Source organism: Aquila chrysaetos, chromosome 4 (genome assembly GCF_900496995.4).
Source record: "Aquila chrysaetos chrysaetos chromosome 4, bAquChr1.4, whole genome shotgun sequence".
Taxonomy (NCBI): domain Eukaryota; kingdom Metazoa; phylum Chordata; class Aves; order Accipitriformes; family Accipitridae; genus Aquila; species Aquila chrysaetos.
Genome location: NC_044007.1, coordinates 42,559,012 through 42,623,617, shown reverse-complemented (window position 1 = coordinate 42,623,617; position 64,606 = coordinate 42,559,012). Strand labels below are relative to the sequence as shown.

Here is a 64,606-nt window from a genome sequence, read left to right as displayed (position 1 = left end):
AGCAACTGCCATTCCAAGTCCCTTGTTCCTGCCCTCCAGCTGGTGCCTCTTTGTGATTCCCACTGTCAGTGCTGGTGCAGGGCTCTAGCCTGGGGAATGTATCCAGCCACAAAATAGCGACGGGAAGGTGGGGAGAAGGGGAGGACTGTTGCTTTTCAGCCCAGCTGGGCCCCCAGGCACCTCACTGTGCAGCTGCAGCCACACTTGGGCCCCTGGGCTGGAAGGGGCAATGCAGGGCGTCTGAGCGAGCAGCAAAAGACAGGGAGCAGATGCTGAAGCCACAGCTGCTATCACAGCTCAGGCAAGGCTTTCTGTGCTTGAAAAAGGGACTTTGGTATTCAAAGCTGTGAGTACGTAAGGGCTGTGGCAGGCAGCTAAAAGCAGATAAAACCTAGAAGGAGCCACAATTTCCTAGCATCTCCAGCTGGGCAGTTTAAATAGTCTTGACAGTGTGCCAGTCTTTTTAGTGCCTAGATGTGATCCCATTGCAATTTAGTGCTGCAAGCACACACGTATGAGGAGTAGAAAAGCACTGAAAAGGCTCACTGGTAGGTTTTGCCTACCTGTGTGTTAAAAGCAGTTTTCAGGTTTCTGCCCTTTAAATTTTAATGCTCAAAACCCTGAGAATTGATTATGTTCAAGTATTTATTAACACCTCAGCTCTCTTAGGGCTGCTGTGGGACAAGAAGAGTTCACAAAATGCTTTGGTTTTCTGTGGTGTAGAAAAATTGCCAGCCAGGAGTTGGCAGAGAGCATCAGTATCTCTCTCTCGGTCTCCTCCAGTTGGCAGCTGCAGGAGATCGGCCTGCAGCTGCTCCTTGTGTCAGGGAATTCTCATTCTTGGTTTGACCCAAATGGGTACAGATCTGCCTGATTTTCTGCTGGTCTGGAAATGCAGGCTGGTCATTTTTGAATGTGCTAGTGAGGTAATTTGTTGCTGTTTATTGCTACCAATTGGCCTCTGTAAAGCAGCGAGAAGCTGGCGCCATTTCTGAAATCAGAACAATTTGCTACTTTAAAATGTTAATGGGTTAATTTATGTTTTTGTTTGCATCCTCTGTCAGGTCTAGAATTGCTACTCGCTTGTAGAGAATGATTTTATGGGCAAGTTTTTCCTCATGATTTATTTCTATTGCAGCTTTCACATCGCTAGATTCTGCACCAACCCAAGAGAAGTGACGCTTTCTGATCAGCAAGGGATTAATACTGTTGATGAGATGTTTCTGACACAGGAGGTTCACAAATGTTCTCGCACAAGCCTTTGAAAGGACATTCGACATGTGGCGTTGCAAGAACACATTCAGCAAATCTTAGGTAAGCGAATTGACTTGACTTAATAAACCCCTTTTCCTCGAACGAGCTGGAGCCAAACCAAGTACTTTGCCGAGAAATGTATTTTGATGAGTGCAGTATAACCTGGTGCTTCCTAAGCGCTCTGGTTCGCGCAGTGTTTCGGAGGGGACGGAGCGGAGCCGGTGGCGCGGGGAGGTTTCCCGCCGAAAGAGGGCGGCTCCGGCGGGAGCGCAGCCGCCGCGCTGGCTGCAGAGCCGCTCCTCCGCCGGGCTGTAATGCAGGCATCCGTGCTGTGCTACGCAACCCATCCCCGAAACTCGGAAAAATCATAATTTGAAACGAAAGCCAAAGAAAGGCGAGCTGTTCTGTACGCCAGGTTCACTGCTTGCCGTTTCGCCGGGGATAAAAACCCAAGGGGGGCTGGAGTAGGAAATTGTGACCACACCAGAAAGTGTCCTAGGACTCTGCTTCCAGTCTCGCAGTAATTTATGGGGTTTCTAACAAGGGGAACCATTCACTGTGTTAAATTCACATGCATAACCCCTTTTGTGGGTAGCGAATGCTTTGGCATACGCAGAGTTCTTCTTTCAAAAGCCCATATTCAATACAGATTTCAACATCTCTGGACAGCAAGCCATCTCTCTGTATCCCCAAAGACTGAGAACCACAAAAGTTGGGCGCTTCTTATAATTAAGAGTGACTTCTGCAAAGAGAGACGATTGCACCATGAGAAAGGAATTCTTCTTCCAGAAATTGCCTTCCTATATCACTTTCTCTACTGAAAGATGTGGGGGGGATTCAGGATATGCTGTATCTTCACAGTGTGTCTTGGATGAGACATTATGAATCATGTGCTTTTGATTTTGTCCGAGAGAGCCTGTCAGGCAGCTCACAGATAACGTTGACTCCCACAGTATTTATCCTAATGACCTTAAAATGACTTAGTCAAAGAAAAAAAAAAAAAAGTTATAGCCTTCCCCTCCACACCTCAGACTCCTGAAGAGTTGCATAAAGATCAGATTTCTTTAAGAGGTATAGGAAGGAGACTTTGTTTATATTCCCCTTATTAAACAATTGCTGCAATGTAAATATGTCCTGCTGTTTCTGGCTAGGTAGCGCTCTCCAAGTGTGAAACACACCTTACTAGCCTGCCAGAATGACAATTTCACACCGTATTATGAAGGCAGGTCCTTAGCATGGCTTTTCTTAGAGTGAGACATCCACAAGCCCTTTGTTTCACTGCCCATGATCTGGCTTTAACCTATCAGTTCTACCTTCATTACCCAGCTTATGCCGACTATTCTGTTTTGTTAGGTAGGGTTTAATAAGTCTTTCTTGATGTTATGTGAAATAATCAGGCAAACTGATACTAGATGTCACTACTTCAGCCACTGGAATAAGACTTTTGTTAGCAAAGTGAGATAGAAATTAATTTTATTTTGAAATATTAGCATTTGGTTGTAAGGGTATCTGCTTGCCATGTTAATTTTATGATTCTTAATATACATATTCCTTAGACTGTGCCATCATTTCCTGGTTTCTGAAGCTGAAACAATATTGTTTTTCTTCCTAGTCATGTGGTTTTTGTTAAAAAGGAGTTTTGATTTGGTTCTCTTAAAATTAGCATATTTTGATTCAATTTGATTATTTTTAAAGTTTAGCAACTCTGAAAAGAGAAAAAACTTCTAAAAGCAATTTCTTAAAAAAAATAAATCTGGACACTTCAAAATAAATGAAACAACACTAACTAGTTGTCCTTCAATAACCTCATTGTGTTTTAATTTCTATTTCTTTTAACAGTATTATTCACTAATATAAACCAATAAAGATACTTCAGTCATTGTGTCCGTAAACTAGTCCTGATTTATTGAGAAAAATCCATGTTCACACAATCTGTCCTAAAGACAGCAGCTTACATGCGTATGAATGATCATTAATTTCACTGATGGATCTTAGAGAAGCTGTTAGCAGACTATATGGACTGAGCTGCAGTCTTTTGGGTGACTGGTAGGAGTAAGTTTACTTCTGAGAGATGAATGAGAAACACTTAAACTATCACATACTAGTTACATCTAAGAAAATGCATTGCTTGTGTCAGGGACTTTAGATATTCCTCTTCTTCCAAATGAATGTCAGAATGTCACAAGTTGCTGTAAATGAGGATGGCCTTTTGAAATGTTCCTTCTCTGCTAAACAGAATCAAAGCTGTTTTGAGAGAACGCAAGTGTGATATCCTGCTTGTTAGCAGGTGTGTCATCTGCTTCTAACAACTTATCTGGAAATGTAGCAAACAGCATCGCGGAAGATTATCTTCACCTATAGACATTGAAAGAAAGCATCCACCACCTCTGGCCACCCAGCAGAGTTAAAGTGTATTTTGATTCAGTAAAGACAACAGTAGGAAACCAAAGTAACTTTTTCTATTCCCAAGAAGCCAGATCATATGACTGGTACTTTTCTTCCTCAGGTACTATAAAAGCCTAATTCTTGAGAGAAAATTAAAAAAAAGAAGACATCTGGCAGTAGCTCTGTGGTCCTTATGTCTGCCCTGAATTTTGCCCTGCTATCAAGGACAGATAAGATTTTATTAACCAAGAGCAGAAAAACAACTTCCAAATTCCTCATACAGACCACATTCTACCAGCTGTGCTGAAAAATATGATGCAAGGAATGGCAGCTAATAGCACCTCTGAAGCGGCCATCTCTAACCCTATTATGAAGACAGGTAGTTTCCCAGGTAAACCTATACCAATGTTTCATTGTTCAAACTTCTAGACCTCATTCCCCTAAAAGAAACAAACAAAAAAACCCCACAACAAAACCAGAGAGGAAACCAGCACACATCTAAGTAGACATTTACATGTCAGTGTTCACTGCATGTGTATGATCATGTGCATGTTTTCCCTCTGTTGAAGCAATCACATTTTAGCTCTCAAAACTAGAAGTGTATTTCCCTCCCCTTCTTTAAGACCTGTTTAAACTATTTGGATGTTATTAAGCTAAATATAATTTGTGAGGATAATTTGAGCAAGGGGAAACAGAATGGAAAAAAAAAAGGATCTTTGAGAGTATTTGCAGACTTGTTTTGGTGTTTAATAATAGCACTATGTTTTTATCTTAAAAAAAAAAATCCTCTAGAAGAGGGGTTTTATTGTCAATGTAAAATCTGCCTTTTTTTAAAAAAATGCAAACCTAGGCCATAGGTACTTCAGTCTTTCAAATAACTTTTAGAAGTTCATATGCACCTGTAGTATCAAAGTTCCCAAGTCAGCGAAGGGCAAAGTCTGGAGCCTTGATCACCAATTATATGTTCCATTAGAGCACATGGATGGGGAACACTGCAGTCTGTGCCCTATTCATTGTAGATCTATGGCATCCCCATGGGAGTCTTATATTCACAGACCCAGGCCCAAACATTATGAGTTTCGGGCGAGGTTTTCAGAATGAAAAGCTGTGATTTTAGGCAGTGTTTCTTCCCTGTGACCTCTGGGTATGTCTCAGGCTATGCTCATAGTATGGAAATGCCCAACCACTCAATACTTCTCAAATCTTGACCTTTAACTGTTCATATCACACTCCTGATGTTTTTACACCTTCTTTTAAATTCCTGAAGAACCTGCACCACATGCTAATTTCCTGACTCCTCCTCCTGTCTAGGCAAGTGGGGACAAAAAGGGAGAGAAGATACGGAATATTTTGCACCCATTTATGCTCCCTTACAGAAACTGAGCTGATTTGGGAACCTGGAGCTTAGTTCTAGTCCAGTTTTCTTATCTTGAGGTAAAGCCAAAGTTTGCCTTTCCTTTGAGAAGACAAGTGTGTCCACTCCGTTCACCCCCACCCCTGATGGTAGAAACTCTGTTTTCACAACCCAGGCTGCATGGTCAGAGTGGAAGTGCAGTGGATGCTCCTTCTCCATGGAAACTACAGATCGAAGTGATTTTTGAGACATATTTTGACTGTAGCTAAGTGTTCTAAAGCATTACACAGTCTGTGAATTTGCTTTTCCTGCACTGTGGGTTAATGACTAATCCACTGTGTACCTTTATCTTGCAAAGTTTGCTGTTTAATTGTTGGTTGCAGCAGGTGGAAAGCAACTAATTATTACTGATTTTCTTTTTTTTTTTTAAGTGGTATCTGAGATCGGTAAACAAAACGTTGTGAGTTAAATCATAGGGCTGAGCTATCTAACAGTTCACCATTGTCAAATGGGGAGACCCTGCTCCCTTTACCCCATCCCCTTGCCTAGGGACAGTCTCATCTTCAACCTTCCACCAGTTCTCACACTTGCTTGATCCTTCACTGAGCTGATCAAATTTGCTAACCCAGCAGGTTAAAGGGAACAGCTTCTGTGGGGTTAATGACTGGTCTTACCTGATTTCACACTTAAGCAAAGTGATTTTGCAAGCACTGGGACACGTGAGCTACAGGCACCACACAGCATCTGGTCACAGATAACCATTTGTGATTGCTGCCTTTCTGTTCAGTTATGAACATCTAGGCCAAGAGACCTCCCGTGTAAGCCTGGGTTACCACCAACCAAAGTGATGAGTCAAGATTCTGCAACAGCTCATATCCTCTGTGGCTCACCAGAGAGACCTCTAGCACCAGAAGACTCCATTGCATGACAGTGGGTTCAACTCCAATTTTCCCATCTAATTGTTTGACTTCTTAACAACAAAAGTCTGCAAAAAAAGCCTGACAAACCAATCTTTTGAGTATTGCTTCCTGTTTTCTGAAGCTGAATCCAGAACAACAGTTTGTGTAATGATGATGAACTGTTGAATAAAATTGTCTTTTTCCCTATGGACTTTGTAATAAAAATTGTAAACAATATTTTGCAAATAAAGCTGCAGGCCTATGGGATGTCACTCCCAGATGGCATGAATTAGTGCAGGAAGGTTTGTTGTGCTTCCTTTCCGCAGCCGACCACCCCTCCCCGGGTTTTGGATGTGCTAGCCTTGGACGGGGATGACTCAGCTGATGGTGAATCACCTGCTGAAGTGCTAGAAGTGATAGCTTGGCTCCATTTCCTTAAGCAACAGTGAGCTGTCAAGGCAGACTAGCAAGAAAATTGTCTTCTGCAGCTGGGAGAATTTTCCTGCTTGCACATCTAGATTTGCTGCAATTAGAGGTGGTTGCACATATTTTACTGTGACTTCAACAATCCCTGTCGAGATCTTGCTTAATAAAAGCTTCCTTGTGCAACTGCTTGTTCATGATAGGGCTTTTCACAGGCATTGCTGTAAAGCTTTCTTTAGCAGCAAAGCTTTCTTTAGCAGAAGACCAATTGGTGAATAGCTGGTGTACAATGGAGCTGGAGAAATACTGGTTAGGGATGTTTCACTGTTTTCCAGCTGTGAACATGGAAAGCAATGGAATATTTCCAACTAGAGAGATTGTTTTCAAAAAGAGATGAGATCTAGAAAAGCCTTCTGAAATCTTGCTATTTCAAATTACTGCTTTCTGGATTGGTGGAGAAAGACAGGATTAAAACTAAAAATCCCATGGAAAACTTTGCCGGGCTCTACATTTCCACAGGACTGCACATGTCCAACCAGCTGCTAGGGAGGAAAACACGGAGAACCTATTGTCACTATGTGGAGAGTCTAAATGTCCTTTACAAACAGAGGCTGTTTGAAAGATACAAAACAATGCTAGTTTACCACAATAATTTTTAACTAATGCGATCAATAGGCCTTTCTGACTATTTCTTTCAGTGTCAGTACCTTCTTCCCCTTAATAGTCATCTTCCCCTTAATAGTCAAAGAAGAGTAGTGTATAAGCCAGCTGCTTGTTCTCAGCGACAGTAGCACCAACCGCCCCTGCTGACAAGCAAGTAGACATTGTGAGAAGATCATCTCCAAGTCTCTGTTGTGAACCTTGGCAAGAACCAGCATGCATTTTGTTCTTCACCTGCTGTGGTACAGATTTGTACTATTTAATCTAACCAGCAATAGTTCCTTATATGTCCGAAGTTTGAAGAAAATATAGTCACAGCTAGTTACGTGGGCTGCCCACCATCAAGAAGATGATAGAATTTAGTAAGTGCAAAGGAAAAAACTAAGCCCTATCTACAATGGCAGTTATTTTGCTGGATGTTGTTTACTTTTGCCTCTTTGTTGTATGGCTTAATATATTTTTGGGGATTGGCTCCATCCTCAAGAAAAGCACATCTTCAGCTCTCCTCCCTCCCCTGTGGAGAGCAGCACTGTCATGGCCCCTCTTTAGCTGGCTGGCCAGATCACCCTTTCCCAACAGATATTTCTTATCATCATCTTTGTCAGGGTCCTCCGAGCCAAAATCCGCCTGTAAACCAATGGTTGCACAATGATGGTTAAGTTTTCAGTCATGTAGAGAAAACAGTGCCAAAAAGGATTATTCAAAGTTATGTATCTGTGTAACTCCTCAGTGTAGCAAAGCCAGAGGTTCATCACCTGGCAGGACCAAGCTAAATGAACAAGTGTAATTCTATCAATTCTTATTTTTGGAACAAGACTGATGATTGTTATTAACATTTGGGGGGAAGGTCCAAGGACGTGGCAGAACGCCAGTATGAGCCAGGTTTGCTCATATAATCATGCTTACTGTCTCTCAATAAGCCTTCAAATTAGTCTTATGATAAGCATGTTGTTTGAGAAAGAGCTAGGAGATTTACTCAAAGGCATTCCTTCAAATATTTTTCCATGAACATCCCACATCTTTAATATTAAACAATATTCCATTGTCTGGAATAGCAGACATTGGACTTGATGCTATTTGAGGTTCTTACGTGCAGAGGTAGTGTTCCAAAACATCACCACATGCAGAATGCAGATATCCAGATATCTGCAGAAAAACAAATGCAAGGGTACACATACATCTTTAAGTGGCACGTAATACTGTGTACTCTAATACCATTCCAACCTCAGTGGAAAGCCACTGCTAAGCTGTGGGCTTAGTTGCATGACAGCACACACAAATCTTAGAGCCAAACAAGTATTATCAGCATTGTACTGACTGTGATTTGCCTTTTTTGTCTTTCTACCTCAATTCATTTTCAAACCATCAGTCATTTTAGTGTTGGAAGTCTCCAGACTAGTGAAGCTAACTATTTACCATTCTATTAAGTTTATTCTAAAGTTAACCATAATGTATGTGTATATAATTTTACAGGTATTATTTTTTTCTCATAATTGCTTTTGTTAAGAGGGATCTTATTTCTTAAGGGATTAAACTCCATTTACAATCAATCCATTTTGCTAGTCTTCTTTAAAAAGCTCTAAGACAACAGCAGTCAATTTATAGCAGTCCTTTCTCTACGCAGACAAAATACAAAGGTTCTTAATATTTTCCATCCAAGTCTCCTTACGGTCCAGCTTGGGAGTGGTAATAGGATGAGAGCCAAGGAATTTCCAGAAATCTTGAAGTGCTAGTAAGTCATTACTGATGCAGTGCCATGAATATTTGGTTGTTGAAAGTTAGATGCAGGACCATTCTGCCCCGATTAGCAGATATTATCAATGCATCCCAACAAAAGTCAAAGCTTCTTGCTTGCTTACACGGCAGGGAAAGAAGAAGAAGAAAGGTAGTTACTTCCCCAGTTAGGAACAAACACAACCTTTCAGCGTTCTCTGACCTCAAATAGTCTCTGCAAGAGACTGTTTTAGCTACCACCTTTTCCGAGCCCCTTCCTCATCTCAAGTCATTCTTCATTTAGGTTATATTTAGATCAGTAGACCTACTGGTGTGAAAATGTTCTTTAAAAATATTTGTAGGTGTATAAAATCTGGAGACCAGTCCTGTGGCAAAGGGTGTCTTCCGAAACAGACTTCATGGAGTACATGGGCGTGAACCCCTAACAAATACAGAACTTCATTAGTCACCACAGAAGCTCTAATGGTTTACCTGTACGAATGTAAGAACAGACACTGAAAATTTCTTTAGGGTGATTTCCTGGATTTCAAAGTGGCTAGATCAGGTGCTTCAAAATAGTTAAGAGAATTCACACTTGATTTGTAAAGGCATAATTTGTTGTTCTATTATATCTCCTCCAAAATCCTCAGCCAAGGCACGGTGTGATCCCTGAACATCTCTCCTAGCTTGTTCCCTTAAATCTATGTGTACTTTTAGTGCTCCTTTCTGGTTATTAAGAAAACACTATTAAAAAGAAAAAAAAAAACAAACCATATAACTCAGGTGGAGAACATGGGTGGATATTCATGGTACGTCTTTGTGGCTTTGTCTGCTGTAATACAATAAGACAAAAAGCATGTGTATACAAGAGAACACAGGACAGGCCTCCACAGTGGAAATAATGCAACAGCTCTTCCTTCAGATGTGAAAAATCCATTATTTCTGTGTCAAGTTCTAAAAAAATAATGGCAAAAAAGGCTAGCCTTGTGGCTAGGTGAATAAAAAAAAGATGTGAACATGCCCGTGTCTCCTTAGGCTGGGTTCTTAGCAGTCAGGGTGCTACCCCATAAAATGCCTGCTACTTTTAAAGAGATTATTTAATCCAAGAGGGAAAGCATTGCACAGGCAAGTCACTACATGGCCTCAGCTGTAAAGCTGGAGCCTGCTATGGCATACCAAATTGCAAAAACTAGTTAAAAAGACTTTGAAAAGGGGGTGGGTTTGTGTCCTGGTTTCAGTTGGGATAGAGTTAATTTTCCTTCTAGTAGCCGGTATAGTGCTATGTTTTGGATTCAGTATGAGAAGAATGTTGATAACATACTGATGTTTTTAGTTGTTGCTAAGTAGTGTTTAGACTAAGTCAAGGATTTTTCAGCTTCTCATGCCCAGCCAGCAAGAAGGCTGAAGGGGCACAAGAAGTTGGGAGGGGACACAGCCAGGACAGCTGACCCAAACTGGGCAAAGGGGTATTCCATACCATGTGATGTCATGCCCAGTATATAAACTGGGGGGAGTTGGCCTTGGGGGGGGATCGCTGCTCGGGAACTAACTGGGCATTGCTTGGCAAGTGGTGAGCCACTGCATTGTGCATCACTTGGTTTGTATATTCCAATTCTTTTATTATTGTCATTTTATTATTATCATTATTATTTTCTTCCTTTCTGTTCTATTAAACTGTTCTTATCTCAACCCACAAGTTTTACTTTTTTTCTGGTTCTGTCCCCCATCCCACTGGGTGGACAGGAAGTGAGCAAGCGGCTGCATGGTGCTGAGTTGCCAACTGGAGTTAAACCATGACAGTCCTTTTTGGTGCCAAACGTGGGGCTCGACAGGTTCAGATAACAAGAAATCTGACTGGAGCGCGTTAGGACTAATTTGTTATAAGCATTCATTATACTGGTTCAATAGTGGCTGGTCACAGTGTTGATTTATTTGCTCTCAAAGTTAGTGCGCTTGTTCTTAAAGTAGTGTTTTGTAATACCTTACTTGCGGTACATGATCCCTGTTGTGCTGTTTATCAACCGTGGGAACCGGGCTGAAGTTATCGTGCTGTTGTACTTTGTAACACTGGCTTATGATATGATAGAATTGCTGGTCATGAAACTAATCTGGTATTTGTACTCAGCATTGCCATCACCTCTGTACTTCGGGAGCCATCTATCAGAAACTATTAATAATTACACCTTTTACCTTTTCTCTTCAGAGAGCCAATCCATGGGGGAGACACCTCCCTTCATCTTCCCCTTCTCCTCCAGGCAAAATAGCTCTTGAGAATTTTGAATATCCTTGGGATGTTCAAACCAGCATGTTCCTGTTGCTATGTTTCTTGAATGTGTTCCAGGTCTTGTTTAAGGTTAAACAACTGTTTAAGAAGATCACCCAGAGATCTGCCCCAAGGCTGGATAATCATGGGTGGCATGGCATGTGGGAGAATATGGGCAGATATCTAGAGAACTTCTCACTTCCAATGGTTTGGAACTTCACTCCCAAACAACTACAGGACCCTGATAAAGTGACAGAGTATTTGAAAGGAAAATGCTGTGGCTATTCCAAAGAGGCACAACCTACGGCACTGTGCTGGGCCCTGGCTGGGATCTACCAAACACTGCTCGATATTATGCAGCACTCTCAGGCGGAAGGGAGGGAAAACAGACTGACAGGCACTGCGGCCACTCCAACCCCAGCAACAGGCACTGCAGCTGAACCAGTGAACCAACCTGTGCTGGTATCAGTCACCCCCACACAGAAGAAGAAATATACAAAAAAAATCAGTTCGCTTAGTGAAGGATGGAGATGAACCAGGGTCATCATGAGAACAGGAGGAAGAGGCAGAACCAGAGGTAATCACCCAATCCCTATCCCTGAGTGAGCTGTGGCAGATGTGAAAAGACTTCAGCGGTCATCCAGGTGAGCACATTGTCACCTGGCTGCTCCGATGCTGGGATAACGGGGCTAGTAGCCTGGAATTAGAGGGTAGGGAAGCCAAGCAGCTGGGATTGCTTTCTAAGGAAGGGGGCATTGACAAAGAGATTGGAAAAAAAAGACACAAGCCCTCAGCCGCTGGAGGCACCTTCTGTCACGCATGAGGGAAAGGTACCCCTTCAAGGAAGATTTTGTGTGTCATCCAGGCAAGTGGACCACTATGGAGAGAGGTATCCAGTACTTGAGGGAATTAGCCATGCGGGAGATGGTTTGTTATGACCCAGACAACGCACAGTTACCCACAGATCCAGATGAAGTCCAATGCACACGACCCATGTGGCGGAAGTTTGTGCAGAGTGCACCATCATCCTGTGCCAACCCACTGGCAATAATGACCTGGAAAGATGAAGAGGGACCAACGGTGGATGAATTGGCTGGCTGACTCTAGCAATATGAAGAAAGTCTCTCTTCGTCCCTACAAACCTGCATTTCTGCTGTGGAGAAGCTGCCCTGGGATTTCCAGCAATTCAAAGAGGATAAGTCCTACTCCCCACCTGTATGGACCAATGCCTCAGCTATTAGGAGTGAGAGTTCCTCTGCCCAAGAGAGAGAATATAGAAGGTACACACCACGAGATGCCCTGTGGTTTTATCTATGTGACCACGGAGAGGACGTGAGGAAATGGGATGGAAAACCTACCTTGGTCCTAGACACATGGGTACGAGAGTTGCGAGGAAAAACCACCACAAAAGGGGATTCTTCCAGGGAAAATGCCGCTTCAGTTTCCAAACAGAGTAGAAAAGCTGATCCTACTTCTGATCCTCTTGAAGGGACTTCTAAGTCAGTTTTACAAGAAATGAGTAATGGATACTCTGAGCAGGATTAGAGGGGCCCTGCCTCCAGCCAGGTGGAGGAAAGGGACAACCGCATTTATTGGACTGTGTGGATTCAATGGCCTAGCGCATCAGAATCCCACAGGAGTACAAGGCTCTAGTGGACACAGGTGCACAGTGTACCCTAATGGCATCAAGTTATAAAGGCGCAGAACCCATCTGTATTTCTGGTGTGACAGGGGGATCCCAACAGCTAACTGTATTGGAGGCTGAAGTAAGCCTAACTGGGAATGACTGGCAGAAACACCCCATTGTGACTGGCCCAGAGGCCAGTGTATCCTTGGCATAGACTGCCTCAGGAGAGGGTATTTCAAGGACCCAAAGGGGTGTTGGTCGGCTTTCGGTATAGCTGCCTTGGAGATGGAGGGAATTAAACAGCTGTCTACCCTGCCTGGTCTCTCTCAAGACCCTTCAATTCTGGGGTTGCTGAGGTTTGAAGAACAAGTGCCCATTGCTACCACAACGGTGCACCGGCGGCAATATCGCACCAACCGAGACTCCCTGATTCCCATCCATATGCTGATTCGTCAACTGGAGAGCCAAGGAGTGATCAGCAAAACTCACTCACCCTTTAACAGTCCCATATGGCCCGTGTGAGGGTCTAATGGGGAGTGGGGACTAACAGTTGACTATCATGGCCTGAATGAAGTCACGCCACCACCGAGCGCTGCCGTTCCGGATATGCTAGAACTTCAATACAAAGTAGAGTCAAAGGCAACCAAGTGGTACGCCACAACTGACATCGCTAATATGTTTTTCTCAATCCCTCTGGCAACAGAGTGCTGGCCACAGTTTGCTTTTACTTGGAGAGGTGTCCAGTACACCTGGAATCAACTGCCCCAGGGGTGGCAACACAGCCCCCCATTTGCCATGGACTGATCCAGACTGCACTGGAGAAGGGTGAAGCTCCGGAACACCTGCAGTATATTGATGACATCATCGTATGGGGTGACACAGCAGAAGAAGTTTTTGAGAAAGGGAAGAAACTAATCCAAATCCTTCTGAAAGCTGGTTTTGCCATAAAAGAAAGTAAGGTCAAGGGACCTGCACAGGAGATCCAGTTTGTAGGAATAAAATGGCACGATGGACGTCGTCAGATCCCAATGGATGTGATCAACAAAATAGCAGCTATGTTTTCACTGACTAATAAAAAGGAAACACAGGCCTTCTTAGGTGTTGTGGGTTTTGGAGAATGTATATTCCAAATTACAGTCTGATTGTAAGCCCTCTCTATCAAGTGACCTGGAAGAAGAATGATTTTAAATGGGTCCCTGAGCAACAACAAGCCTTTGAACAAATTAAGCGGGAGATTGTTCATGCAGTAGCCCTTGGACCCATCCAAGCAGGACAAGATGTTAAAAATGTGCTCTATACTGCAGCTGGAGAGAATGGCCCTACCTGCAGCCTCTGGCAGAAAGCACCTGGGAGACCCGAGGCTGACCTCTGGGGTTTTGGAGTCGAGGATATTGAGGATCCGAGGTTCGCTATACTCCAACTGAAAAAGAGATATTGGCAGCATATGAAGGAGTTTGGGCTGCCTCAGAAGTTGTTGGTACTAAGCAGAGCTCCTTTTAGCACCCTGACTGCCAGTGCTGGGCTGGATGTTCAAAGGGAGGTCTCCTCTATACATCGTGCAACTGATGCCACGTGGGGTGAGTGGGTCACACTGATCACACAACAGGCTCACATAGGAAACCCCAGTTGCCCAGGAATTTTAGAAGTGATCACGGACTGGCCAGAAGGCAAAGATTTTGGAATGTCGCCAGAGGAGGCGGTGACACGTGCTGAAGCAGCCCCACTGTACAATAAACTGCCAGAAAATGAGAGGCAATATGCCCTGTTCACTGACAGATCCTGTCGCATTGTGGGAAAGCATCGGAGGTGGAAGGCTGCTGTATGGAGTCCTACACGACAAGTCGCAGAAACTGCTGAAGGAGAAGGTGAATTGAGTCAGTTTGCAGAGGTGAAAGCCATCCAGCTAGCGTTAGATATTGCTGAAAGAGAAAAGTGGCCAGTGCTCTATCTCTGTACTGACTCATGGATGGTGGCAAATGCCCTGTGGGGTTGGTTACAGCAATGGAAGCAGAGCAACTGGCAGCGCAGAGGTAAACCCATTTGGGCTGCCGCACTGTGGCAAGATATTGTGTCCCGGCTAGAAAAGTATGTCACGTAGATGCTCACATACCCAAGAGTAGGGCCACTGAAGAACATCAAAATGACAATCAGGTGGATCAGGCCGCCAAGGTTGAAGTGGATCAGGTGGACCTGGACTGGCAACATAAGTGTGAGCTATTTATGGCTCGGTGGGTCCATGACACTTCAGGCCATCAGCGAAGAGATGCAACATATAGATGGGCTCGTGATCAAGGGGTGGACTTGACCATGGATACTATTGCACAGGTTATCCATGAATGTGAAACGTGCTGCAATTAAGCAAGCCAAGCGGTTAAAGCCCCTGTGGTATGGAGGGCGATGGCTGAAATATAAATATGGGGAAGCCTGGCAGATTGACTATATCACACTCCCACAAAGTCGCCAAGGCAAGCGCTATGTGCTTACAATGGTGGAAGCAACCACCAGGGGGCTGGAAACATATCCCGTGCCCCATGCTACTGCCCAGAACTCTATCCTGGGCCATGAAAAGCAGGTCTTATGGTGACATGGCACCCCAGAAAGAATTGAGTCAGACAACGGGACTCATTTCCAAAACAACCTCACAGACACCTGGGCCAAAGAGCATGGCATTGAGTGGGTATATCACATCCCCTATCATGCACCAGCCTCCGGGAAAATTGAACGATACAAGGGACTGTTAAAGACTACATTGAGAACAATGAGGGGTGGAACCTTCAAACATTGGGATACACATTTAGCAAAAGTCGCCTGGTTAGTCAACACCAGATGATCTGCCAGTCGGGGTGGCCCTGCCCAGTCGGAACTTTTATGTTCTCTAGAAGGGGATAAAGTCCCTGTAGTGCACATAAAAAAATATGTTAGGGAAGACAGTTGAGGTTACTCCTGCCTCAGGCAAAGCCAGACCCATTCATGGGATTGCTTTTGCTCAAGGACCTGGGTGCACTTGGTGGGTGATGTGAAAGGATGGGAAAGTCCGATGTGTGCCTCAAAGGGATTTGATTTTAGGTGAGAATAGTCAATGAATTAAACTGTATGATGTTACTTGCTATATAACCATGCCACTGTATGTCATCATTAGTATAATTGTTATATGCTATATTAATGGTATTACAGTAAGAATCACTTAGATCAAGCAAGAATGAACATTGATAAAACTGAGCAAAGTGTAGTAGTAATGGGAACCAGGACTGCCTTCAGCATGCAACAATCCAACATTACATACCATACTTCTGCTGCACCCAATGTCACCCGTCCACCACACCGCACTAAAGCCCAATCCTGTTCTGCTGACTGAGTGGACTTCGCACCATTCCTTCTGCTCAGACAGACTGTTATGACAGATGGAGCCCAAAGTCGTGGACTAAATGAACTCAACGGACATTTTATAGGGATGGCCCATAGACTAAGGGAATGATATCTGTGTGTGTGTATATATATCTCTCTATATATGTGTGTATATATATATATATATCAAAGGACAGGAAAGGTGATGGTGATTAGTTGGGATGTATTGGAAAGTATGGGACCTGAGCATGACATAAATGGTACAGAATATATACCAGGTGGATACTGTCCTGGTTTCGGCTGGGATAGAGTTAATTTTCTTTCTAGTAGCTGGTATAGTGTTATGTCTTTTCAGTTGTTGCTAAGTAATGTTTAGTCTAAAGTCCAGGATTTTTCAGCTTCTCATGCCCAGCCAGCAAGAAGGCTGAGGGCCACAAGAAGTTGGGAGGGGACACAGCCAGGACAGCTGACCCAAACTGGCCAAAGGGGTATTCCATACCATGTGATGTCATGTCCAGTATATAAACAGGGGGAGTTGGCCTGGGGGTGTGGATCGCTGCTCGGGAACTAACTGGGCATTGCTTGGCAAGTGGTGAGCAATTGCATTGCTTGTTTTGTATATTCCAATTCTTTTATTATAATATATATTGTTATTATTATTATCATTATGGTTTTCTTCCTTTCTGTCCTATTAAAGAGTTTTAATTTTTTTCCCATTCTCTCCCCCATCCCACTGGCTGGGTGGGAGGTGAACGAGCAGCTGCGTGGTGCTTAGCTGCTGGCTGGGGTTAAACCATGATAATTTGGAAGTCTTTCTGTCTTCCTGTCTGCCTCAGGAAGTGTGCATGTTGCTCCTTTGCTCATAACAGCTCTGATCTACCTCTTTTTACCTCTGTACAGGCAGAGCTGTAACAAAACTTAAATATTATACTTCATATATATATAATTGATGTGTATGTATGTATGTATGTGTGTGTATATATATACACACACACATCCCTCTCCTGTCCTATATTCTACTTTTCCAAAGTGCCTAACCCTCTGCTTATCCTCTTTGCAAAACACCTTGTTTGAGACTTTAAGACACAACACTAACCTACCCCTTTTTTAGCTCAGAAAATTCTCTAAAATAGCAGAAACAGGTCCAGCCTTCAAGAATCCTGTGGACCAAAAGGATGTCTTCTGGTACCTCCCATAAGGAGACAATGTACCAACTAATTATTCATCAACAATATTACCTTTCCCTCTTTTCTGCATCCCTCCACATATTTAAGTGGACTCCCATTTGAACTGGTGAATTAAACTTCCTCACTACTTTTTCATCCATCCTCCAGCCTTCCTCTCTAAGGTGGTTTTCCACTTTGGAAACTGTAGCTCTCTCCCATCAAACCTAGCTGCCTCTCTCCAAATCTAGGAAGAAGCAGATGACAGGACATTATTCCTTGAATGTGAAGTGATTGTTTAAGCACTCCCTTCCCTTTGAAGGGAATCTGAAAACCTGACCCATTTTAGATGGGCAGACTTACAATCACACACAAATTAAAAGCAAAGAGACTTTGTTTTTTTAATTATCTGAATGCTAAGGACCAATCCACAATCTTTAAAGTGTTAATATAGATATTATTGCAGATAAAATTATCTGTACCTAAAAGCACGAGTGAAGGCAGTCAGCCATTTCATTGGCAATGTAAAAAACCAACGTTGAAGAAACTAGCTTCATAGCTGTCTTCTAAGTCCTTGGTGCAGAAGCAAGGTTAGAAACAGATTTCTGCCTGTTGCTGAAGGTGTAGATGATTTCTACAAGCAAGTTCCACCTGCTTCAAGTATTTAATTTTTTTGTGAAATTAACTTGGTATTCATTTTTTTAGGGAGTTGTAACACAGAAGATTTCGACTAGATACCTTGTCATTTTACTCCCAGCCTCTGTAACAGACTGAGTCAATACCAGAGTGTGGAAATGACATACTTTCTGAAGGAAACACTTCAAACAAGCACCTCACCTGGCTATTCTGGTGAGATTTGTTCCTTCTGGATACACACCCTTTACAGATGTGATTACTTGCAACTGACAGTGTTCTCTTAAATTAAGTGGTAGAAGCTTCCCAAAACACAGGTATGCTATTTTGCAATAACTGTAGCATGACCGGAATCAGTTTTGGAATTTTATTTACTGTGCATGGTGCATTGTATGAGCGTGCTTCAGAGTCAACCATTATCATGCCAGAAATATGCAGACAGACCAATAAGTAACGCAAAGTGTGTTTTCTAAAGTTAATATAGAGAAGACCCTTCATGTTAGCCCTCCACCAAGAATTCCCACTTCTTGGCAATAATCATTGAGGATCACACGATCAACAGATTCCTCAGTTATCACATCTCATGCTGCCTTAATCTCTGAGCAAGCTGCTTTTACAGTGATGCACTTAATACAGGTGATGCAGATTCCTCCCCAATGGGACTGCACCATCACCTAGGTTTCATAGCCTCGATCATGGCATCTTCATGGCATGAGGTTTATGGTGCCAACAGACAAAACTTTTTCAGCAAGAACCTCTTTTCATGGGGAGAAGGAAGTGTCAGAATATGCCAAACCCTGTCTTAGGGCTCTGCCTCTCCTGAGTCTTTTCTGTAGTTCTTCCCTCCTGGGCAGGGAGTCTGGAAGACTATCCCAATACAAGTACTTGTTTTGGGTTTTTGTGGCAGGATTTTGGTAGCAGGGAAGGGGCTGCAGGGGTGGCTCCTGTGAGAAGCTGCTAGAAGCTTCCCTGGCTCCAAGACGGACCTGCCTCTGGCCCAGGCTGAGCTCATCAGCGACGGTGGTAGTGCCTCTGGGAGAACAGATTTAAGAAGGGAAAACGTGTAGCAGAGAGGAGATTGGAATGTGAGACAAAACCCTCTGCAGGCAGCGAGGCCAGTGAAGAGGGAGGAGGCACCCATGCCAGAGCAGGTGGATGCTCCCGAAGATGGCCATGACTCTGTGGGAGAGCCCACACTGGAGCAGTCTGTGCCTGAACGACTGCAGCCTGCGGAAAGGACCCACGTTGGAGCAGCTCGTGAAGAACTGCAGCCCATGGGAAGGACTTGCATCGGAGAAGTTTGTGTAGAACTGCCTCCCATGGGAGCAGAGGAAGAGTGAGGAGTCCTCCCCCTGAGGAGGAAGGAGCGGCAGAGACAACATGCGGTGAACTGACCTCAACCCCCATTCCCCGTCCCCCTGTGCTGCTGGGGGGGGGGGGGGCGGGTAGGTAGAGAATTTGGGAGTGAAGCTGTGCCCGGGAAGAAGAGAGGGATGGGGGGAAGGTGTTTTAAGATTTGGGTTTATTTCTTACTATCCTGCTCTAACTTGATTGGCAACAAATTAAATTGCTTTTGTTTTCCCCCCCCAGGTTGAGTCTGGTCTGTTTTGGCTGTGACCATAAGTGGTCAACGATCCCTCCCTGTCCTTGTCTGGACTGACAAGCCTTTTGTTCTATTTTCTCCTCCCCATCCCACCGGGGTGGAGATTGAGCAAGCGGCTTTGTGGTGCTTTGTTGCTGGCAGGGCTTAAACCATGACAGTACTACAGAACCATGTTTCCTTAGCTAGATGTAGTTATTCACCACCTTGGATAAGGGTGACGTCTCTCAGCACAGCTATACCATTAATAAAGGTTTGTTTTGATCAAGCCGTAACTACCCAGCAGACCCAACATGGCAAGGCACCTTAGCATATAGCCTATGCCTTTGTCGTACGCTTTTCATGTACATCTGTTTTGGGTTTGTGTGATAGGTTTTTGGTAGCAGGGAAGGGGCTGCAGGGGTGGCTCCTGTGAGAAGCTGCTAGAAGCTTCCCCAGCTCCAAGTCAGACCCGCCTCTGACCAAGGCCAAGCCCATCAGTGACAGTGGTAGTGCCTCTGGGAGAACAGATTTAAGAAGGGAAAACGTGCAGTGGAGAGGGGAGTGGAATGTGAGAGAAACCCCTATGGAGACACCGAAGTCAGTGAAGAAGGTGGGGGAGGAGGTGCACCGGAGGAGGTTGATGCCCCTGTAGCCCGTGGTGAGGCAGCAGGCTGTCCTCCTGCAGCCCACAGAGGTGAGCAGTGGAGGACCCCATGCTGGAGCAGGTGGATGCCCCTGAAGATGGCCGTGACTCCATGGGAAAGCCCGCGCTGGAGCAGTCTGTGCCTGAAGGACTGCAGCCCATAGAAGGGACGCACGCTGGAGCAGTTTGTGAAGAACTGCAGCCCATGGGAAGGACTCACATTGGAGAAGTTTGTGGAGGACTGTCTCCTGTGGGAGGAACCCCACGCTGGAGGAGGGGAAGAGTGTGAGGAGTCCTGCCCCTGAGGAGGATGAAGCAGCAGAGACAACATGTGATGAACTGACCCCAACCCCCATTCCCTGTCCCCCTGCGCTGCTGGCAGAGAGAAGGTAGAGAAAATCAGAAATAAAGTTAAGCCCAGGAAGAAGGGAGTGGTGGGATGAAGGTGTTCCAAGGTTTGGTTTTACTTCTCATTTTCCTTGTTTTGATTTGATTTGTAGTAAATTAAATGAATTTTGTTTCTTCCCCAAGTTGAGTCTGTCTTTTGCCTGTGACGATAAGTGGTGAGTGATCCCTCCCTGTCCTTGTCTCGACCCACGAGCTTTTCTTTATATTTTCTCCTCATCCCACCAGGGCTGGTGGGGGGAGGAGTGAGCAAGCAGCTTTGTGGTGCTTTGTTACTGGCTGGGCTGAAACCACAACAGGAGCTAAGTTATTTTGTTAAAAGATTTATTTTACAAAGCCTATGTTTTTGGACAGCTGCTTAGCAAAGCACACAGTCCACACAGGTGTCTTCAGAAGATCAACTGCCCCTAGGAAAGTTACCAGGAAAGAGGTATCTGCTTGGTTCCTTCCTGAAATTAGATCAGATCACCACAAAGACCAGCTTCCAAGCAGCTGCATGTTGGTCTTGGGTATGATTTCCAAATTCATAAAATAAATAAAAATAGAGCCTGTATCTCAGCTGCTATTTTTTTGTTGTTGTTGTCTTGTTCAGAGGATCAAGTTAGTACCAAGAAAAATTATGTTCTCTGTGCCCTGAAGCATTAGAGGATAGTAAGATTTCTGCTACCACAGGAATGTGAACTCAGATGGAAAAGAAACACAACAGGCAACAAAATACCATGCTGTGGACTGTCTTTGAATCACTTGACAATCTGTGATTGTCAAGCCAATGCAGCAATCCCAGTCAAATTTGGGACCCAGTAATTTTGTTAGAGACTATTTAAAGTTTCTAGCAACGGTCATGAAACTAAGAATTCCTTTGTGGGAGCTGCCTGATGTAGTTCAGAAAGCAGTCCCCTGCTGTTGTCAGACATGATGCTGTCACAACTGAGATGCTCTTCCATTTCATGTTTTCTCTTCTTGTCTGGGTCTCACAGCAATCCTTCCATGAGAAGCTTTCTTGCTGAGAGCGGGAGGAAAGAGTCCTTCTTGGCATCAGGAAAGTAATCAATCAAGATCATTGTTATGCTGGAAGTAAGCCATCTTATCTCAAGAAGTTCATATGTCACTTGAAGATCCAAACACTCACTCCATACCACCTCCTGAACACAGGGGAAGGATTTGTGCTGCTTGACCTCCAAGATACATCTCTACATATCTGTCACGCCATCTCAGGAGATGTGGGAGATCAAAACCACCGACAGGATAGGCTATTATCTTCCAGTCACATGAAGTAATTTGACAGTGACCATAATATTCAAAGTGGTAGCAGCACACTTGCATAAAAGCAGTATTTGTGTACTTCTCCCAGGACAGCCAGCTAGAATAGATTTTCTAGTGGAGCTTGGTATGACAGATTATGCACACTCAACCTACTACAGAACTTGGTCTCCAAAAGATATGAACATACTGGAGGGAGTCCAGTGAAGGGCTGCAAAGACAATTAAGGTACTGGATCACCTGTCATACAAGGAGAGGTTGAGAGAGCTGGGACTGCTCAGTCTAGAAAATAAAAGGCTGAGGCTCAATGTGCATAAATACCTGATGGGAAGGTATAAAACACAGAGCCAGACTCTTAGTGGTATCCACTGAAAGGACAAGAGGCAATGGGCACAAACTGGAAAAAAGTACATTCAGTTTAAACATAATTTTCATTTATTTGTTTTTAAACTGAGTGTGAACAAACATTGGAACAGGTTTCCCAGAGAGGTTGTAGAATCTTGGAGATACTCAAAAGTTGACTAGACACAGTACTGAGCAACCTGCTCTAATTGACCTTGCTCTGAGTAGAGGTCATTTCCAAGCTCAATGATTCTGTGAAGTAGCAAAATCCCTATGGATATGTACTTCTCTAGCACAGATTATCAGGTAACATCCTCCTAGTGATGTGATGAACCTGAATCTGCCGAGAATCCACAAATCCCACAGCCAGACTCCTTGCTTTCAATTTCCCTCAGCAAAACATGTTTGCAGAGACACTAAGAATGAAAAGCTACTTGCTCTCACAAGAGCTGGAGTTTGATACATATTGCTCATATGTATAATCCACCTCTCTCCTCCTTTGCTCCAGAATCCTGCACACGTAGCATTTCATAGTTAGGTGGAAAAACATGCTCTGCTAGCATAAAAAGGTGAGGAGTCCACAAGACACAGAAACACCACACGGTTATTAGTGGTTGACTTTGTGAACAGTGCAATGTACATATGGACAGCACATTTAGGCAATATCTGGTTTTTAATTAGTAACTTTCATTTCCTGAAGTGTACTGTAAAATGAGCAGAATTTCTGAGGCAGAAAGGACAGTAAGACAAATCTTTTCTTCATCAGTCTGAATTCTAACTCTCATCAATGCATCATAAAAGTAAGGCTATTTTTAACATGCTTGTTTTACTCAGTGTTTCTTGCTCATAAGTAGTAAAGTAGTTCTATGTAAACCTTTCTGCACTGGTAAACCTCACTAATAGTATAGACAAGGGAAATAAAGGTAGTTTCTAGGCCATCATGGGGAAAAAAACCCCACCATTAAAACAAATCACCTTTTCTTCCTTACTGTTCTTCAATTAATTACATGCTAATGCATTTTAGTCTTAGTTTGCAGGTGTTACCAATTGCCAGTAGAGTACTGTGACATGAGGTAGGCTTAGCCAGCATGTGCATAAATAACATACATTTAAGGTATTATCTTCCTTATTCTCATTTTGGATTTACCAAAAGTCAAGGGGGCTTTCAGTTTTCTAAGAGGCCATTGTCACAAAGGGCAAGGCCTCCTCAGCATATGTCCAAAATAAATGGATAGTCCTAAAAGTAATGGGAAAAGTAAAACAAGTCTCTGTAGACACAAGGCAACCTGCCACCCAAGTCAGAGAAGAAAAACATAATGCTGTTACTCAAGCTATGGCCGTAATGATCCCATTCACTTCAGTTCTATCAGCATCAACCCTTTCTGAAATAAACCCAAGAGAAGCTGTGATTATACAATGTAATACCTTTGCTTTTAGTAGCTCATTGTCTTACTTGGCAAGATGTTTGATAGCTCACCTATCCTGGCAGTCTTATGCTTTGGAACTACAACTTTATTCTGCTTAGGAGATGAAAAATTAAAGTTGTTCTTAAAATATTGCACTTAGAAGATACAAAGAATTCTACTATACAGTTGCAGTCATAGTATTAGCTTTTAAAATAAATTAGACAGAAAGTAGATTAGCAGCACAAATACATATTTTACATCCTTCCCCCTCCCTGCCCTGACATCCATAGTCATCTGTGAGTCCTGAGATCACCACCTCCGAAAATTAATATATTTCATTGGTTTTGCACCAACACAGCACATATTTTCATTTCACAAAACTTCCATTTGTATAAATTTGAATCTGTTGTTTCAGGAAACTCTTTAATTCCTCAGCTTACCAGGGAACGGTAATGGCACCAGCAGTACAGCCCTCCTCATGGTTCAGTGAATGGCAGCAAGAAGTCAGGTCCACTAGAGGCTTTCCTGGCTCCCTGCCAAATACATGTGGGTTTTTGGTCTCTTCTTCCCCTGGAACTGCCAATTATTAGTTTGTGATGCAGGATCATATTTAAGGCATTATAACAGACATAACCAAAGGAACTAATTTCAATTAATGTATTTCCATAATGAGATGAAGAGAAAACAGTTCACTGGATTAAAAAAATAGTTTGAGTGAAAGCTGTTGATTAAAAAGCAATTTCCCTAAAAATTGTTACTAATGAGAAGTGAGGCACCTTAAGTTCACAGCTGCTAGAGAAGCAGACTTTTCCCACCACCACGTTTAATAAGGTCCACTTTAGAGTTGCTGGTCTCTGAGTTTTGTGCTTTTTTTCAGTCCTTCTTTGCTCGACCTTTGAAGCTATCCATGACATGGAGGATTCCAAAATAGTCCACAAGGAGAGCAACTACTTTCACTGGTAGGACACTGTAAGGTAGGGGAGTTGAAGAAAAAGAGAAAAAAAAACAAAAACAAAAACACAAAAAACAGAAATCAGAAGAGTTGTTCAGTTTTATCACAGAATTAGTTTTACCTGGCTAATACTGGCAAAGGCAGTATACTCTATAGAATATAGTACCGCTGGTCCTCTCAAAATATCCATTACACTCATTTGGCAGCCTGAGTTATTAGACAGATCAATTTCCCAACCTGGCTTGCAACAGAGTCATAAGTGCCCTAATGCTGGAGCAAGACACCAGATAGGCAGTTACTGAGGAGCAGGCCCAGTCTCTACATCCCACAGTAAAACCGCACCCCAATGGAGTCAGCAAGTCACAGCCAGACATTTCTGTCATTGTTCTGTGGTCCAAGGGTAGACTGAACCCCTAAAAACAAAAAAAAGAGAACTCCAGAAATGCGCAGAGCTTAATGAAAATTCACACCAACAAGTAGAACCCTGGTTGGCACTTTTAGTCAAAAACATAGCTGAAACATCCCTGGACAGAAAAGAGAAAGGAAAACAAGGAAAGGCATAACTTACTGTTTCAAAGTCAACAAAAAATAGGTACTGCGTGGTAAGAGCAATATTTCTTGGTCCTGCCGAACAGCAGTGACTATCTTCTCAGCCACATACTCTGGCTCCAGAGACGGAAACAGATTTGGCCAACTGAAAGAGATTTCTTACTATAATATGAATTGCTTTGGATTCACATTTTACTCAAAGTAAGTCTCCATTTTGCAGTTATTCAACTAAAAGAAGAAATAAATACCACAAATCCTACAAACAAGACCCTTCGTTATGTTAGAGAGTGAGTGGCCATTGTTATTTTCCCTTTGTATGATCTCTCATAAGACAAATCCACATAGTCCTCATATTAAGACACACTAGGCTTTTACACAGCTCCTAAATTTTGTTGTTATATAAGCATACTGAGCAAAGCTATGCCACTGATTTCAGGAAGTGAATGCGGGTTTAGAAACCAGAATGGACAACCGGAGCATTTGGCTTCTGCCGAGGAAGGGACACCAATTAAGTTTCATGTTTCAGCTTAAATGAATAGTAAAGTACTGAGGGCTTTGCCATTTTGGTTGCCCAGTCACTGGATAGCACTGTTAACACCCATCTGAGGTCCTAAAAATAACACAAGCAGAGAAAAGCCTAGCTCATGATTTTCATAAAGGAAGTCGAGTACCTAACATGCTAAACATGCAAGTTGCATAAAAACCTCACAAGAGTTTACTCACTTGGACCTACAGCCATCAAACATTCCTGTGTTTATGATGCAAGGACACACAACTGTGGTTTTAACACCAGTCTTTCCCAGATGTCTCATCTCAAAATAAACTGACTCTGCAAAACCAACTGCTGCAAATTTACTTGCACAGTAATCTGTAAAATAAATAAAACATTAATTGCAGTTAAACATTTTAATTTACTAATTAAACTTTACTAAACAGGTTCAGTGAGTCCTACCACTGAACACGTACACAGGAGTGGTAACAGTTTTTGACAGAGAACAGGGACAAAACTATGCTCTAGTAAGTAAAGTAACTAGCCAAAGTTTGTTGGTTTGGTTTTTTTTTTTTTCTTTTTATGGTATACAACAGCAGCACTATGGTATAGGAAAGATATATACACAGTACCTGCAGGAAATTACTGTCCAATAATAAAATACTTTACAACAGAGGAGGAACTGTGTTCAGGTTTAGGTTACTGATAAAATTTACCTTGATGGGATTCACTCCTTTACTTTCCCTCTCCTAAGTTAATTGTTCTAGACTGGCAGACAGAGGGTTTCTCATTGCACCCCTGCTATCACCTTTCCACTCTCTACTGAACAACAGCAAATGAAATTACCTTTTCATACCAGACCTTATCTTTGAATCCATGCACTAGCTTCTCATGCATCAAGCTTTCAAGACTCTAATACAGTTTCAACTTGAAACTCAATTTGTCTTCATTATCACTGCCTTGAAGCTAGATTTCTTTTACTGCTACATCACCTGTCCTGGTTTTGGCTGGGATAGAGTTGATTGTCTTTCTAGTAGCTGGTATAGTGTTATGTCTTGGATTCAGTATGAGAAGAATGTTGGTAACACACTGATGTTTTCAGTTGTTGCTAAGTAGTGCTTAGACTAAGTCAAGGATTTTTCAGCTTCTCATGCCCAGCCAGCAAGAAGGCTGGAGGAGCACAAGAAGTTGGGAGGGGACACAGCCAGGGCAGCTGACCCAAACTGGGCAAAGGGGTATTCCATACTATGTGACGTCATGTCCAGTATATAAACTGGGGGGAGTGGGGCTGGGAGGATTGCCGCTCAGGAACTAACTGGGCATCAGCCAGCAGGTGGTGAGCAACTGCATTGTGCATCACTTGTTTTGTATATTGCAATCCTTTTACTACTATTATTGTAATTTTATTATTGGTATTTTCATAATTATTTTCTTGCTTTCTGTTCTATTAAACTGTTCTTATCTCAACCCACAAGTTTTACTTTTTTTTCTGATTCTCTCCCCATCCCACTGCGGGGCAGAGGGGGTATGAGTGAACAGCTGCATGGTGGTTAGTTGCTGGCTGAGGTTAAACCACGAGATCACCTTAGTTAATTTTGCTCCCCCTTTGCATACGTTTACCAGAAATGCCTTCTGAGTTTTCCCTAATCTCAACACTTTCTTTCCATCACTGTATGGGTCCTCTTGAATGAATGGCTGAGACAGAGAATGCAGAATGAGATATTGCACCGCTGCCTCCGTACCACACCTGGATTTTAGTAGTTCTTTGAGTTAGGGAAACCTGTACAGGACTCTGCTTTGCTTCAGAACATGCTTGCCCAAAGAAAAAAGAAAAAAAAAAGAAAAAAAGAAAAAAAAAGTGACCTCTTCCACACCAAATACCTGTAGGTTAACTTTAATAACACTGAAATTCTCAGTTTGTAAAGTTCTATATGGCTCCTAGATTCTCCAACTGCCTTGGCAGAAAAACCTGTTTCACAGCACTGCTGAGCATCTGGAAAACTCTTTTGAAAGAAATGGTCTATTTAAGGTCAGCTAGTTTGAAAGTATGACCATTTGCTTTACCTATATGCAAAGACCCAGAAACTCAAAATTAGGACTTTTTTTCCATGAGTATTGATTGCAGAGTTTAAATCAAACTAATTGTCTAAATGAACATTAGCTTTAATACACTACCTGAAAGGCTATTGATTCCCATCAGTCCCGCTACGCTTGCAATACTAACCAAGTGCCCATGGTTAGAGGCCATCATCGCTGGGAGGAAGGCTTTGTAAGTCTGCAATGTAAGTCAGAGTTGCAAAGAAACATTTTACTAAGCAAGCTACACGCTATAATATTTTGAAGGTGTTGTTTTTAAAGAATTTCTCCCTACAGTTTAAATAAGCTTCCCCCCTTCCATTATGGAAGGGGCAGGGTGGGGGGAAGGGTTTGTTGTTTGAATTCTAGCCTTCAACTACTAAGCTGGGACTTCCCAGGGCCCACCAGTACCACTTTCTCAACACTGAAGACAGATGGTAACTTGCTAGTTGTTAAGTTTCTTTTAGCCTAAAGCTCAGCACTGCAATATTTCAAATCACAGCAAATTTTGTAAAATAGCAAAAATTTGAATTTCATGTCTTCATTTAATCTTTGTGATTAAATTTATTTATGAAGAAACTGAAACATGTTTTAATATCTTCTCTGCAATTCTTTATGATAAGAACACCATATAGATGACCTGCCTTCCCTGGAAGGAAGAAAAGGCACATTAAGTTACTCATTTTGGACAAAAGCCCCACTTAATAATAAGAGCATTGTCTGAACATATGGTATTTCTTACTGAAACTATCATAACCACAAAGCAACTAGAACACTAACAGAATTGAACACTTCTCTGTTACTAGAGCAGCAACTTTTAGGCTGGGCCTGCTTCACGTCAATTAATATTGAGCTATTATAACATATGACTAGCTTCAGAATTTAGCAGATGGTAAACTTTAGTTCTTAAGAACATTTCTAAATATGTAGCAGTTTTGCTTCCACCTACCTACTGCAGAAGTTCCCAAAGGATCTATTCTTTCACCCTTTTTTTATTTTACAGACTCCCAGGCATAGAAAGTAATTTCTTGTATCACTTCTGACTGAACTTACAAGGAGCTATACATCCTTGCATATTTTCCTCCGTTCCAAAAGGCAAAATTAACACTGAAAACATGCTGAAAGGATGTTTTAGTATGTATATGCAAAGAACAGGTATTACCCAAAAGTGTGCCATTACGTTCACTTCCAAGGTTTTTTCCACAAGTGAATCTGGAGAATCAATAAGCCTCTTCCCAGTTACGGTACCAGCATTGTTGACTAGGATGCTAACATCGCCAACTTCTTTTTTAACCTAAACAAAAAGCCCCAAGATATTATGTAACAAATACAAAACATGCTTTCCAAGTTTTATACATGAAAACATAAGAAATAGAAATATTGCACATTTCAACTAAGTTGACCTTATTATGCTTGTTACGGATCCAAACACCTCAAGGTTCTTGCACCTTTTAGGAAGCCTTTTTAGAGCTCAGCTTGCAACTGGATTCCTTTGGAGGTGTGGAGCCCAACAGCTCCACACAGACTTCTGCTTTCAGCACCTCTGGTTCTTGCTGCATCTGTTCCAGGTAAGTCTCTATTGCAGAGAGCTCAACTAACACAACAAGTATTTTGCTACAGTAAACCCATCTTAAAACCAATGAGCAATTCTGTTTGTAGGGCCATTTCTATACCATGCAGTGAGGCACAGTACATAAATCCTCCGGCGAGTTCCCCAGAATCAGGTACATCAAATCTATGAGGGCTGCAATACCTAAACTTTCACTTGTGACATTCTTTGCATTATACTCAAATCCTCTAGTGTTTTCCACTGAGCAACTTGAGCACAGAAGCAGTGCTGCCATACGACTTGAAGGCTGAAGCCAGCTTGCACAGTACTTGAGTCTTTTGATAAGCAGAAGGAAAATTGGATTCCCTGTTGGTAGTGTTAATTGCCTACATGCCCAACAGTCCAGGGATTCATCTCTGCCACTGCATGGGGCAGAAGCTACTTAGTAGCATCTTAATATTTCAGATATTTCAAGATTCTTCATGCTGTTTTCCACAAGCTCCACTTCTCCTGACTGCAATTGTTAAACACCGACATGTATTACAGTAGTTTTTCCACTATTGTTAATTTCACTTGCATTCCACAGCACACACATTAAACCAGACTTCCATACAGCTTTCTAGGGAAGCAGATGCATTTTTCTGCCCTCAGTGTGTTGGAATTAGAATGGGCAAACGGTCACTTTCAAGAAGAAGTATTCCTCATATGCACAGGCAGCGAGAAAGACCGCCTGTAAAATTCATTTCCTCCTTACAACCTTTTTATTTATTCAACTATCTTGACTATTTCAAGCAACTTTACAGGTCAGGAACTTAAAAGCTTATATTCCCAAACAAAGAGGTGTTTGGTTTTTGTTGTTGTTGTTGTTGTTTTTTGGTTTTTTTAAGAAGTTTATTTCTCATGAAGACAACCTGAAAGAGCACTGTGTCTCTATTCATATTGACTCTCAGGACAACACAAGAAATGAGAAAACTGTAGGAAGGGTAGTTGTTTGTTATGAAAATTAAACAAAAGTTGTAAGCTTCTAAATAAAGGAAGATTTTAGGACACATGCATTCACAGAAGGCAAAAGCCTTATGAGCTTCTGGGGCTCATGGTAGAGAAGCTTTTTTCTAGTGTATCTGCTTCAATTCTAACACTGTACCAGAATCCTTATAAAATGTCTCCCAGAAAATAAGTTGGCTAAAGAATAATATCTACACATTTAGTTCAGTAAGAGAAAGTATAGTTCTCATTTTAGCTCCAGACTGAGAACTTTCATGAACAGACTCACTTGAAAGAACAACTATAGGCCAGCTGATATCAAGATTTTGTGCCAGCTCTCAAAAGGAGAATGAAAATATTTAATGCAGTATTTGAAGTATGGTTCATTAATCTGATCTATCTGGGAAAAAGCAAATAAGTACTCTATATGTTGTTTAACTTGTGATTTCCAGATCAAGTGCTAAACATGCTGATCAGTAGTTTTGGGAAAACATGTTGTTTTTATGCCCTCTTGCCATACAGTTGCAGATCACAGAACCTCATTTCTTAATGGTGTTTCCTTTGCTGGGTGCCTACACTGACTGAAGAAAGCACAAGCAGACCTGGTAGGTTAGCCTGTATAACAGTAAAAAATTAAAGGATAATTTACCACCTCTCCTTTATTCTAGCTTAAATTCCTCACTTCCTTAAACTTGTTCCAATCTTGTCCATGTTTGTTAACTAAGTAAGGGTTTAAAAAACAGACAGCAGCCTTGGCAGGATTATACAGAACAGCTTTGTATTGGTTTTGTGTGGCAAGGTTTTGGTAGCGGGGGGGGTGTTACAGGGGTGGCTTCTGTAAGAAGCTGCTGGAAGCTTCCCCTGTGTTCGAGAGAGAGCGCCAATGCCAGCCGGCTCTAAGATAGACCCGCCGCTGGCCAAGGCCGAGCCAATCAGTGATAGTGGTAACGCCTCTGTGATAACATTTTTAAGAAGGAAAAAAAGGTTGGGACAGGCAGATTCGGCAGCCGGAGAGAGGAGTGAGAACATGTAAGAGAAACAACCCTGCGGACACCAAGGTCAGTGAAGAAGGAGGGGAGGAGATGCTCCAGGCGCCGGAGCAGAGATTCCCCTGCAGCCCGTGGGGAAGACCATGGTGAGGCAGGCTGTCCCCCTGCAGTCCATGGAGGTCCACGGTGGAGCAGATATCCACCTGTAGCCCGTGGAGGACCCCACGCCGGAGCAGGTGGGTTTCCCGAAGGAGGCTGTGACCCCGTGGGAACCCTGCGCTGGAGCAGGCTCCTGGCAGGACCTGCGGATCTGTGGAGAGAGGAGCCCACGGAGCAGGTTTTCTGGCAGGACTTGTGACCCCGTGGGGGACCCATGCTGGAGCAGTGTGCTCCTGAAGGACTGCACCCCGTGGAAGGGACCCATGCTGGAGCAGTTCGTGAAGAACTGCAGCCCGTGGGAAGGGCCCACGTTGGAGAAGTTTGGGGAGGACTGTCTCCCGTGGGTGGGACCCCACGCTGGAGCAGGGAAGAGTGTGATGAGTCCTCCCCCTGAGGAGGATGAAGCGGCAGAAAACAATGTGTGATGAACTGACCATAAACCCCATCCCCGTCCCCCTGTGCCGCTGGGGGGATTGGTAGAGAAGCCGGGAGTGAAGTTGTGCCCGGGAAGAAGGGAGGGGTGGAGGGAAGGTGTTCTGAGATTCGGTTTTCTTTCTCATTACCCTACTCTGGTTGATTTGTAATAAAGTGAGTTAATTTTCCCCAAGTTGAGTCTGTTTGCCCGTGACAGTAAGTGGTGAGTGATCTCTCCTGTCCTTATCTCGACCCACAAGCTCTTTGTTATATTTTCTCTCCCCTGTCCAGCTGAGGAGGGGGAGTGATAGAACGGCTTTGGTGGGCACCTGGCAACCAGCCAGGGTCAACCCATCACAAGCTTTTATAATAAATTCATCAGCCAGAACCCCTCTCCACCTAGGCTCACACATTCTTGTCTGCCTATTTGCCTTTCAAAATGTTGTCATGTAACAATTTAAATATTTCTGAAGCAGTGCCACATGATCTCCATAAGCAGCCTTAGACAAGTTGTTCTAGTCACCAACCTAAGTAGGTACCCCTCATCACAAGTTTAAAATTGTATGCAGAGACATAGACATAATAATTACTAAACGATGCTTTAATACTGCCTTGTGTCAGATGATCTATCAATTCTGGAAGGCTGGACCAGTACCCCAAATCTACCCTTTGGGGCAAATAAATACCTGAATAAGTGGTCATGCTTCTTTTGTGCAAACAAAAGATGGACAGAGGTGGGGGATGTGGTACATACAGTTTATAACTTGGTGATTGGGGCATTCGGGTCAGATGCGAGAAGGGAAATGAGAACAGAACCTTGATCATCCCATTTCTAACTAGTGGCGAAAACCTCAACAACCTCTTCCTTTACCACCTGTCTCTACTCAGTCTTCCAAAATATATTCACACTTTGGATGGAATTCAAAGCAGATTTGAGTGCCTTCTTGCAACCCAGAAAAATAATTCCAGCTTTACAACATTTTTGTTCATGCTGCTTCCCTACTAACTAGATGTGGTGGCTCCTTCCTCATCAAATTGGCTGTTTTAATTCCCTTCTCTTCTGAGCTCTCCTCTGTGCATGACAGAGCCAAGACACCAGCCCAGGCTTCCACACTCTGCTTTGAGGCCAAGTACAGAAGACCTTTACTAAGCCTTCTCCCTAGCTATTAAGAGGGGTGGGGGCATAATGTCAACTCTCCAGAGCTCTAAACCTCTCCATTTGTGCAGTGCAGCAAAGTATGTTGCAGGTGCTTGTTTTAGTCCTAGGTAAGGCAAGCATTATGGAAACAGCTGATCTGGTTAAACATCTTTTTCAGGTATAAACACTATTTCCTGTTTGTTTCTGCATTTATATTTATGCTTTTCTATCGAAGTTTAGCAGTGAGCAATTCTCACAACTCCCAAACAGCATTCCAAAGCGTCTACTTTCTAAGAACCACAAGCCCCTCCATAACAGCCTATAAGAGGTGGAAGAAAGCACTGGATGTTTTACAGGCAGCATGAAATACCACCAGGAAATGTGCTTCTACTGTTGCTCCTCTGCACAGCAAAGAGGATTCTCAGAGAAGTGGAAAACTGGCTGCAAACTGTCATCTTGACTAACAAGCAAGAAAAAACTGTGGATAAGCAATAAAGTACCATGCAAGAGGGATCCTGGAAGTAAATGTAAGCCCAAATGCAATTTTGCAACATGATAAAGAGGGAAAGGCTTCCATTTCCTCACAAGTAGGAGGATCAAAACCCAGAGTTACTTCTCTCTTTCAAAGCCCTAGATTCTTAAAGTTTAGCTGAACTCGAGGGAAAGAGGGGTAGGTCAAAGAAGGCCACATTCCTTTTGGGGTTGGGCACTTCTGGAACAGGAATATTAGAAATAAATTTTAAGCTATAGCTCTTGATAGCCAAAAGCTGTCCTTCGTGTTGTTGGTACAGGAAAGGAACGAGGACACCACATGTCCAGGGCTTTTTGGTTTTCTTCCTACTGAAGTGACTTTTTCCTAGTCTCTCTGTGTGGCTGATGAAGTACCAGAAGCAGGTATTTAAGGTTCACATACAATTCATTTTGGCTTTGAGATTGTTTTACTGGGCACAAAGTTTTCAACCATATCCTGCCCTGCCTGCATGAATTTAGTTCGCTATAGTCTTGCAAAACTCCAAGTCATTGCATGAAGCTGAATCACCGGGGGGAAAAAACAGAACCTGGAACCGTGCTGCCTCACCTTGCAAAGGCTGACAGTGAACACTATGAGCCAAAGTCTACTATACCGTATTAAGTAAACAGTGGCACCAGGCACTAAAGCTAAAGTCTTTCTGTCACTAATAAGATGGGAAAGTTGTCAGCAGGACATGACGTTTCTGAAATAACAGTAGTAGGGTGTTTTCTTCTATGTGGATCAACAGGAGGATTATTAGTGGATCAGCTGTTAGTGAACTGCTGACAGAAACTTATAAGCGAGGAATCAGGCACAGAGACTCTCTTAACACTTCTTTGCTACTGTCTGCCTCTGTTTTTATCATCCCTAACCTCTGTCACACACATATCTACACCCTCTTCTTTTTATATTTGGCCAGAAAGGCTCTGCTACTGCTTTTCTCCATGGGACTGAAGTGCTAGCCCTTGAGTCCTCAGAACTGAAGGTTAGTTTCTATCTTCTTCATTTCAGTGTCCTTCACATTACAATACTCCCTCCTCCTCCTCCACTCCTCCCAGTTCAGTGGGAAGCAGTTACAGGCCTGCAGCGAGACACGTGCAACTGCTCTGCGGGGATGGCAGATGTGCAACTCAGCTGGCATAACAGAGCTGCAAGGGGGACCAAGGGTGATTAGCATTACAGCATTACCAGAATACAAAACCAATAGTACCAGCCTCTAACAAGCTGCAAGTCATGCACAAGCTTCACTTATCAGAAAATTTGTTCTAGTCATTTTTGCACAGATAGAAAAATGCAGAAGGCTAGAGCTTCTTAAACAGCACCAAAAGAGGAACATTATTTCAGCCAACAGATGTTCCTGAAGACAGCTGAATTTTTTTTTTTTTTTTTTTTTTTTTTTTTAAGAATTCATCCTCAGGCAAACACTCACTGTGGAAACTTTCTAGTCCAACAGTTAAGTTTAGCAACATTTTAAGCAAATGAGAACAGGTTGTTATAATGGAAACTGTTAAGCATTTTTAGTTTTTGGCAATTCTACTAGTCTGCCCAAAATATCTAACCACATGCTATATTTACAAAGCTCTTCAGAAAGGAAAGTAAGAAGTATAAGACTTTAAGATACATTTATTAATTCTGATAAAGTGAGTCTGCAAAAATCTATTCATAGCCATGGAATTATTTAAAAATTGCCTAAAGAGTTAATCATTTTTACAATGTATGGTCTTTAGGGTTTACTTTTGGTAAAAGACTGCCAGAACTTGAAATACTGCTTTAGCTTCAATAAATTAATTTTCTGCACTTCACCAGCAAGTGCTTGCTCAGTAACTGAATGAATGAGAAGCTACCCATCTAAATTAGCTACTGAAAGAGAGAACCAGCTTTTTATTTTTAAGAGAACAGAGGTATACAAGTCAACTCTAAAAAACAGTATTCTTGAAATGGGTAGCATGTGAAATACATTCTGAATTAATTAACTTTAATCTCTTGTTTTGAAGTCACTAAAACTTATCATACATGCATGCACTCATCTTAGAATAGTGTCAAAGCCACAAATAAAGATACTTTACCTGATCAGCTACTCTGTAGACCTCCTGCCTTTTGCTACAGTCACAGATGTAACAGTGTACTCTCACTGCTCCATTTTCTCTGGCCAGTCTACTTGTCTCCTGGAGCCCCTCTTGATTAATGTCCCAGAGAACCACTGTGGCTCCAAGGCTGGCAAACTTTAAAGACAAGAATCTTCCAACGCCACTTCCTGCTCCTGTTATTAATACTATTTCACCACTAACATTCTTCTTCCATCTAGGCACAACCAAGAACACTAGTGACTCCAGCAAGTAATAAAGAGAAAGTGCAATGACTTTCAATGTTTCCAGGAGGAAGTTCATCTTCAGGCTGTTTCTTCAGATACCTGATGAAAGAAAATGTTTACCAGATAGAATAAACCATAAAGAGAGAAAATGCAGACATCAGTATTTCAAAATTGAAAAGCATTTTCAGATCCATTCTAAATATTTTCTCTAGCCTGCTTCTGCATGGTGTTTCAAAAAAATACATATGCTTACATCTGCACATCTGACCCATTCGTCCTGTTTCTGCATCATCTCCAGGTTGCTCCTACTCTTCTCCAGAATGCAGCACAATTGATTTACCATTGGGCAGAGGCAGGAAACACCTGCCCTCAACTGCTTTAGAAATTCCCCACCCCTCCCATCATGGGTTTCCATCTCTGCTCTGACAGAACATGGACTCAAAAACCAGAATCAAAAAAGTGATAGTTGCCCCTTGAGCACCTTAAGCAAAAACGCATGGCAATTGCAAACCAAAACTTATGGCTTGATCAAACAACTTTAGTGCTCACAAGCTAGTACTTCAGGTCAGGAAAAATTCTCCTTTTAGGACCATGACTTTTTTTGCTTTGTAGGCACTCCTCGTCATCAAGAAATCATATGCAGACCAAGTCACAGTCTCAACCCTGCTGAAAAACTGTCAGCATAGGGAGCTTCAGAATACAATATGCTTATAAATCTCCAAAACACACCAGGTAAGTTACTGGCTGTCACTACTAGCTTTTCAACTACCAGTACTACCATTATTGAGGAAAGCCTGCTTTTGCAATTGAACAGAGTGTTTTGTTTAGCAACGCATTGCAAAGCTGTTGGCTTTCTTCTGTTCGCCTCCCTGGATTAAGCAAATGTCAAGGGCCTGAATCATACCATCTCATGTATGTGTTTAACTTCACAGTCTGTACTCATCACAGTAATGCTGACATCGAGCAGGCATTTAAGTCCTTGAAAGAATGTCATTTATTTCCCAGTATACAAATGCTATGGAATAAATGCACCCTTGGTCAAAGCAGGTTTTAATCTTTGACTAACTACAGTATGAAGGATTAATATCTTCCTTCCTAGCTAAAGGTAGAGCACGCTGGCACTTACACTTCAACCTTTAGCACTACAAACCCAGTTTGATCACATCTCTTAGTTAACATTGCTATCTATGTGTATAGGTAATCATGTTTGACAAGTGCCAAGAGATAAGTTACTTAGATCTCTGCTACTCTGAGCAAAGTTCATGAAACTTAGCATGTGGACATACCCATGTTATCATAAGTCTCAGGTTTTGTACATGGGAAACAAGGCCAGCCCTGAAAAGGGATAGGCCACTGCTAGAACAGTGCAAGCTATTTCAGAAACTTTTCTGGCAGAAGCATAGTGGGTAGGGAAACAAGCTCTTCTTTCTGAAGAAGAGTCACAGGGTGAATGTTTTCTGTTCTTTGTTCCCTTTAAAATGGGACAAAATGTATGCAGAGGTTCTGGCACAGACAAAAGGCAGTAGCACCAGTAAGAAATGGAACAACTCAAAACAGCACAGCAACATTTTTCTAGAGCCAATATTGACATCTCCTGTAATAAGCTCTCATAGCTATAGAACTACTACAAATATAAGCAAAACCAGAGTAATACAGGAAAAGTGTTATTAAAATTTCATGTACATCAAAAAACCAGCAAGTTTTTGGAAACACAAGTTCCTCGCTGGGTCTAAAACAGAAGCAACATATCTTTAAAATAAATGAAGTTGCTGAATTTAACTTGATTACACTAACTCAATGCACTTAACGCAACATCCTCCATTTGCGTGAAAGGAGATTGGCATCTCTGGAGTAGATAAGGATGTTACATTAAATGCCTATGGAAAGCAATTGCCTTCGAAGTATAGTACACAATTTGACCTAAACCCAGTTTAGAACTTACGTCAGTAATTTATTAAGTAAAATAATCACATATTAGGCTTGCACAGGAGAGAGGCACACTGTATCTCAGAGAAGTACTGACTTTCTCTTAGAGAAGTAGAGTTGGTTTAGGCATACAGACCACAGGAGACTTTCTGCTAGAACACCAACTCCACATCCTTCAATGAGGTGCTTAATTTCCACTGACACATCTCGCCTAACCCAGCTCTGACTGGGCCAAGAGTCCTCCATTCTCACTGGCTCACTGCATTAGTACTGCTAATTACACCTGCTACTGTGACCAACCACATCCATATGGACAATTAAATCAGCCAACACACTTGGCTGATTTTGGCTCCTCAACTAAAGTGAGCAAGGATCTACTTGCAGATGAATTAACCAAGGGTACCTTTGGCACACATAAGATCTCGGATCCCTTCTGATGCCAGGTATTATTTAACATACTACACTCACACAGACGTAAGCGTGGAGGCCTTTTATACTGTAGTGACGTAGCAAAGGTTTTACAATGGCTCATCAGACAGATTTCTTTTCAAGCGCAGACAGCTTTGCCAGCGCAGACTTTTTGGTACATGTGCTAACGCTGAACAGCCGGGTGGCTCTTGCAGTCTGTCTGTGCTCACAAAACTCAAGGAGAGAATCGAGGCTGGCATCTGAACCTCAAAACACCTCTGTGCTAGCCAAAGGGATTAACGGTTGATCACGCACTCACCTGAGCAGAGTTTGGCAAGCACACCTTTGCTCACTGCATCTGGAGGGTTGCGACCCTCCCAAAACCACAGTGGTCCTGTAGCCAGGGCGGTCCAAGGACTGAGGTGTAGCAACACCTTCCTCACCGCCTGGAAGGCGCCAGACAACCTTACCCTCACTTAGCACACCTCGGCCGCTAACCCAATTAGCATCATTAAAAAACCCCACCAAACCCCACCACAGGCGTTTTTCTGCTGCGGTGACCAGCTCCCCGTCCCCTCTCGGGCCCGCCTCCCCGCTCCCCGCAGAGCGGGACCTGCCCTCGCAGGGGCGAGAAGAGGCTCCGGCAGGAGGCTGCAGCCGCGGCTGCCCCCGCCGAGCGCCCTGTCCCGGCGCCCGCCCAGCCCAAAACGCCCCCGGCACCGGCGTCCCGGCCGCGGGTACCTCCGCCTGCCGGGCTGAAGAACGGAGAGGGCACCTCCGCCCGCCCCACCACGGCGCGGCGGCGGCTCCGGGGTGAGTGACGGAGGGAGAGCAGGGGAACCGGCGGCGGGCAGCGCGGCAGGGCCCAGCCTTTATGCCGGCAGCCCGCCCCGCCGCGGGGCTGACCGGATGCGCGGGGGCGGGGGCGGAAGGGCTCAGCGCTCCGTGGCGGCAGGAAGCCGGGCCGGGGGCCGCCGCCGCGCTGCCCGCGCTCCGCCCGGGGCTGCCGGCTGGGGGCTGCCCTCCGCGCCCGGCCCGGCCCGGTCCGGCCCGGCCAACGCGGCAGGGAGCTGCGGCCCCGGCCCCGGGCGGGAGGGCTGCGGCCCGGGGGGCCGGTGAGGGCGCTCGGCCCCCTTAGCTCCTCGCTGGGGCCGGGCGAAGTGCTCTAAGGACGGAGCAGCTCGTGGGGCGGGGGCTCGCCTCCGCTTTCCCTTAGTTCCCTTTAAAAAAAAAAAAGGCAGTATTTGTAACTTGCTTTTGATTTTTCCGAGGGAAGAAATAACTTCTCTTGCAGCCGTGATCGACTGGGAGAAGACGGATTTCGTGCGGCTGGTCTAGATCCGTGTTGATGCAGGAATTGGCCTCGGTGGGCTGCGGGGGGAGCGGGGAAACGAGTGTGGCTGCTGGAGGGGTGGTACTGTACTGGGGGAGAGGAGGGCGCCGGGTTTGGCTTCCGAGGAAGTTTGGAGAAACCTGCTGGGCTTAGGGACCTGTAGCATTTAGGGAAGCCCCTGGAGAAGTCACTACCCTTGGGGTGGTAGTCGGTCCTTGCGAAGAGACCTGCTCCTGAGGGTTCACTTGGGTGTGAAGAGATTACCTGGCCTGTAGGGCTGAACCTGCGTGGAAGGGGTTTTACCGGGCTGAACATGGCCCTTCCAGGGTGGCGTCATTTCAAGGGAATGAATGAGACTTGAGATCACAAAATGTCTTCTAGCTGTAGTCAGAAGTTCACTAAGTCAGTGAAGTGCTCTGTATTTACTGCTATAGATACTTACATTCCTTAGAGCAGCATTGTTTTGCAGGTTTTTTTTTAACCTTACGCTATTCCTTAGGCAGCAGAACTCCGATACTGTAAGGCATTTAATATTCACAACTTAAAGTCCGTATGAGGAGGGTGTGCTTAGTACCACCAGGAAAAATATGAATGAAGGTATTTTCTTGGCACTGAGATCACTAATACGCCTCCTTTGCAGATTGGTATGTTTGCGTTGCTGTTATACTTCTGTAGAAGTGTGAGAACACAACTTTCTGAATGTTGTTTTCATCTAATGAAATAAGCAAGCGCTTATGAAACACTAGATTTAATACGCTGCATAATAAAGAATATGAAACAGCAATTCATAATGTAAGGTTCTTTAGGCAGCTTTAAAAATCTGCCGTTTGATCCAGTAATCTCCGAAGAAATTTTAAGAACTCCCTGTGCACAAACACTTTCACGGACCAAGGATGGAGAGCACACCTGGCAATACATACTGGTGAGGGAGCAGGTTGCTTTACTTGCTGGCTTGCCTTGGAACAAATGGCTCCCCAGAGTCAAAAAGAGCAGTGGTTTGAAAGGTGCTGTGCTGTTTAAATGAATACTTTTCTTGCTTCCCCTGCACATTCTATTTAAAGTATTGTTGAAAGAGGTCAAAAGGTCTTTTCTTTCAGGTATGCAGTTTTGGGTCAGAGTCTAGGCTCTCGACTATAGACTCTGCTGCACCCTCAACAGTTATTCACAGAAGAGAAATTAACTGCTGGATTAGAATATTTTAGTGGGAGTTAATGTATTATTGCATTAATACAGAAAATTCGGGAGGCTCATGATAGCCAAACAGTGACACTGATGAAATTTGGGTTTGGCTGCTGCTTTCTTATTGTGGATTGTATTGTTTACAGTGGCTCACTTAAAACAAGGAAACGTAAAAAAACCAAACCCATTCATTTAATTTTCAAAAAGGTTTAAATAAAATATGTGCTTTGTAGTAATACTTGGAAATTAATAACGTTTAACATTGAGACTGACCTTGTGATCGGAGTTGGAGACTAGAAGGTGGGAGACCTGGCTCCTTTCCCCAGCTTGTACAAAGACTTCCTGCGAGTAATAAACTCACTGAATAAAACTTGCTGAAATAAAAATCACCAAATATCTTGAGTTTACTAGTTTGTATGATGAAAGGCTAAAATTAGCCTTAAGGTAAAGAAACCCTTTTTAAGACTGTCAAATTACCATCTTCCACAGTCTGGGGTCAGAGAAGACCCAAGTGGAATTATTACTCTTGATTCAAGTCCAGAAATGAAACTACCCTAATTTGTATTAGATGAGGATGTCTCCCTCTTGACACACATTATTTTTGGATGAATATGTGAGTGCTGGCAAAATCCCAGGAGTGCAGAACTAGGACTGGCGTTGTTCGTGCATTTTGCGTAACGTGCTGGATGTTTTCAAAGGAACCCAAGGTCATTCAAGTCATAAGAATTTTGAGGAACTTTGCAAGTGCTCTCACTTTTTCTTGTCTGTAGTACGTGTGCTACATAAGTGTACCGCTAGTCTGTAGCCATTTTTTACCGAGGGCTGTACTGTATTTTGGCTGACCTTAACTTCCAGAAAGCTCTTGACATTTGTTGTCAGGTAGATATTGGCACCTCTGGTGGAACAGTGTAACCAGTAGCACGCTAAAGTGGTATTTATGTTTCATGTGAATCTGTGGTAGATTGTCATTGCATGGACCTAATTCACAACCATTTAATCTTGATTATGGATGTGTCACAACAAAGGAGGCTAAAGCAAATAGAGAGCAAGGGTTAGTCTAAGCTGGATAAATGCAATTGCATGGTGACTAGGATACTCATCCTCACTTTAGAATAATAAAAAACAACAGCCTGTTGGAGCCATATTCTCTTTAAAGCTCTCTCTTTTTTTTTTTTTTTTTATTTTTATCAGAGCACTCAAAATGTGATAAATATTTTGATATTGAAACTTTATTTATCCCTCGCCTACCTCAGCTGTTGAAATGGAATAGCGTAATATGTAAACAGTCTGATCTTTCTGCTTTCTTTTAACTGGCAAGAAGTAGGAAAGGAAGTACAGGCGATACCACTGGTGCCTACATACTATGATTCATTCTATATGTCTACTGTGAAACTTGTAGAATCCTAATAAGTTTCCAGTGTCAGAGTCAGCTGCTTTAGCAATTGCAGGTACATCATTGCAATTGCAGCCTACACAGACTTGTCCTTAGTCACCTATTGCAACTGCCCAGGGAGGAGTGGGTCTTAGTTTGAAAACTAGTGTCTTCCTAATAGAAGTCAAATGTCTCCCATGTTGCCTATGAAGGAAGTAGGGCAAACACCACTTAGCCAGAATTCTTCAAAATTTACTTTTTCTTCTTATTCCAGCAGAAGAAAAACAGCTGGCGCAAAGGAGATTCCAGACAAAAGGAAGGATCATCATCCTGAATACAGAAGACTGAGTTGCATTCTGAATTTTCATTACCATATGTGTTTTGTTTGAGTCCTATTTACCCTCTAACAGGAGTTTATTGAATTCTAGTTCCCTCTATCAGCAGGTTGAAAATACAGGAATTGTAGAAGTGACAAACTATTGCTCAGTGGTGCCCCATTTGCTACGTCTGGGAAGAGTCCCAAGTCCTCTTCAGTGAGAGTGATGGGGTGGGATGTGCTGCACTAGCATTTGTTCAAGGTATTTACTAACTACACAGCAAACATAACCGGCAGCTTGGTGCACTGAATAGCATGCTTCTATCCCTTGCAAATCAAATTAAGAAAGGGACAAATCCTCATCGGAAGAGGGACACACCAGCACTAAGTATCATTGTGACTTAGCCAATCCCAAAGCTCACAGCCTGTTAAGCTGTGTTTCCAGTATGACGGTCGATGTCAGGACCTGACACTTTGTCCTTCATTCCCTGAGCATTTTGTACTGTAGTGTGGTGAACCTCATCAGAACTGATGAGTAAAACCCTGCCAGAAAATATTTGGTGTTTGCTTTTTCATCTGGGCCAGCTCTGTGATCAAATTTACCATATGCCCACATGCCACGGAGGACTCTGTGAGGAGTGAAAGCCTGCAAACCAAGACTAACTTAATCTGAGGTCTCGTGGGACACGAAAGCGTGGCATGGGCAGAAGCCTCTAACCTTGGCAACAGAAAGCGTTATAGACAGGAGTGTGTCTGAAATTACGCTCTTTACGCAGACAGAAATGCCTGTTACATTGGTCCTCTAATGCCAAAGTCCAGTTATTCCTTGTGGATGTAGGTGACTACATCAGCTCTTATGAGTAACTGGTGTTTGCTGATGGCAGAAGTGGTGTATGCCCCTCAGTTGGGGAAATGTGTGCCGGTCTCTGTTACAGTAGAGTTATGATGATGATGGTGTGAAGGACCTAAAACCACATTTTCCACCTACCAGGAGGACATGTCAGATACCTGGTTATAATTTTTTTATCAGATCTGCAGAGCTTTGAGTCATGCTAGACAAATGGGTACAGCATAGGTATCTGGCTTTGCTGATACCCACCCTCGCCCAGCAGTATAAAAGTGGATGGCAGCAGCAGCATCACCTCTTTGAAGCCATATTGACCAAGAGTGCTGAACTTTATTGAACTCCCTGTGACGGGGATGGAATTGGTACGCTCTGATCCCCTCTGGGTGCAGAAGTGTTCAGTCTGTTGATCCCAAACATGCTTTGGCATGAACTAGCTTAGAGTGGCAGCTAAGGGCTCGCCCAGGTAAGCAGGCAGAATTGGCTGAGCTCTCGTCTGCCTCCAGAGCTGACCCACTTTATTCAGGACAGCGAGACGAATGAAAGAAAAAGTGCAAGTAATTCTGGTGTGATACAGAAGAATTAAAGCATATGTTCAAATATTAAGTATGCGTCCAAGTGGTGTTATAAATCAGGGCCTTGTCTAGCAGTGTTGTGTTTTCCAATCCCTCACTAGGATTTTATTTGCAAAGGCACAAGCTATAACTTTGATGCACAATGAACACAGATAATCAGTAGCCTGCCATAGTCAGCTGCAGGGATTGCTGCTATGTAGCTCTTTGCTCACTGTTTTTGTATGCTCCCCTATGTGTCTGTGGTATATATTCCTCATAGTATCTTTACTGTTAAGAGAACCTGCCTGTACTGCAGGAGGAAGTGGCCCACGAGATTTATCTCCCTTCTCCATGAGAAAAATATATTTGTGAGTGGTTACTTGGGGAGTTTGGGCTAAAACATCATTTACAATACAGATGTGTACAGGCTGTCAGGATGGATTTAAAGGGAGAATTTGGGGGGTGGGGGTGGGGAAGTAATTCATAATAATATAATCCTCACTGAATAGTAAGCAAAGTGAGGCAGCTTCCTACCATTTGGGACTTGGAAAAATTTCTTCCTAATAAAGAGTAATGCAAGGTTTCTGACATGGACAAATTAGAGACACAGCAGGGAAGCAAAACTAGCAAAAGAGATCTGAGGTCTGTAGTGATGCTTGGGAAATGAGGCAGCAAGGCTGATAGCCAACTAACAGAAAGAAAAGTTAGAAAGGTTTTAATTAATTGAGTGTATATGAAAGCAGTGGGTGGGAGAGTGTGTTCTAATACAGGAATAAGCAGGGATTGGAGGAGAACATGGGATGGAAACAGCAGGGTATAACAAACCAAAGAACTAATTTAAACCTCCGTGCACTGGAGGGAAGACTCCAGGTGAGGCTGTGATGAACACCTCATCTGGGCTTGCAGATCTGTGCCCTGATGGAAAGTCAGGGCAGCCCTGCAGGTAGGTAGGGGCAGCAGGTGGAGACAAATTATAGGGGAAAGAAGAAAGCAAATAATGATTCTGTGCCAGACCCAATCTTCATTCCTCTGCTTTTCCTTCTTTTCAAACTCTGTTGCTTTTTGTCTTGTTTTGGATGGTAAATAGCCTGGAGGCAGTGAGGTGCAGAACTTTTAGTGTACTCTAATGCACTCTGTAACATGTGGCCACTAATTCTCTGGGTGTTCAGCCTCATTGCATACTTGTATCACTGTAAGCTACCATAAAAAAAGAGAAACTTGTCCTTTGCTCCCCTGTCCCTTCATTACTTTGTGTTTTATAGGCCTCAGGGAGATGGGGAATTTCCAGCTCTGCACCGTGCTTTCTAGGATACCAGCTGATGTGATTATTAGCATCAGTTTTTTTGGCTATTCTGAAGTAAGTAAGTGCCTCTCAACAAGAACAAAAATACCCTGTGTCCCTCAATGAAAACATACTTGCATGTCTTGTGATGGTCAATTTTGGCTTGTGGTGTATTTCTCAGAAGTTGAGATAATGCTGCAAATGGCTGTGAGAGGAGTAAAAGCTGCTATGTTTCTTTGGATTAATTGTTGGTCTGTAAATTGAAGAAAAGTGCTATGAAGGGAAAAACTGCTGATATTTTTATATTAACTTTTATGTCCATGATATCATACTTAGTTACCAGCTGCAATGACATCAACCCTTGAGTCTCTGCTATTTGCAGAATCCCAGTATTGGTGCTTTTGGATTTTAACTTGCCTTTTTATCTATAATTTCTAAATTATTAGTGTCTTCAGCTGAACAGAAAATCCATGCATAAAAATTTTGGAGAAACCATTTTGTCAGAGAACATGTGAATTCATGAACATTGATCGTGAAGTATTTACAGGAGTGTACTGGCTTGGACAAGTTTTCACTGTGTTCCCCTGGTTACTTAGAAGAGCCCCAAACCTGCTACTTTCTGAGTGATCCAGCTGGTATCTGAGGAACCAGAGATTAAATCACCTTTTCTTTGCCAGGTTTGGTTCAAACTTAAATGTCACTCTTCCACATCTACAGATTTGGATTTCTATGGTCCACTTAATAGTTAATTTTTAAGTTGAACAGCTCCCCAAAAGAAGATAAGGGTATACAGGCCTGATCTCCACCAGGTGGTTCTGGCTGTGCCTCGGTGGTACATGCTTATGCTGCATGGTACACATGATACTACATGCAGTGCAACCTGCTGTTTTCATGATGTAAAATTCTGATCTAAACCAGGGAGATGATTTGTATTCAGGACTTTGAGGTCTTGAGTACTAATGAGGCTACTGGCCTGTGTAGTGCTCTGTGGGTTAGAAAGTTAGAGTATAAGGGAAAAGACATTTAAAATACAAAAGCAGGTGGACAAAATCCTGTCCAGCTCTTTTAGACACATTTCCCAACCCTTTTGTAAGTTGTACTACATTAACTACTATATTTACACTGATGATTTTGTTACATCAGTCTGCCTACATTTGTTTGAAATGCATCCACTGCATTTGTCAATACATTTTTTCCTACAATAAACTGTTGTATCTTTGTGTGTTATATATAAGATTCATATTTTAAAAAGTCACTGTTGTCACACTTCAGCTCTGATTTTAATGCCTATACCTGGCTTTTGATGTGTGAAATTGAGCATCATGTTGTTATGTGACAAAGGGTTGATGCACATGATACCACAGCAACACAAAGTGGTATGAAAAAAAAAATCTCAATGAAGGCTGTGAAGAAAGGAAACCTGTGCAGGAGATCTTTACTCTCAGCTAACCCTAAGGAAAAAGCTTATTGCTGCTTTTGTAGCCCTTTTATCTTTCATGTATTTTATAGCAGAAAACCTAGAAAAACAGTGCTCAATTAAAATTTTTTTCCACAGCTGACTTTGAATAGCCACAGGAGATTTTGACTTTTGTGATGTTTGGGGTTTTTTCCAGACATCACCTAGCTAAGTGTGAAACCTCACCCACAGAGAATCCTATGAAATCAGCTTAATGTTACAGAGGCAGATATTTTTTCCCCTTTTCTTTTGATTACTTTTGAATGCAGGATATGATCTTAGCACTCACTGTGGCATTTCTCATCTATCTGAATATGAAGTATGTTCCTTGTATTTTCTGAAATGTCTGTATTTCCTATTGCTCATTTAATTTCTGAAATATTTTTCTGTACTAGACTTGAAATCTATAATGTGTTAATTCCATAGCTCAAAGCCAAACAAAACCATTTTTAAAAAGCTTCACTGTTGCCCATTTAACTTCCTGTAGTTGAAGGATAGTTCCACTAACGTTATTTTCCTCAGCCTCCTTCCCATTCCCTGAAAATTATGCTTAGACAAAACATGACCACTGAACCTGGTTTTAGACTGTACTTGGTTTCAAAATCTGTCAGGCTGACAATCACTTGCTTTTTAAACCCAAAATGATTGTCTCTGAATTAGGGAAAGACCTCTGGGAGCATTGGGAAGAATGTCAGAGTAACATGTGAAGTAATAGTTTTTCAGGGAAGAAATGGGTAAGAAAATAGAAAGCAATAATCATGCCATGACTTAAATCCATAGTGCACCCACATCTTCAGCGCTGAGCGAAGACTAATTCCCCTGCACCTTACCCCCATCTCAGAAAAGATGTAGTAGAACTTGAAGGGTACGCAGAAGAGTGATAAGGCTGGTTATAGTATGCAATAGCTTTTGCTTAAGAGACGTTTCAGCAGCTTGGAAGAGAGTTGAGAGAGGAGGGGTGTAATAGAGGAATACAAACTCTCTAATGGCGTGGATGAAGTGAATGATTTTTCAGTTTCTCACAATAAAGAAGTGGGTGATAACAAGTGAACGTCATCCTCAAGTTATAAATGGAAGAAAAGAAATTGCCCTTTCCCTCAGCACCCTTAGTCCTGGAAATCAGGCTGATTTTCCTGCTGCAAATTGTAACCTTTCTATGAAGGTTGTTTATAAAACAAATACATACCCATGAAAGTGTACTTATTAACCAGTGTTCCTAGTAATCGCCTACTAGAAGCCCCTTTTCAGAGATTCAGCAGTCAGCTAAGTTATGTATGAATACTGGACACTTTATAAGGTGATTGTGGAGAATGTTCTTATTGTTCAGGGCAGCAGTTTAAAGAAAGAAGTGTTTCATTTCAGAAAGCTAAATTACATGGCTGATCCGACACGACTGATTCATGTACCTATACACTACTGGCTGTAAAATAGTTCTTTAGAGAAGAACAGCCATACTGTGTTAGACAAAACATCTATTTAACCTAGTATTTTACTTCTCAGGTAACCAGCAGCATGTACTTAGGAAAACGGTGTAAGAACAGGGAAAGCATACAAGTGCTATTTCCCCAGTGCGTACAGACACATTCAGTTCAGGGACTTCTGAAGCCACAGAAAATAGTTTTGTGTTTAATGGTCCCGATGGATAAATGGAGCAAATGCAGCTGATGTGTTCACACATTACAGCAGCTTCTGAATAACCATGGAAATGTTGCTTTTCTGCCTTTTGAGCTCTGGTTAATATGTTAATTTCCCCCCAAAAGACCTTTTGTACGTAAAGTGCATGTTTTCAGTTTGTCCGTATTAGTATGTCACCCATGTACAGATAAAGTCTCAGGTGTTTATCTGACTTACCTGCCTTTGTAGGCATTACAGTATAGGGACATAATATTTATACCGTGCAATCAGGGGAAGTGATTAATTATTGAAGGTACCACTGAATTGGAAAACAATGTGGATTAGCCTATCTGTTGCACTTTAAACTGTGATCCATGGATTGTGTCATCTGTGGAGCATGCATAACATAATGACAAAGGTAACTAAAAAAGTAGACCTCTTCTCACTGGGCTTAAATTTGCCATATGGGGACATGTAGCTCCATTGGAAAATTTCTAGGCATCTGCAAACTGAGATGGAAAAATGTATTAAGAAGGGAAGATCAGCAAGGAGGGTGGGGAAAAGCTTCCCGTCATGTTCAATAGAGACCTCTCTATCCGTTTTTTTTCTTTTTTTTTTTTTTTTTTTTGACAGGCCACCCAAACTTCTTGAAGAAAAACAGTGATCTGCTAACTTTCTGAGCAAAGCAAACCCACAGGCCAGCTTGTGCAGTGTTGTCCCAAAGGTTTTCAGTTAGAAGCAACCAAAACCAAACCTCAGCTTTGAAGATTTGGTTCCTGTTTTCCTGTTGTCCTCATTTGTTTATTTGCACTCCCAAATACTTGTGGGTACAGTTTTGTTTCGCTTGTTTACAGTGATTTGATAAACTGCCTTTTTATGTTTGACATAACATTGGGTGAGGAAACAGTGGTCAGGAAGGTATTGCCAGAGAGATAGCCCAGCTACTAGCCTAGTGTTCCTGGTCTTTCCTAGAAAAGACAAAAAGCCATGAGAAATGAAAAGATGCGTGACATATCTGCAAATCTCAGGTTACGTAAGAAGTGGGCAAGGGTCTGCTCCAAGTCCCTGTGGAGTGGTGTGCAGCCATAGCGTCTGTCTCCCAGGCCCTGAACTTTGGAACAAACGCCCATGGACGCAGCCGCAGCCCATAGGCACGGCAATCCTCTAACAGCTGTTCCTCTCCAGGATGTCTGTGAAGTGATCGTAGAGATTGTAAATTTAACAAATTATTTTAAAAATCGATCTCTGAAGTACCGCAGCCCTCAAAAGGAAGGAGCTGCTTCCCCTGTATAAACCACCTGGGAGACAGCTGAAAACCTCCTCCGTACTGACTGGCGCTACCGTTACCGGTCCCAGCAGGAATGGGGACTGAGTAAGCAGCCTTCCTTTTTTTAGGCTGTTGGGCTTTCCCCTTTACGTCTGCACCTACCAAAAGAGAAAAAAAAAAAAAACAACCAAAAAACCCAAACCCTCCCTTCCTTCCTATGCCGCACCAAGCCGTTGATGCTCCGGAAAACCAGGAGGCGGGGGAGCGGGGCTGAACCCCTCTCGCGTCCTGCTCGCTTTACCAGCAGCCAGGTGCCGACTGGCACCAGTTCAGGCAAACCGTGCCGCCCCGAACGGGGGGAGAGGGGCTCGCACCCCGCCTCCCGCCACCCGCTCCCCCTCACGGCCGGCCGTTGGCGCCCGCCCCGCTCACGGCTCTCCCAGCAGCCCCCGCGGCGGCCACGGCGCCGTTCCCCCGCCCGGGGCTGCTGGGAGATGTAGTGTGCCGGCGGGGGGGCCCTGGGGAGGCGGGACGAGAGCGATTTCGTCGGGTGCCGGCGGGCCGAGGGTGGGCGCGGGCATGGCGGCCGGCGCCGCCAGCGCCGTCCCTCGCTCGCAGCCCCCTCGGGCGGCTGGCCTGCGCGCCGGCAGGCTGGGCGGCGCCGGGGGCGCCTCGGCGAAGGCTGGGTGAGGCGCTCGGGCCTCTCGCGCCACAAAATGGCACCTGCTGGTTGCGGCGGAGCGAGCGGGCAGCCTCGGCGGCTGCGTCTGAGCGCAGAGCGCAGTCGCGTACCTGAGGGGGCGCGGACTGCCCTGCGGCCGTGGTGGCGGTGGGGCGGTGACACCTGATAAAGCAATAGGCAGCTGGCACAGCGACGGGGGTCCTGAAATGATTTTGCTGAGCCTAGAGCTTAGGTGTGCCCCTAGGATGACATTTCCATGAGCGGGAGAAGCACCTGGGTGCTTACGTGTGAGCAGATTTCCACCCCCTGAATTTCACGGTGCCGGGATTCAGCGTCACAGGCCATGCTACAACCAGACCTGCTTCTCCGTGTTGCCGGGACTGGTGTCTCTTTTTCCACACCTGCGATGTTTAAAGCTTAAATCATCCGCAATTCCTGGCTTGCCTTGTGTTCCCCCCAGCCTTGCCTTTGGTGGTGGTGTGCTTTCCTCAACTCTTTTGGTATCGGAAACAGACCACAGTCCCTCCTCCTTTAGGAGAATCCTGTCTATTTCCAGTGAAACAGTTTGGAGATCCCTAGCCAACCCATATTTGCTACATGTTCTAATCCTAGCAGTCTCCCAAGCATCACCTCATCAACATTCGGCTGTATCTCACACACACCTCTTTAAGGACAGATTCTCGGCACTTGTCACCACTGACTTTTCATGCATTACTACCTTCAGCACTCCCAAAACTCAGCAGTCCTTCCTACTCAGCAAGCTGACCACTGTTCTATTATTTTCCCCCTTACTAGCCTCTTCAACTTTTTTTACTTCACCTCTTTACATCTTAAAAATCAATCCTTTACTTGCCAGTCCCACTGCTAAAATGGTTATCTGTGTCTCAGTCATTCCCCACTGACCTCAGAAATCTAAGGAAAGGCTTTCCACAGAGGAGGTTGCCCAGACGCTTGAATATCAGGATAATGAAATGTGTAGGAGATTACGAGAGGCTGGTGACCGATCAGTTCCCAATACAGCAAAGCTGGAGAACCTCTTAAGCATCAAGGTTATAAGAATGGAGAATGCATTGTTAATGACCCATAGGATCAGCTTCTTTCTTGATTCTTTCTGTTAGGTCTGGAAAACTGGGACAGGAGGACCTCTGATGCACACGCCTGCTGCCCCCTCAGATAAGCCTCTGTGAGGAGGAGAGACGACAGTAGTCAAAGCTGGGATAATAAAGCACATAGGAATGCAGTTTGCCAGCCTGACTTAATGCAGGTCAGGACTGCAGTATAAGAGAGCCTTCTGCTGCATGGGCCTAAACAGGAGCTAGTGGGGAGGAGAAGAGGGGTAGCAGCAGCATTTTACTGGCACTAGTCCTCCCTGACTTCTTTTCCTTGGCATTTGGAGGGTACTGGCCTGAATGATGCCAACCATTAAGTTACCCACTGTAACTCACTAAAAGGTTACTGTAAAATGCAGAGCTCCTCTAACAAGAAAATATGGGAGTACCTTGGCCACAGGCAGAATTCTTTCCAAACCCATACAAATAGTGGGTGACTTAACTACTCTTCCTACATCTTGCTGAACATTCAAATATTTAGGTCTGTCTCCACAATTTACTAATGTTTGTTGTCCACCTCTTCACCAGTTCCCTTTCTCTTGTATTTCGCTTTCATATGACTCTTTCTGCCTGTAATGAAACGTGAATGAAATGGGGTAGGAGGCAAAGAGCTCAAAAACAATTCACCCAGTGGACTGCTTGCTTTGTTTGTTGTTGGGGTTTTTTTGTTTTGTTTGGGGATTTTTTAGAGAAACAGACAGGTGTTTCTTCATCTGCCAAATATTTATCCTACCTCACAGTGTTCAGATGTGACAGGAAAGGAAACCTACTGGGTTTTATTTCATGTACTTCCTTGTAAACCTCCTTCGTGTTTGGCAAACTTGCTTTGCCATGTGGAAGACTGCACTGTAAACACTTTGAAACTAGCTCGTCTTTTTAACTTTTCCTCTGAAGCATTTAACATCTTCCCTAGCAAAGGTTATAATACTGAACATTATTTCCTGATGGCCCTATAATAAAAAAAAAATTAAAAGCTTTCTGAGTGCCATAACTCAGATATAGTGGCTGTTTGAAGAGGTGATGGTCATTAAATGTTGCTGGAAATTACATATGCCTATCTTTTAACAGCATACACTGGGTGGAGCCACAGAAAGCCACAAATGAATCATATATCATGGAAAAGGACAACATTTCAGTGTTTCAGCACTGAGAGTGTGGTGAAACACTGGAACAGGCTTCCTAGAGAGGTGGTTGATGCCCCAAGCCTGGCAGTGTTTAAGAGGTGTTTGGACTTAATAATTTGCTTTAACTTTTGATCAGCCCTGAAGTGGTCAGGCAGTTGGACTGGATGATCCTTGTATGTCTCTTCCAACTGAACTATTCTGTTCTATGTTGAAACTCAGGGAATAAAGAATTACATTGGAAAGTGTAGATTTCATCTCATCCTTATATATTTAGACTTATATCCTTGTTATATTAACTGTCCATGAAATGTCTAAACTTGGGGACCATTGAATGTATGAAGGTCAGTGCAGTACACAGGTTTCAGATTTGATAGGTTAATATGATTCACAAAACAATCTAATTTTAAAGGAGATACATTTGTACTAGGGTCATGGTTTAATCCCAGCCAGCAACTAAGCACCACGCAGCCACTCTATCACTCCCCCTCCTCAACTGGACAGGGGAGAGAAAATATAACAAAAGGCTCATGGGTCAAGATAAGGACAGGGAGAGATCACTCAACCAATTACCATCATGGGCAAAACAGACTTGACATAGGGAAAATTAATTTATTGCCAATCAACCAGAGTAGGGTCAGCCAGACACAATACAATAAGAAATAAAACCAAATCTTAAAACACCTTCCCCCCACCCCTCCCTTCTTCCCAGGCACAGCTTCACTCCCAAATTCTCTACCTACCCCCCCCAGCAGCACAGGGGGATGGGGAATGGGTGTTGCAGTCAGTTCATCACACGTTGTCTCTGCCGATCCTTCCTCCTCAGGGGCAGGACTCATCACACTCTTCCCCTGCTCCAGCGTGGGGTCCCTCCCACAGGAGACAGTCCTCCACGAACTTCTCCAATGTGGGTCCTCCCCACTGGCTGCAGTTCTTCACGAACTGGTCCAGCGTTGGGTCCCTTCCACGGGGTGCAGTCCTTCAGGCACAGACTGCTCCAGTGTGGGTCCCCCACGGGGTCACAAGTCCTGCCAGAACACCTGCTCCAGCGTGGGCTCCTCTCCACAGATCCGCAGGTCCTACCAGGAGCCTGCTCCAGCGTGGGTTTCCCACAGGATCACAGCCTCCTTCAGGCACCCACCTGCTCCGGCGTGGGGTCCTCCCCGGGCTGCAGGTGGATATCTGCTCCACCGTGGACCTTCCTGGGCTGCAGGGGCACAGCCTGCCTCACCATGGTCTTCCCCACGGGCTGCAGGGGAATCTCTGCTCCAGCACCCGGAGCACCTCCTGCCCCTCCTTCTTCACTGGCCTGGGTGTCTGCAGGGCTGTTTCTCTCACATATTCTCACTCCTCTCTCCGGCTGCAGTTTCTGTGCCCCAGCAACTTTTTTTTCCCCTTCTTAAATCTGTTATCCCAGAGGCGCTACCACTGTCACTGATGGGCTCGGCCTTGGCCAGTGGCGGGTCCTTCTTGGAGCCGGCTGTCATTGGCTCTGTCAGATATAGGGGAAGCTTCCAGCAGCTTCTCACAGAAGCCATCCCTGTAGCCCCCCCATTACCAAAACCTTGCTACGCAAACCCAATACAATTAGCACAGAGGAATTTCCTCTGTGTGTAATTTTAATATTATGGCTAAATCTCCTATGACTGTGAAATCTTAAGTGAAAAACCTACACAGTGAACTGCTCCTTGAGCAGTTGAGCAAGCCGTTGTCTGTCCTGAGCAGCTGAGCCAGTGCTGTCCAGTTTTCTTCCAGTGGAGCCATTACTTGTATATACGTTCTCAGCATCTTGTCTCTGGTGTCCCTTTGTAGAAAGTCCCTGCACCAAATTTCCACTTTTAATTGGTTTCTCCTGTTTCTTCTTTATCAATGTATCCTGTGAACTTCATCTTGTGTGTTCTGCCACGTCCCACATAGATGTAATGATGCATTCCTTCATTTGTTTAGAACCTGTAGCAACCACATTGAAAGGTACACACCAAGATATTTAACATATAATAAAATGACACCTTAATTTGGTTTCATTACCAAGAAAAATGGGACAAATGTAATCAGGAAGTCCTGGGCTTTCATGTTTGTGCAATTAAACATGTGCAAAATGGAGCACGCGAGATTGTCATCACACTGTGTTCAGCCTTACCTAACCTCGCTACAGTTCCTTTTACAAGTCCTAAGCACAGGCACATTACAGTTTCACAAACTGAATAATAAAGGTATCCATTAAAACTTCCCCCAGTTCAGGTTTCACTTTGTCTGTTTTGCAACACTTAGAAGCACAGCTGCAGGTCATAACTGAAAGTGGCTACAGTCTTTGCAGGATGTTATTTTCCAATATTCCACATCAGTTTCAAATGCAATCATATTTCTCTTTACGGAAAAAATGTACATATTCTGTACTTTACAGAACAGTTTGCATAGGTAAAATACAAGCTTGTTAGGCTTATGACTAAGTTTGCAGCAAACAAGAACCATGCATAAGCTCTTAAACCAGAAAAACAGGGCCAGCAGTGCATTAAAGACTTATGAGGGAGAAACTGCCTCAATTTTTCTGAATGGGATGGTCACACGAGGGAAGAGAGAATTGCATGTGGAATGGTGAGGGGGAAGTGGGTGAGCTTGTGATTTAAAAAGCTTGGTCATTAGCTCAATAATCCTGCTGGTTTCACTGCAGAAAATTGTGTTAATATGTCAAAATTGCTCATGCTCTTTCAGGATGTGCAGTTCAATAACACTCTGATCTCTGAAAAGCAGAGTGAGGAGTCAAGGTACATGCTAATGCAACCTTAGCTCTGCCTCCTAGAACTGGCAGTAGTCACTTGGAATTGTCTGCTGGTATCCAGCTGTGTCCCCAGTGTTAGGTGACGGTGAATTGAGGGGTTTGGGGATTAGCTGGAGCAGCTTGAGAGAGCTATTACTGGGGCATGAGATGATCCACCCCATTTATATGGTCAAAAGAAGAGAAGAGAGATTCCCTAAGGAATCCAGAATGGCCAAAACCAAGTTTTATACTATGTGTCAGTGGCGGATTCCTGTGGTCTTGTTAGAGCTGCTAATGTACAATGAAGAGGGGGTTGTGAGAGTCCATGGTAGGCCTGTGAAAGTATAGCTTTGTATAAGAGTTATGTGGCTGAGAATTAAATAAATGCTTGTAAAATTTAGCAGAGGTAGGGTTAGTTCTGTGTACCAGACTAGAAGGTTGAGTGCACAGCTGTGTGGGATGCCTTAGTTTAATATGTTTCATGTAAACATATGCTTAAATTTGGCAATGAGAGCGAATCAGTGTTGAACCTTCAACTGTAGAACAATAGCTATAATCTTCACAGGCAAAATATATTTATGTGAATTAAACTACAATTGCTCAAAGGGAGCAGAGCTAAGGTGTTTTTAGTGTGTATCTTAACTCATTATTGCCTGACTTCAGAAGTTTGAGTGACACTGACTGCAGTGCATGGTTGGTATGTGATCCTACTCTGATCCTTCCTCTCCCAGTACCCTTTGCTATAGTGGAACAGGGCTAATCATTGTGCTTTGAAATAGCTAAAATATGTTAGGGCCAGTAAGAGAAAGGAAAAATTTGGTCTATCTGTGCCAAATCCTGGCAGCGTATTGGGGACATCCCTCTCCTTTCCACTTACCTGCTCACCTTTCCCCCAAATACATCGTCCTTACACCAGGCAGCATTCCCATTGAACTGTTTGCAAGTGGCAAAGCTGTGTGTAAAAAGCAGGTACTTTCCATTTCACGTTTTCTATTGCTGGACGTGCCACAGACATCAGTTTGATTTGAGGTTCAATAGTTCTGGATTACCTGAGGTACCTGCAGCTGGAGATAGAATCATAGAATCATTTAGGTTGGAAAAGACCTTTAAGATCAGCAAGTCCAACTGTAAACATAACACTGTGAAGTCCACCACTAAACATGTCCCTAAGCACCACATCTACACATCTTTTAAATACCTCCAGGAATGGGGACTCCACCGCTTCCCTGGGCAGCCTGTTCCAGTGCCTGGCAACCCGCAGCCTGTTCCAGTGCCTGGCAACCCTTTCAGTGAAGAAATTTTTCCTAATATCCAGTCTAAACCTCCCCTGGCGCAACTTGAGGCCATTTCCTCTTGTCCTATCACTTGTTACCAGGGAAAAGAGACCGACACCCACCTCCCTCCAACCTTCTTTCAGGTAGTTGTAGAGAGCGATAAGGTCTCCCCTCAGCCTCCTTTTCTCCCGGCTAAACAACCCCAGTTCCCTCAGCAGCTCCTCATAAGACTTGTGCTCCAGGCCCCTCACCAGCTTTGTTGCCCTTCTCTGGACACGCTCCAGCACCTCAACGTCTTTCCTGCAGTGAGGGGCCCAAAACTGAACACAGTACTGGAGGTGCGGCCTCACCAGTGCCCAGTACAGGGGGACGATCGCTTCCCTGCTCCTGCTGGCCACACTATTTCTGATACAGGCCAGGATGCCATTGGCCTTCTTGGCCACCTGGGCACACTGCCAGCTCATATTTAGCCAGATGTCAACCAACAACCCCAGGTCTTTTTCTGCCAGGCAGCTTTCCAGCCACTCTTCCCCAAGCCTGTAGCGCTGCCTGGGGTTGTTGTGACCCAAGTGCAGGACCCGGCACTTGGCCTTGTTGAACCTCACACAATTGGCCTCGGCCCATCGATCCAGACTGTCCAGATCCCTCTGTGGAGCCTTCCTACCCTCAAGCAGATCAACACTCCTGCCCACCTTGGTGTCACCTGCAAACTTACTGAGGGTGCACTCGATCCCCTTGTCCAGAACATTGATAAAGATATTAAACAGAACTGGCCCCAATACTGAGCCCTGAGGAACACCACTTGGGACCGGCTACCATGAGGATTTAACTCCATTTACCACAACTCTTTGGGCCTGGCCATCCAGCCAGTTTTTTACCCAGCAATGTCTCTTTATAATGGGATGATTTTCTTGATTGTTTTTCTTTGAAAAGGAAACAATGAGAGTCTTCTCATGTTGAGCCTACTGCATTTGTACCAAGATCTGACTGAAGAAATGGAGAATGCATTACCGTAGTTAAATCCCTGCATTGATCAGTGCGTTGGGTGGAAGATGAGCCAAGACCAGTGACTCCTCAGTAGTTTATGCATGGCAGAGGTGTGTTAACAAAGAGCTTGTGATCACTGTACTCACCTGAATTACGTATAACCATATAGGTATAAAATGCTCCAGGAAAGTAAGAAATAAGAGGTCAAGATTTTCTGGCAGCAGCTTTTGGAAGGAACAGAGCCGAGATCTGCGATAGCTTGTGAGAACTCGGTATACTCTGTGGTGAACAGGAGTGTTATTTAAATCTCATGAAACTGGAATGTGCTGTAGTTTTGTCCTTCCCAGTCTGAGGGTTAAATCTGCATTTCCTTCAATGTCTCTCCAGCTAACATGAAAATAACTTCCATGTGTCACTTCTTCTCCCTTTAAAAATAGTTGGAGTTCCTTCTAAATTATGTGCAGTATTCAGAATATACCCCCAAAATACAAATATCCCCAAGCACTTGAATGTAGTTTTAATTTCTTCATTTCAATGTGTTCTTGAAAGTTAGAGGACCTGCGCTGTTCTTTCTTCAGTGATAAAGAACAGCAGCCTCCCGATACACAACCAGTGCCTTAAACTCCCGACGCCTTTCTGAACATTAGTTTTGGTAAGTTATTTCACGTTTCTGTTACACAGACAAAGAAATGAGGAGTGAGGTGAAGTCCCTTCGTGGGGAGCACAGGGAAAGCTGTTTTTTAGTGTGGGTTGGGACCCAAGGACTCTTGTCTCACAGGCCTGGTTTCTGACTACAACAACACATTGTGAACCAGGCTGTCTTTTGGCTGCCCTGCCGGTAATCCAATCAGGAATATTTGGCAGAAAGACATAGAAGTTACATTGCCACACTTTTTGTGAAGAGTTGTAGGAGAGAAAAGAGTCAAACTGAGGGAAATGCAGGAAGAATTGAGTCACCGCCTGCTCTGAGAGGCTGCCAACGCTTGGCCAGTCCTCCAGTGCTATCTGGAGAGGGTGCTGTCAGTCCCTGGCCAAACCGGCAGGAGCTATAGAAAGGAGACTGAGCTATGGAGAGGAGACAACAAGGGTGTGAACTAAGTAGCCTGAGCTAGGCATGCAAGGGTGGACTGAAGGTATTGCAGGGTTCTGCCTTGGTGGGGAAGAGTTGCACTGAGCAGCGGAAGGGATGCAGGAGAAAGGACAGGGGTGCTATGATGGTGCTGCTGGGGAAATGTAGGGCATTGTGCAGGACCCGTTAGTTGTGCTGCCCGTGGAACAATTTGTAATTTAGGAGCTCTGTTTACCATTCAGAGAAAGAGATGAGAAGAAAACAAGGGTGGCAGAGAACAGTTCTATTTCCTTTTGTGATGAAGTGGGATTTCAATGAAGGGCGCAAGATTGCATTTAGGGCCAATATAGCTTTGCAGGCTCTTTCACCAAGAATGTTTTTGTTTCTTTGAAGATGAGATTACTAGATTCTGACAGAGCTGTCTGTCTCCATGGTAGCAGAGCAGACTATGGAGGGGACAAATGCAAACCCAAGTTTTCATTTCGGCTAACGTTGTTTTCTTAGGACTTGCCTGCACTGGGACATTCTGGAATGTTAAAATGAAATAAACTAATGCACATATGCTAAGTTGTACTAAACCTCTGTGTGGACACTCTCATTCATGTAACTTAGGTCACTGTATCTTAGCCTACTGTGAAATAAAACTGGCTTTCTTTTGAATGAAGATATAATAAAGCCTCACTTATGTACATCGACTAGTTAATTTGTCTTGACTAGACATTTTCCCTAGCATCCCCATGTAAACGAAGCCTTAAGTGAAGACAATACTGAGGCCACATTGTTGGGCAATGAAGATCCCAAGCTTAGCTGAGATTGGTGTTAGGGTACGATAGGACCAGACACCAACTTCTCCTTAGGAAGCCCTTGTTAACACAAATGTAAAAATATCTGCTTTGTGATGCAAACAGCCACATCTATTATAGGACATTTCAATCTGCCTTTTTGAAAAAGTTTATAGTGAGGCAATTCCAGAAATATTTGGAGGCTTCATATTTCCTTGATCCTAGCCAAATTGGTTTCAGGCCTCATTATGGTAGGGAAACTATAAGACTGGCTGTCTTATTAGCTTACTGGCAGTAGCCACAGACTGAGTTTACATATCAATTATCCACAAAAAATAGGGTCAGAAAATTTGAGACATCCATGATAGACAAATATACTTCATGGGCAAATATGTTTCACAAATATACTGGCATTTCTTTCAATGTAGAAGGTCATGGTGAAAATGACAACTGATCTTGTGTTACAGGATTTATTACATGATGTATGACAAGGTGGAATGAATATGGAGTCTCATCAAGACAAAATGTTATAGAAAGGACTCCACTAATTGGTGCAGCTCCGAATTTCCCATTTTGTGTTAATGGGTAGATCATGACTTTGCATATGTCTTAAATACTTGCATTTAATTAATTCTGGTCTTTGAAAATACAAAAAGCTACAAGTAATGCTGTGTCAGTGATCACAGCTATAGGTACTCTTGCTTACCTAGAAACTCAGAAATGTTTCCCACAAGAACAAGAAATAGGATAATTAAGATCTTCAATCAGTTAAGAATGCATTTTACACTTTCCATATCAAAAGAACCTCCCTCTCTATCTGAAAGGGCATTCCCACAGGATGACGAATATAGGTAACACCCTTGTTCATAAGCCGGGGCTGACTGTATCCCCAAAGTTAATTGAGTTCTGAAGATGGAGGTGTGGGAGAAGAGTCAGCAATAGCTCTTTGAAAGATCTAGAGCAGAAGACTCCAGGGATCTGCAGTGTTTGTCAGCCCATATGAGTATGTCTGTCTGGACCTGGACAATATGTTGTGTTCTCTAAAGAAAATGTTTCTCTAAGCCCTGAGGAATGTAAAATGAGAGGTAAAGGGAGAATCAGGAAATATATGGGTGGTGTCTCTAAACAAGAGCAGAACTGTATGGATCTTGTTCTTTTTCCAAATCATTAGCTGCACTCTAGAAATCAAATTAATTTTTTTCACCAACAGAGAAGGAGTAATATTTAAAGGGATTAGTACTTAACAAATAGCTGATGCTGAAATGTTGAAAATAAGTGATCAAAAGCAGGAGATTCTAACTAGAATAAAATTGTTGCAATGAAAAGAGCAAGGCAGAATTAAAAAAAAAAGAGTAAAGAAATACTTTATACACTGAGGCCACCTACTGGGCATTGTTGAATTAGCAGATCAAATGGTAGAAAAACTAGAAGAGTCAGTTGGCAAGAGTCCAAAACAAAATAAGAAAACTATCTTGCTCTTAAAAAAAGCCCCGAAACCCAAACCCCCCAAAATCAACAACAAAAAAAACCCAACCCGAAAAAACCAACCCAAAAACCCCGAGAAAAAAAGATATAAAATCTATGTTCTGGAAACTCAGATTTTTTTTACTCTTTCAAGAATAGTTTCCAAAAAAGAAACTGAACTTGTTATAGGGCTTCTTTTTTTTTTTCGTGCCTATCAGTCCTCCGAAGGGTTGTTATAATTTTTTGCAATGATAACATTGTCCCTTGTGCTCTAATATAAGTGACATGGCTGAGCTGGTGCTCAGAGTAATGCAACTCCTTGGATCTGGATTCTGCTGTCCTAGCTGGAAAGCTTATCTTCATCTTTCTCCTTTGTAAAATCAAAGTAGTTTGTCCTAAAGAAATCTCAAAGACAACTTTAAAATGATTAGTTCTGATGCTTTAAACTAGTCCTCTTCAAACCAAATAACAGAGTTCATCCATGATGGTATGGTAGGAAAAGTGCATTTTTATCTCTTGAAGTGTGGTCAAGATATTAGAAATGATGACTAATCATTATATACCTGAGTGATTCCTTTTAACTTTATCGTTAAAAAGAATTTAGTATCTGAGTTTGCTAATGGCAATTTAAGGCAAAGTTGCTCTGAGAAGAGTGTAGCAGTTCAGTTTGTTTTTCAAACTGGCAAATTTAGTGTATATTCCTCAGCTTTAATGTACAACTGTTCCTGAGCAAATTCATCAGTCCAGGAAAGTCTTTGGACTAAATACCAGTGCAGAGTCAGGGGAGTATGACTGAGTGTAACACACCTTCAGCACCATCTCGAGGAGAACTTCGTGTAAGTGTAGCCAGACTGTAAACTGGAAAGATTTACATGAGCTGAATGTTCTCAATGTCTGATCTTTTCTACCACTTGACTTGCAAAAACCTGTCTAAGTAGTAGAGTATTTTGGGAAGATGGAATGCTATCACCCAGAAGATACCTGCCTTTTAGGCACTTCTCCATTCCTTTTCCTTTCCACAGCCTTTCCCTCTGTTGGCATGGAAAAGTGTGAATGACTAAAGAATGTGTAGAAATTTGGCCACTGATTTCAGTGCAAAATTCACAGTGAAACATAATCTAAACAGAAAACTCTTGTCTACCACCTGTATCAATACAATCTGTAGCAAGGAATTATCATGTCTTACAGTAACACCAGATTTTAAAGGAATCAGGAGCAAAATATCAAGGATTTGGCAGAGGAAGATTCTCCTTCGTTTCAGTATGGAAAGTGGCATTAAGCTAATTTAGACACTAATGTGTTGCGGGTAGTGCTATAGGCTGCAGGTGGAAGCAGGCTCTACACAAGGTCCCACTAATGGTCCCCCACTGGTGGCAAGAGCAGTGCTGTGGCCCCAGTCCTGTTCTATGAGCCCCAATGCGGCTGGTTGGTAGGACGAGGACTTTGCATGTCCTGGGAGATAATGGCATAGGAAAGATATTGTGGTGCTCTGCTGTAAATGTGTGAGAGATGGGCTTTGGAGTGTCAGAGGGTAAAGTAGGAGCAGGCAATGCTGGGTGGGGTTTGGCTCATCTGAGAGAAATGGGTTTGAGTGGGATGAAAAGAAGGTTAGCTTCCAGGCTGGCCCTCTTAGGGACTGTAGGAAGAATTCTGATTTAGTCATTGCTGGATGCATTAAAACAACTGGGCTACGAAATTTAGAGAAGAAATAGACCTGAACCGAGTGGAAAAGAGGAAATTTCAGCCTTCCTGACAGGGATGGCTGAGGCCTACTGCTGCCATTGCCCCAGGTAGTGGCGTTGGAGGGAGCACAGTGCACCTCCTCCTTTCAGCCTGTATGCACAGTTCAGTCAGACTCTGAAAAACTCAATTCAGTAGGAGAGCTTTTCATTCAGTAGGACAGGGCAAGAGACCACCTGGTTATCCAGCAAAGGCTTGGACAGTTTTGGCTTCAGTTGCCATGATTTCTGCTTCTGGTTGTTTTGTAACTAAATAGAAGTGGAGAATACAGAGCTCAAGAGCTTATTCCACAATTAAAAATGAACATGATATAGACACAGATACAGTGATGGGGAGAAGTCTGAGTGAAACACATACTGTCTGGACCAATGATAGGGGAGAGGCACCATTTTTCACTCAGAGTGTCTGAGCAGTGCCCTGTGCTTGCTGGTGCTGAAACATCAGAAGGGGGGAAAGTACTGGCAAGGCTGAAAGTCTGCAGTGTGGTTTTCCAGGCATTTAATTGCAGATTTATAGTCAGTAAACTTGGCTTCTGAATTATAGGGATGTACTGAATTTTTTTGCTGGCTTCACTACGTTGCTGATCTTCTGTGTACAATTTTTTCTTCAGAAAAGTTTCCAGTTCCTAGGGAATGGATTGTAGATTTAAGTTCTGTTTTCTTCACTGCTGAAAATAGTATGCTGGTCTTCAACTGGTCTGCAAGAGCAAATCTAGCTTTCAACATACGTGCTAATTGGTATTTACTGAAAACAGCTATCAAAGTGATTACATAGTCACAGCCTTATACAGTGTAACCAAATATACTCACAATCTCAATGAGAGACTTTTATCATTCTAAATCAGGGGAAGAACAGATTGTAATGGCAATGAACAACTATCTGATACCTTGTCATGAGACTGGCAATTTGTGCAATGCTTGAACACTGGAGAATACCCCACTTCACACATTTTATGTAGTAAATCCATTCTCTGTTTAAAAAGAGGATAGTATAGCCAGATGAATATATTTGACTTGTTAGGAACCTTATAGTCAGAAAGCCACATTTTTTTGCACAGGACACGTTAAGAAAACAGAATTACGCTTCTTATTCTGAGCCATTTTCTGTGCAGTCATCAGTTGAATGCAAGGACAGATGAGGTCTAAAATAAGTCATCACATTTTAGGTTCCTGATGCATGGCCTGACTAAACAAAATCATAATTGCTGACCCATTGGTTAATTCACATTCCTTTCACTGGAACTTTGTCATTAACTGTGTCACAAAAGGGCTGAATCCCATTCAGTGTTTGAATATGTGCTGGAAAAAGTAACCTGTCCATTTTTATGGACACAAAGACATGCTCCTCTATCAGCAGAGGGATACTTAGAGGCTGAGAAGCAGCCCTGCTGGAAAAGACCTGGGTGTTACAGGGGACAAATAGGAATCAAATTTGAGCCAAGACTGTGTTCTGGCGGACAGTAAGGCAAACTGCATAGTGGGCTACACTGGGAGGAACATGGCCAGCAGGTTGCATGAAGTTATTGTCCTCATCTAATCATCTAGTAACAAGGTGCAGTAACCACAGACTGTGGCCTGGCATGTTCAGGATGAACATTAGGGAAAAATTCTTTATTAGACTGATAGTGCAGCACTAGAGAGTGAGTCCAGGCAGATGGAGGAATCTCCTTCCAATTTTCAAGGCTTAGATAGCCAAAGCCCTGGCTGACCATGTTGTGTTGAGTGGGAAGCTGGGTTAGAAACCTTGAGATACCTTCCAGTCAACATGTCTATGATTCTGTGATAAGTCCTGTGAAAAAGAAAAGATAATTCTGCCTGCCTGAAATGAAAGCTGGCAAAGTGCAGCTGCACTTACTACAGCCCATGAGTATTTTTCATGTGATTTAGGAATTATTCCAAACACAGTGACATCATTCACACAGCTCTGGACTGTACAATGGTTACAAAGAATCACTGCTAGAATTCTTTGGCTGTCGATAGATGTCTATATGGCACAAATTTAAAACAGAAATATCTATGAAGCCCCTACAGTCCTCATCCCAGGTTACTTGCGGATATGTGCTCCATAAACAAGAACAGAAAGCACCTCTGCACTGTGTTTTTTAAATGGTTCTACAGCAAGTGGCCCATGAATTGCAAGAAGGAAGTGATCAGCCACCACAGCCTTCCCTGGCTCACCCGGGACTGTGCGAAGATGCATCAAACCCTTGGTTTTCCTCTTCATCTATCAGTGTCTGCATCTGTAGTAGTAAAGAAAACAGCATCAGAGCCTGAGCACTCTCCCATGGTCATCTCTACCGTGGCATTATTAGCAGTTTTTGTCCTTACCAGTCAGCACTCTCCCAAACAACGCGTGACAATGGTTTTGAGGACAGTACAGGCCAGGGATGGTTCCCTGAGGCCACTGCATTTTTGAGAGGAAGAGAATTTAAGTTTGTAGACCTCAGTGACTTGACATCCTACTTATTATTTGCATGCTTGTTGCAACACAAAAATGTCCAAAGTTGTAGGTATCTGCAAGGAGTCAAGTAAGGATGTGATTTCTCAGGTGACTCACTAGACGTAAAGAAGATTAAGGTAGTGGCAAACAT

The 64,606-nt window shown here is 43.4% G+C and overlaps 1 protein-coding gene and 1 long non-coding RNA gene across 8 annotated transcripts; one reads left to right on the top strand and one right to left on the bottom strand.

The window, feature by feature from the left end:
* Positions 1 to 22,605: 22,605 nt before the first annotated feature.
* LOC115340575 (epidermal retinol dehydrogenase 2-like) lies at positions 22,606 to 38,703 on the bottom strand. Of its 5 annotated transcripts, XM_041123163.1 has the most exons (9): positions 38,555 to 38,703; positions 37,868 to 38,047; positions 37,809 to 37,835; positions 35,235 to 35,578; positions 28,587 to 28,718; positions 27,524 to 27,623; positions 25,582 to 25,726; positions 24,878 to 25,003; positions 22,606 to 24,324 (listed from the first exon to the last, which is right to left on the bottom strand). In XM_041123163.1, exons 4-9 carry the CDS (start codon positions 35,553 to 35,555, stop codon positions 24,231 to 24,233), a joined length of 918 nt encoding a protein of 305 aa, XP_040979097.1. In that variant the 5' UTR covers positions 35,556 to 35,578; positions 37,809 to 37,835; positions 37,868 to 38,047; positions 38,555 to 38,703; the 3' UTR covers positions 22,606 to 24,230. The 5 variants fall into 5 exon arrangements, with proteins under 5 accessions (XP_040979097.1, XP_040979098.1, XP_029868217.1 ...); XM_041123164.1 differs by lacking the exon at positions 37,809 to 37,835 and having other exon boundaries at positions 37,874 to 38,047; XM_030012357.1 differs by lacking the exons at positions 37,809 to 37,835; positions 37,868 to 38,047.
* A 111-nt stretch (positions 38,704 to 38,814) lies between these two features.
* On the top strand, positions 38,815 to 43,981 carry LOC115340752. 3 transcript variants are annotated; one of them, XR_003923159.2, is made up of 3 exons: positions 38,815 to 39,179; positions 39,646 to 39,743; positions 41,972 to 43,981. It is a non-coding gene; the product is annotated as an uncharacterized LOC115340752 (long non-coding RNA). The 3 variants fall into 3 exon arrangements; XR_005932268.1 differs by having other exon boundaries at positions 39,646 to 39,790; positions 41,975 to 43,981; XR_003923158.1 differs by having other exon boundaries at positions 39,646 to 39,790.
* Positions 43,982 to 64,606: the final 20,625 nt, after the last annotated feature.

Coding starts and splice junctions, on each gene's coding strand:
- LOC115340575 (XM_041123163.1), bottom strand. CDS start 35,555: ATGAACTTCCTCCTGGAAACATTGAAAGTCATTGCACTTTCTCTTTAT. Junction 25,727..27,523: donor GGGAATCAATAGCCTTTCAG/GTAGTGTATTAA, acceptor TTTATTTTACAG/ATTACTGTGCAAGTAAATTT. Junction 25,004..25,581: donor TTTGATGGCTGTAGGTCCAA/GTGAGTAAACTC, acceptor AATCTCTTTCAG/TTGGCCAAATCTGTTTCCGT.